General features: G+C 43.9%; 5 protein-coding genes across 5 annotated transcripts; all 5 read right to left on the bottom strand.

Moving 5' to 3' along the window:
- Positions 1-25,162: 25,162 nt before the first annotated feature.
- Positions 25,163-29,126, bottom strand: LOC115778914 (cell wall protein DAN4-like). Its single transcript, XM_030727291.1, has 3 exons — positions 28,313-29,126; positions 25,805-25,844; positions 25,163-25,475 (listed from the first exon to the last, which is right to left on the bottom strand). The coding sequence occupies exons 1-3, from the start codon at positions 28,866-28,868 to the stop codon at positions 25,163-25,165; spliced, it is 909 nt and encodes a 302-aa protein (XP_030583151.1). The 5' UTR covers positions 28,869-29,126.
- Positions 29,127-29,295: 169 nt separating this feature from the next.
- Positions 29,296-32,410, bottom strand: LOC115778913 (mucin-5AC-like; the record flags this gene model as incomplete). The annotated part of the gene is made up of 6 exons (XM_030727290.1): positions 29,296-29,413; positions 30,802-30,878; positions 30,939-31,277; positions 31,404-31,570; positions 31,864-31,927; positions 32,321-32,410. Coding segments are annotated over 6 exons (855 nt in total), but the record flags the coding sequence as incomplete, so codon positions are not given.
- A 1,126-nt stretch (positions 32,411-33,536) lies between these two features.
- On the bottom strand, positions 33,537-34,876 carry LOC115778912 (mucin-5AC-like). The gene is made up of 2 exons (XM_030727289.1): positions 34,100-34,876; positions 33,537-33,749 (listed from the first exon to the last, which is right to left on the bottom strand). The coding sequence occupies exons 1-2, from the start codon at positions 34,874-34,876 to the stop codon at positions 33,537-33,539; spliced, it is 990 nt and encodes a 329-aa protein (XP_030583149.1).
- A 178-nt stretch (positions 34,877-35,054) lies between these two features.
- On the bottom strand, positions 35,055-37,636 carry LOC115778911 (integumentary mucin C.1-like). Its single transcript, XM_030727288.1, has 2 exons — positions 36,998-37,636; positions 35,055-35,084 (listed from the first exon to the last, which is right to left on the bottom strand). The coding sequence occupies exons 1-2, from the start codon at positions 37,634-37,636 to the stop codon at positions 35,055-35,057; spliced, it is 669 nt and encodes a 222-aa protein (XP_030583148.1).
- Positions 37,637-40,613: 2,977 nt separating this feature from the next.
- On the bottom strand, positions 40,614-44,857 carry LOC115778910 (phospholipase A2 inhibitor and Ly6/PLAUR domain-containing protein-like). The gene is made up of 5 exons (XM_030727287.1): positions 44,781-44,857; positions 43,557-43,658; positions 43,287-43,454; positions 43,048-43,208; positions 40,614-40,766 (listed from the first exon to the last, which is right to left on the bottom strand). The coding sequence occupies exons 1-5, from the start codon at positions 44,827-44,829 to the stop codon at positions 40,614-40,616; spliced, it is 633 nt and encodes a 210-aa protein (XP_030583147.1). The 5' UTR covers positions 44,830-44,857.
- Positions 44,858-69,813: the final 24,956 nt, after the last annotated feature.

Here is a 69,813-nt window from a genome sequence, read left to right as displayed (position 1 = left end):
TTTTGTATTGTGGTTTCTCCTTTTCTACCTCAAAAAAGATTTATTTGCTAATGTTAAGTCAAACTTTGTTTTGTTACTGTTCCATTGTTTCTAAACAAAAATGTTGATTGTGATAATAAAGTATTTTTTTGTCAGGTACAATGTTTGGTGAAATCTATCCTAGATCTTTTGGGTCCTTTGCGTCTATGAAGCTTAAATAGTATCGGTATCGATATTGGCGATACTGGCCCTGTATTTACTTGGTATCGGATCGATACCAAAATTCCCAGTATCACCCACCTCTAATACATGTGCTCTAGCTGCTGCGTCTCTGTCAGCAAGCAAAGCTTCTCTTCACGTTGTTTCATTCAACAGACACTGTTACTTATGTTGCAGGTTGCATCACTTCCGTTGTAGTTTTCTATTTCCGTTGTTGCTTTTGTATTTATGTTGTGGCTTTTGTATTTGTGTTGTGGCTTTTGTATTTATGTTGTGGCTTTTGTATTTATGTTGTGGCTTTTGTATTTGTGTTATGGCTTTTGTATTTGTGTTGTGGGTTTTGTATTTGACCTGACACCTCTGGGCCACCGTACTTTGATATTCAAGTATGCAAGTTCGTACTTGCATACTTGAGGTTTGAGAAACGGAGCATTTGGCCCACATTAGCTGCATTACAGTTCTTCGTCGTCTTCTTCTTGTGGGTTTGCGGTTGACCAACCCAGCTTAAAGCTTTATTACCGCCACCTACTGGAATGGAGTGGGGATCAGGAATTGGAATAAACCCCCTTATGCTACTTTCCCACCACCGAGGTTCCGGAGCCGGAGCAAGTTCCCGTGCCGATCCCAAGGAACTGGCGAAATGATTAAGAATGGGCCCGCATTCCCACCACGTTTCTGTGAACTGCTCCTTTACGTATGAGCGTGGGCAGGTCCTCGTCTGGACACGGAAGCCGAAGCGCACAAACGTGGGAGAACACGGTCACCTTTTTTGTGCAAATACGTTTTACGGTCCAAACTACTGCAGCATCTGTGTGCAGCACAGAGGGAAACACAGACAGCGATTAGAGCAAGACGACAAGCAGCACTTTGTGTCCTTTTATCTGTGATATGAACTGATACAAAGCAGCAAGTTCAGCCTTAGAGCCCAACCTAATTCACAGCCGTGAAAATCGCTTCGCTTTTCTCATGTAATACACATGTAATATGGTAGAAAATGTGATGTTGAGACGGCAGAGTCACGCCCCTCTGTTGCTTTCGGCATGCGTTCCTGGTTCCAGACCAGCTAGTTTGCGGAGCCGGAATTGAACCCATTTTTCGGCCGAGCACCGAGTGCTTCGGTGGTGGAAAACCCGCCTAACGGTTCAAATTACGGCACAGGCTCCGGAACCCTGTTGGTGGGAAAGAGGCCTTAGATTCTAAGAAGCTCTCCGTCACTGCGACGGATTCCCTTTCACACTGGCTCTCACTGCGGTATTGTATCACTTCCTGTTCCTGTTTCGGAGCACAGTGTTTTGCTGTCTGTTAGCTGTTATATCTGTATAACTCGATTTATCTGGATAATAACATATTTTAGTGTAATCTTCACCTACTTTAAATAGCATACTCTTTGCTGAATCACCTGTATTCACATTACTCACTTTATTTGTTTTTAGAAATTCGCTAGCTTAGCTCAGCTAGTAGCTTAGCCCTTAGCCGACTCACTACCAGCATGGCTTCTTCTCCTGTCCCTCCTGCACTTTCCTGCTCTGGGTGTCACATGTTTAGTTACTCCTCGGCCTCCTTTAGCAGTAACGGTACTTGTAATAAATGTAGTCTGTTTGTAGCTCTGGAGGCCAGGCTTTCTGAACTGGAGACTCGGCTCCGCACCCTGGAAAATCCTACATCTAGCCAGGCCCCTGTAGCGGGTGCGGACCATGGTAGCTTAGCCGCCATTAGCTCCCCCCCAGCAGATCCCGAGCAGCAGGGAAAACAGGCCGGCTGGGTGACGGTGAGGAGGAAGCGTAGTCCTAAGCAGAAGCCCCGGGTACACCACCAACCTGTTCACTTCTCTATCCGTTTTTCTCCACTCGGCGACACACCCGCCGAGGAACAAACTCTGGTTATTTGTGACTCTGTTTTGAGAAACGTGAAGCTAGAGACACCGGCGACCATAGTCAAATGTCTTCCAGGGGCCAGAGCAGGCGACATTCATGGAAATTTGAAACTGCTGGCGAAGGCTAATCGTAGATTTGGTAAGATCGTTATTCACGTCGGCAGTAATGACACCCGGTTACGCCAATCGGAGGTCACTAAAATTAATATTGACTCGGTGTGTAACTTTGCAAAAACGCTGTCGGACTCTGTAGTTTTCTCTGGGCCCCTCCCCAATCAGACCAGGAGCGACATGTTTAGCCGCATGTTCTTGAATCGCTGGCTGTCTGAGTGGTGTCCAAAAAATGACGTGGGCTTCATAGATAATTGGCAAAGTTTCTGGGGAAAACCTGGTCTTGTTAGGAGAGACGGCATCCATCCCACTTTGGATGGAGCAGCTCTCATTTCTAGAAATCTGGCCAAATTTATTAACCCTCCTAAAAACTGACTACCCAGGGTTGAGACCAGGAAGCAGAGTTGCAGTCTTACACGCCTCTCTGCAGCTTCTCTCCTCCTGCCATCCCCCCAAACCCCCATCCCCATAGAGTCGGTGCCTGCTCCCAGACCACCAAAAAACAAAGCTAAAATCAGCAAAAAGCTATTTAAGCATAAAAATTCAAAAACAATAAATAATACAGCTTCATCAACTGCACCAAAAAATAAAACAATTAAATGTGGATTGTTAAACATTAGGTCTCTCTCTTCCAAGTCCCTATTAGTAAATGATTTAATAATTGATCAACGTATTGATTTATTCTGCCTTACAGAAACCTGGTTACAGCAGGATGAATATGTTAGTTTAAATGAATCAACACCCCCGAGTCACAGTAACTGTCAGAATGCTCGAAGCACAGGTCGAGGAGGAGGATTAGCTGCAATCTTCAATTCCAGCTTATTAATTAATCAAAGACCCAGACAAAGTTTTCATTCTTTTGAAAGCCTGACTCTTAGTCTTGTCCATCCTAATTGGGAAAATCAAAAACCTGTTTTATTTATTATTATCTATCGTCCACCTGGTCCCTACTCAGAGTTTCTGTCTGATTTCTCAGACTTTTTATCTGATTTAGTGCTCAGTTCAGATAAAATAATTATAGTGGGTGATTTTAACATCCATGTAGATGCTGAGAATGACAGCCTCAACACTGCATTTAATCTATTGTTAGATTCAATTGGCTTCTCTCAAAATGTAAAGGAGCCCACCCACCACTTTAATCATACTCTGGATCTTGTCCTAACATATGGCATAGAAACTGAAGACCTAACAGTATTCCCTGAAAGCCCCCTCCTGTCTGATCATTTCTTAGTAACATTTACATTTACTTTAATGGATTACACAACAGTGGGGAATAAGTTTTATTACAGTAGAAGTCTTTCTGAAAGTGCTGTAACTAAGTTTAAGGATCTAATTCCTTCATTGTTATGCTCTTCAGTGCCATGTGCCAACACAGTGCAGAGCAGCTACCTAAACTCTGCTCCCAGTGAGGTCGATTATCTCGTCAATAGTTTTACATCCTCACTGCGTATAACTTTGGATACTGTGGCTCCTCTGAAAAGGAAAGCTTCAAATCAGAAGTGCCTGACTCCGTGGTATAATTCACAAACGCACAGCTTAAAGCAGATAACCCGAAAGCTGGAGAGGGAATGGCGTCTCACTAAATTAGAAGATGCTCATTTAGCCTGGAAAAAGAGTTTGTTGCTCTATAAAAAAGCCCTCCGTAAAGCTAGGACATCTTACTATTCATCATTAATTGAAGAAAATAAGAACAACCCCAGGTTTCTTTTCAGCACTGTAGCCAGGCTGACAAAGAGTCAGAGCTCTGTAGAGCCGAGTATTCCTTTCACGTTAACTAGTAGTGACTTCATGGATTTCTTTACAAATAAAATTTTAGACATTCGAGAAAAAATTATTCATAACCATCTCAAAGATTATTCTTCATGTTCGGCTGCTTTCAGCACTGCTGGTATTTGTTTAGACTCTTTTGCTCCAGTTGATCTTTCAGAGTTAACTTCAATAGTTACTTCCTCCAAACCAGCAACATGTTTGTTAGATCCCATTCCTACTAGACTGTTCAAAGAAGTCTTTCCAATTATTGATGCTTCAATCTTAAAATGATCAATCAGTCTTTATTAGTTGGCTATGTACCACAGACCTTCAAGGTGGCTGTAATTAAACCTCTGCTTAAAAAGCCATCACTTGACCCAGCTGTCTTAGCTAATTATAGGCCAATCTCCAACCTTCCTTTTCTCTCAAAGATTCTTGAAAGAGTAGTTGTAAAACAGCTAACTGATCATCTGCAGAGGAACGGTTTATTTCAAGAGTTTCAGTCAGGTTTCAGAATTCATCACAGTACAGAAACAGCATTAGTGAAGGTTACAAATGATCTTCTTAGAGCCTCTGACAGTGGACTCATCTCTGTTCTTGTCCTGTTGGACCTCAGTGCAGCTTTTGATACTGTTGACCATAACATTTTATTACAGAGATTAGAGCTTGCTATAGGTATTAAAGGTACTGCACTGCAGTGGTTTGAATCATATTTATCTCATAGACTCCAATTTGTTCATGTAAATGGGGAGTCTTCTTCACACACTAAGGTTAATTATGGAGTTCCACAGGGTTCTGTGCTAGGACCAATTTTATTTACATTATACGTGCTTCCCTTAGGCAGTATTATTAGAAAGCACTGCATCAATTTTCATTGTTATGCAGATGATACTCAGCTTTACCTATCAATGAAGCCAGATGACAAACATCAACTAGTTAAACTGCAGGAATGTCTTAAAGATATTAAGGCCTGGATGACCTCTAATTTCCTGCTTCTAAATTCAGATAAAACTGAAATTCTTGTTCTCGGCCCCACAAATCTTAGAAACATGGTGTCTAACCAGATACTTACTCTGGATGGCATTACTTTAGCCTCCAGTAACACTGTGAGAAATCTTGGAGTCATTTTTGACCAGGATATGTCCTTCAATGCACATATTAAACAAATATGTAGGACCGCTTTTTTGCATTTGCGCAATATTTCTAAAATTAGAAACATCCTTTCTCAGAGTGATGCTGAAAAGCTCATTCATGCATTTATTACTTCTAGGCTGGATTATTGTAATTCATTATCATCAGGCTGTCCTAAAAGCTTCCTGAAAAGCCTTCAGCTGATCCAAAATGCTGCAGCTAGAGTACTGACAGGGACTAGAAAGAGAGAGCAGATTTCTCCCATATTAGCTTCTCTTCATTGGCTCCCTGTTAAATCTAGAATAGAATTTAAAATTCTTCTCCTCATCTACAAGGTCTTGAATAATCAGGCACCATCTTATCTCAAAGACCTCATAGTACCATATCAACCCAACAGAGCACTTCGCTCTCAGACTGCTGGCTTACTTGTGGTTCCTAGGATACTTAAGAGTAGAATGGGAGGCAGAGCCTTCAGCTTTCAGGAGCCTCTTCTGTGGAACCAGCTTCCAGCTTGGATTCGGGAGACAGACACCCTCTCTATTTTTAAGATTAGGCTTAAAACTTTCCTTTATGATAAAGCTTATAGTTAGGGCTGGATCAGGTGACCCTGAACCATCCCTTAGTTATGCTGCTATAGGCCTAGTCTGCTGGGGGGTTCACATAATGCACTGTTTCTCATTCACCTTATTTACTTTGTTTATACTCCACTCTGCATTTAATCATTAATTGATATTAATCTCTGGCTCTCTTCCACAGCATGTCTTTTCTCTCCCCTCAGCCCAACCGGTCGCGGCAGATGACTGCCCCTCCCTGAGCCTGGTTCTGCTGGAGGTTTCTTCCTGTTAAAAGGGAGTTTTTCCTGTCCACTGTCGCCAAGTGCTTGCTCATAGGGGGTCGTTTTGACTGTTGGGTTTTCTCTGTATTATTGTAGGGTCTTCACCCACAATACAAAGCGCCTTGAGGCGACAGTTTGTTGTGATTTGGCGCTATATAAATAAAATTGAATTGAATTGAATTGAATTAAATGGATCATTGCTGACATGTTTTTCCCACGTCTCCACCGCTCTCTGCGTTTTTGTGTGTTGTGCTCGCTGTGCTGAGAATTTCAGATGTTATTTTTTTCTCTACTTCTCGGACATATTGCTAGCAAGTGACGCTATTAGCACTACTGATCATCCAGCACGGCAAGGACCCCTTCTCCGTCAAAATATTTTTGATACTTTAATCCCTGATTAGTGACTAAATATAGACCTGCACTAGAAACATATTTAGGAGAGTGCTTGTGAATACAAAGTATTACAAGATTATGCTCATGCAGCCCCCAGTTTTTCAACATAAACACTGATAACACAACAGCAGCAGTCAGCTGTTTTACATGCAGTCTGTCTGCAAGAGTACAAAGAGGCGGAGCCCTTGAGCTCAGATGGAGCGGAAGGAAATATTTTTCTAGCATCCAAAACAATTTTCTCCCTGTACGCACATTAAGCCTTTACTGGGAAACAGCTGGAGGTTCTTCATCAACCCCCTGATCAGTAAGTGAAGAAAAGAGAACTTTGTAGCTGCTCCATCCACCCTGTTTGTTTCACACAGGGAAAAAACTGCAGTACGGAAGTTAAAATATGCCGAGGAACTGTTAATACGAAAAAAAAGTATTTCTTATCCAGTTACTTGTTTAATCAATGGACTAATTGATAGAATACTTGATTACTAAAATAAGCGATAGTTGCAGCCCTACTGAAATTTGCAACATACCATAAGCCAATGCATCATCTTCTCACATAGAAGCAACAGGATTTATGTGATAGAGTGATTGTTGTAAGTAAAGTTTATTTATATAGCGCTTTTCACAGACAAAAAGTCACAAAGCACTGTACAATAATTAAAACGCAATATCAAAAAACCCAGATAAAACACCATGTTAAAAACATATTAACATTACCATATTAAAAGAAAAAGAATAAAAATAAAGTCAACAGAAACCGGGGTTAAACAGAAAGGTTTTCAGCTGGTTTTTAAGATGTCACAGAGTCTGCTAAATGGAGCTGGAGTGGTAAACACTTCCAGAGCTTTGGCACCACTGCCTGAAAAGCTGGTCCTTAGTCTTGTACGTGGGACAACTAAAAGATTTTGATTTTGTTGCGTGAGAGTGTTGGCTTATGTAAAATGTATCCAGGCATTTAAAAACAATTAAAAAAAAAGATCAGATTTGTATCGGTATCAGCAGATATCCAAATGTAAAATGTCAGAATTAGTATCAGACATGAAAAAGTGGTATCGTGCCATCCCTAATTAAAGCCCTTTGTTTCCCACAAGTTCTTTATCGAAGGTGAGATGACAGCTCTCCCTTTTTCCCTCGGGCCTGGGCAGAGCCCATACTACTCTCAGACAGCACCAAATTTATTCAGAAAAAAACTCTGCGTACCTTAATTTTGGCTGCGATTTTGGTGCTCTCTGAAAAGCAGGCAGTGTCTCTCAGGTCTTTGGTACTGATCATCTTTTTACCTCAAATCTTGTTCTTCTGACACCAAAAATGTTGGCTGTAATTTTAGGGGTCCTCATGTTCCTTTTGGCTCATTTAGTTTCCAAAAAATCAGTATGATGAGCAGGTTCCGGTGCAGGTTGTTTATTAGACATATTGGTTTCACAAAACACAGACAAACACCAAAACACAGACCGTAACAGCATTAAGAGTAGGATACTGTTGGGATCTAAAACTTCCAATCCAGTGATCCCACCCAGCCACAAGTTACTAATATGGCAATGAATGTGGTGACCGATAGCGTTATAGACAATATAAAGCCTTTCCATTAACCAAAGATCCGAAACATAGTTGAGTGAAGCTGACACCCCACCCACGTGAAAAACTCCAGCAAATAGATTGAGCGGTTAGTGCTCCATTTGTGCTGGTTTGTGCCGTTAAAACTAGCGTTCGTGCTGCTTTCGTTTTTGAGTTATTAAAAATTACTTTTTAGGTCATCCAAAGGTCACCATCCCCCCATCATGCTCCAAAACAAACCAGAGTGGTCTACTTTTTTAGTGCTTTGTTTGTGCTGGTTTGTGCCGTTAAAACGAGCATTTATGCTGCTTTCTTCTTCCTTTTTTATTTAGTTTATTGATGGTGGGCAAGGAAATTGGTGCATTACCATCACCGAATGGTATGGAGTGTGGACCAAAATGTGCTCAAGGGTTATGTGTTAATTTTGGATAACAAAATACTGTCTGATAAATTTTCATCTTTGAGATTTTTCCAAATATATCAACTAAATCTAGTTTTACTTTAATTCTTTTGTGCTGCTTACCAATCAGTGTTATGTTTTACTGTCAGGCGATCACATGACATCACCTAATTAGAAGACAATGAATCACCTGCTGCAGGCTGCAATTATTTTTGGTTATCTGTAGGTTGTGTTCCAACACTTTCTTGTCACCAATTCAGTCACTGTGAACTTGTCGGATGTTGTCAACGCAGGAAAGGACATTCGGTAAGTGTTGTTTCTCTTTCAACTTATTCTTTTTTTTTTTTTTGTATTTTATTCACCCCCCCACCCCCCCACTTGCTTTTTTTTCTTTTTGGTTAAATTATCCAACACTCACCCTCTTGATATATAGATTTTTTCAGAGAAATGTTTCCTGTTGAATAATTTGTTTCTGGTGCTATGAGTAGCCTATACCTTTTCTATTCAATGGAGGTTGCCACATGCATGTAGAAAAGGGAGCATTCCACTACAGCAGGGCATGAAGTCAGTGCATGACCAATATATTCATAGTTGGGCAAGATTTCCCACCCCATGCAGGAAGCTAGTAAAGAACTGAAGAGGTCCTTCAGCCTAAGTGAAGCTTAACTTTAAGTGGAAAAATGAATGTTTTTGCAGATCCTTCCTTACAGTTTTTATCTGATCAAGTGTTTACATAAATGTTGTCACCTGGTATTCTGCACGTCTAATTTAATATATATAGCCTATAACTTTCTGATAACAGCACAGTATTGTATTTTTCCACTCCTTTACTGTAAATCCTATTCAGCCTTTTTGTAACTTTTTTTCTGTTTGTTTCTTATAGTTTTTAGTTTGGTATGTTTTCTACGCTTGTAGTGATATATGAACCTGTATACTTTCATTGCCTTATGGTTTGTTGCTGGCACACCCAATTTTCACTATTATGGAGCAATAAAGGTTTTCTATTCTAATTAATTGAGAAATAATGAACCATGACTTCTAAGCTCACGCATAACCAAGTCACTGTTTGAAAATGTAATATACATTAAACTTTCAAAGAAGAATAAACACTTCTGATTTGGAAAATTAACTTTATGTTAACAATTGAACATTCTGATATCAAAAAATGAAATGCTTTTTTCCCCACACTGCTATATGGTCACAACAACAGGGGGAAAAAAAGCATCTCAAACTAAAATGTTTCCATAAATCACCACAGGTAAAATACATCATACTTTGCCATCTAAGAACTTGTCACCAAAAACATTAAAACAGAACCTATTTCTGGTCAGGAATATTAAACCGTGGCAAAACCTGTTTGCCTTTGATCTGGGCTTTGTAAAACTTTCTCCCCAAAATGTGTTCATTCACAGCATTCAATCTGCTGTGTATAACGCTGCGTGTGGTTGTATTTTTTTTTTTTTCAGACACTGTCTTCACTACATTTGCCAGGTCATCATAAAGCTCCCACACACGGAGCTCTCCAGCAGTATGCCGTGTAATGTCCCAGACCATCTTTGGTCACGCTTCCCTTGAAAGCGATGACTCCTCTCAAAGTGAATGTCTTTCCCTGGAGAGCCAAAATTGATGGAAATTCACTCAAAGGAAATTGAGCTGTGTTTGCAAGGTCAGTGTCAATCCATGCTATTTGTCCAATGCTGTAGCTGTGTGTAACAGTTCCTGCACAGAGCATTTTTCCTGAGGTGCTGGCTCCTGTTTTGAATTCAACTCAACATTCTGATTCATTCTGTAGTGGGCGAAGGCAGGGAGACTCTGGAAGGAAGAGTCAATTTTCCACTGCAGTGTCAAGCTGAGCCATGCCAGAGTCCATCAGAACAGAAATATGAGGAGAAACAGATGGTACTTCCCTTGTTGTTCCTTGGTTTAGCTGACAGTACTGTGAAGAGCAGTGTTTTGAGAGGTAAATGCTTGACACATTTCTCATTGTTTTTCCAATGACCACGGAGATATTGCATTGGGCACCAGACCGCAACTGGATTTTTTCAAACATTGCACTAAGCAGCTCTGCCCTCTGTGAATATATCTTTGAGGTCACACCATCTGTAGCTATGGCTTTCACCAGCTGCAAGACGGGGTTGTCACTGTCATTCCTGACAACATTTTGAAATGCTGAGCTGTCACAGAAAGCACAGCATAAGCACTGAAAAAAAGCATCAAATGCACGTGTTCAGCACAGAGATTGTTGATTTCCCAACTCTAATAGGTTGATGCAGGTTTCCATTTTAAATAATCCCACTTTCACTCTTTTGCCCCAAATGATGGATCTGCATGGAGCCATTCAGTGCAGGAAGTGAGATAAGAAGTCCTCTTCCTTTTTTTGGGTGGAAGAATTTGTCACCTCTAGTTTTCAACCACATCTTTATCTGTTGGAGGAATGTTTGAGGTTTCATCGGATTCCACAGAATGGTGAGAATCCATTCTTTGTCATGATCCTGGGCCGGTGGCCCAGTGTTTTGGTTTCTAATTGTGAAGTTCTGTTCTATTTCTAGTTTTGGTTATAGTTTAGTATTTGAATCTTAGTTTCTTTGTTTTCTGTTTTGGTTTCTCATGTTCTGTTTTCCCTATACTCCCGTGTGTGTGTAAGTCATGACCCTCTTGTATTTAGGTTCCCTTTGGTTTAGTTCTGTGTTTCTTAGTGTCTCTCCTTTGTCCCAGGTCTGGTTTAGTTGGTCATGTTCTCACTCCTTTTGTCAGTCTGTTAAGTCTGCATTGGTGTCTTTGTTTACTTCCTGTTTTTAGTTTGATAGTTTAGTACTCCCTGTGTGTCCTGTCTAGTTTTGCTTCCCTTGTTTATTAGGTAGATTCTGTTCACCTGTGCCCTGTGTTCCCCAGCTGTTTCTTGTTACCCACCAGTACCTTCTGTATGTATTTAAGCCCCTGGGTTTGCTTTGTTCTTGGTCGTGTCCTTGTCGTCCGAGGGTTAGTGTTGTCTTCACTGCCCAGCTGCGTGCTTTATGTTTCATGCTATGTTCTTGTCTTATGTCCATAGTTATGCTTATTTTTATGTTCAAGTTTAGTTACATGTACTGCTGTGGCACCTGTCCAGACTTATTAATTAAAGTTCCAAGCTAAAATAAGCTTTGCCTCTGAGTCCTGCACTGGGGTCCTCCGCCTTGCCTGCACCAGCGAAACGTGACAGTAGGACACGACCCGAGATGGACCCCGCGGACTACGATCTTCAGGAGCGCAATACGGTGATAGAATATTACCACAATGAACAGATCAGGTGGAAGCCCTGGCTCACCCCGGAGCGCCGATCTGAGTTTACCGGCACTCGTCTGGCCCTGGGCGGGCCGGCCAGCTGGCAAAAGGCCCAGCAACGTCATGCTCCACCTCAGCATCGAGCCCAAGCCTCGCCACGGCAGCTGATCGCGCCGACAGCTGCAACCCCTCCACCCGTTCCGACGGCGATCACGTTGGGTGGCTATGTCTCTTCGCCGCCACCGCGGATTATGCCGTCTGTCACCTCGTCGCAGCCTCCGCCTGCTTCTTGGAGAAAGAAGCGCGGTGTTCGACGAGGGAAACGGCAGCCTTCGGCTGCCACACCGATAAGCACTGCACAGCAACAGCTCGGCGTCACTGCGCAGACTGTGCAGCATCAGGACAATTCTGCTCACTCACCCATGTGTGGCGGCACCGGGCAATTTGTGAGTAACTCCGCTGTTTTGCTTAATTCGAAGACTGAGTTTACTATAGCTATTCCCAATAATTTGACCACAGAGGGAAGTGAGTTTTCCAAGCTGGCTGGAGACTCAGGCCCCACGTTTTTTGTCTCTACGTCAGCCAAAGACAAAGACGTTTTGCATGCCCCTCCTAAAACTGACTCTAATGGAATTTTAAGGAAGGTGAAGGAAGTAGTTCCTAAGTTAATGGACTATGTTCTGCGGATTTTAAATGCCACGGACAAGTGTGAGAGACTTATGCAACTCAGCTTTTGCGGTGGATTCATTTCCTCCACGCCCTGGCTTCAGGAGTGCCCTACCACAGCTTCCCTGGCTCACTCAATCATTTCCCTCCGAGACCATCTGCAATACGAACTGTTTCGCGTTGGCCACCCTGTTAAAGAGGTGGATTTGTCCTCCCTGCTTCAAGCTGTTGCCGCATCACCTCTCTTTCTTCCGGATACCCATCACCTTACCTGCTCCACGCTTTCACCGCCACCGGAGCGGATCGAGCGGATCACGCCTTCACAGCCGCCAGCTGCAGTCCCTCGCCGTCTGCCTCCACAGCAGCCTGCAGCAGCCCCTCGCCGCCAGCCTCCACAGCAGCCCGTCTCAGAGCCTCCACGCCAACAGCCTGCAGCAGCCCCACGTCTGCGCCTAGAGCCATTAGCTTCAGCACCCACAGCTCCTGCTCCCTTTGCTTTAGCCTCAGTCCCTGTTCAGGTCCCTTTCACTCCCCTAGCTCCAGCTCCCTCTGCTCGCCCTGCTCCCCTAGCTCCAGCTCCCTCTGCTCGCCCTGCTCCCCTAGCTCCAGCTCCCTCTGCTCGCCCTGCTCCCCTAGCTCCAGCTCCCTCTGCTCGCCCTGCTCCCCTAGCTCCAGCTCCCTCTGCTCGCCCTGCTCCCTTAGCTCCAGCTCCCTCTGCTCGCCCTGCTCCCTCTGCTCGCCCTGCTCCCTTAGCTCCAGCTCCCTCTGCTCGCCCTGCTCCCTTAGCTCCAGCTCCCTCTGCTCGCCCTGCTCCCTTAGCTCCAGCTCCCTCTGCTCGCCCTGCTCCCTTAGCTCCAGCTCCCTCTGCTCGCCCTGCTCCCTTAGCTCCAGCTTCCCCTGCACCCGTACCTGTTCCGCGGGTGGGGGCAGCCACGGACGGGCTGACCTCTGCACCCGTTCCTGTTCCTCGGGTGTGGGCAGCTAGGTCCAAGCCTTTGTATCAGTTTTCAGCGTTAGCTGCAGCAGCAGGGACTCAGTCAGCCTCTGTGGCTCTCCCTCTATCCCAGTCAGCTGTAGCTCCAGCCTCCGCTCTATCCCAGTCAGCTGTAGCTCCAGCCTCCGCTCTATCCCAGTCAGCTGTAGCTCCAGCCTCCGCTCTCCCCCAGTCAGCTGTAGCTCCAGCCTCCGCTCTCCCCAGCTCTCAGTCAACCCCTGTAGCTCTGCCTCCCACTCAGTCAGCTCTTTTAGTTTTGATTACCCCTGCAGCCTCAGTCCCAGTCCCTTTGGTCCCAGCTCCCTCAGCATCAGCTTCAGTTCCTTTAGCGCCCTCAGCTCCACTTCCCTTAGCTTCGGTCCCTTCAGTTTTGGTTCCTTTAGTCCCCTCACTCCCTCCTATCACCTCAGCTCCTTCCCCTTCGGTCCCTTTGGTCACTCCCTTAGTTCCCTCCTCTGCTCCGCCTCAGCCTGCACCTGCACTTCATCTGTCTTCACCACCACCATCAGACTCACCCGATCCATCTGCAAAGCAGCCCCAGTCGTCGGAGGAGATGGCTGCGTGCCCTGCAATGCAGCCAGGGAGTCTCGCTCAGTCCGAGCATCCTGAGAGTCCTGAGGGTCCTGCGCCAGAGCCCGTGCGTCCCGCTCAGTCCGAGCGTCCTGAGAGTCCTGAGGGTCCTGCGCCAGAGCCCGTGCGTCCCGCTCAGTCCGAGCGTCCTGAGAGTCCTGAGGGCCCTGCGCCAGAGCCCGTGCGTCCCGCTCAGTCCGAGCGTCCTGAGAGTCCTGAGGGTCCTTCAATGAAGGAAAGATGATGAGAAATAAAGCGATCAACTCGAATGGGACAGTTCTCGTGTTTAAAAAGGCCATGTTTTACATTTTTGAATTCTGCTTCAACAGTGGCTGAGCTTGCTGTGAGGTTGGTGCTTTTCAAGAGGGGGGACCATTACTCCTGTCCAAAGTGGTAAGTAACTTGCAAGTCTTATTACATGTGGAACAATCTCAGGGAGAAAATGGATTTTATCCCTGTCCCCATTGGCTGCAGCAAGTGACCTGCTCTCCTTGCATATGTTTGCTACCCAGTCTCATAGGTCAGTCTGGATCTCATCAAAAGGATCCACTTGATGCACTTCCTTTGTGTCTTCAGCTGGAATGATGATGGAGTCTTCTGTGATCTGGGTTTTAAAAAAAAACAAAATTTCAAAACTACTTTTCAGATTCAAGTTTTTTTTTTTTTTTGCACTTTCAGATTTTTTTTTCGAGTTCAAACTTTTGGCCCTGTTTTGGCATGGGGGGGCGGAGCCTCAGATGACGGGGGTGAAAATATGACTGACAGCTCAGCACAGTGGCTGAACAACATAGTCCCGGCTGTTGCATTCAGGGACGGTGGGAACTGGAAATGTCTCTAACGCATCATCGATATTCTATATGTATGTGATTGGTTTTGAAAGATAACATGCTTCACCGATACATACATCCGAGGATGGTGAGCCGTGGCCGGGCAAAAAAATTCAGCATCCTGCCCTTGAGCCCCGAGCTCCCCTAGAGCCGGAATGAGAGCATTTTGAACGGGAAATGGGACCCGGGGAAGCGGCCCTCTCACTCGCACGGCCCCAGGGACCCTCCCTGAAGAATGATAAATATTTCAATGGGCATTGGACCATCCAAAATATGAAGTTTTTTTTTTTTTTCGAACAAACTTTATGGCCCCAATTTAGCTCCATATATCATCACCCTCTCCCTCACTGAGGGCCACAACAGTGATGGCATGTATTAGCTGTTCTGCAAGAAGCTTTGCCATTGCCCTGACAAAGACGTCTTTGACACGGTGTGGCTTATTTTTCAGGCAGTCCCACTGGCAGATCATCTTTATGCAGTGTGCCACATCAACCCTGATAAAACAAGGAGGAAGTTTTGCAGACTGGTTCCCATGTAGCACACAGAAGCATTCGTTAATGTATGTCTTTAGTTTAGGGTAAGGAGTGAAGGCCTTCACCAGAGCACTGAGAATAGCCAGGGAAAAGTCACTCACGGCTTCCTTTGGTACAGCAGCACCTGTACGAAGCCATTCTGTCAGCCATGTTGCAATTGCATTAATGTCGTGTCTCTCTGACAGCATTTGCACAACTGGGACTGAGCAGTTGTCCCCTGTCAGAATGCCTTGATATAAGATGTGGCCAGATGTACCATTTGGTCTCACCAGTCTTTTCACAACTGAGCCAGTTGCATCAAAGCAAACAACTGAGGGACATTTTTGGGATAATTCCTTATATACATGTAGCTGAGTTGGACTCCAATAGTGGCAGAAGAACTTGTCCAGACCAATGTCTCTTATACTACCACTGTGAGGTGTGCTATATTTTAATAACTGCAAAGACAAAATGGGATCTTTGTCACCTAATTCTAGATCTCTTCTCTCCTGCTTGGCTTTTCATAGGGTGGCCAAATTTGGAAGGTGACTTGGCTCAGAATCTCCAATATCCATCAAATCTGATGCCTTTGCTGACCTCCATACAGCCGGCTCCATCCTACCCACACACAGCTCTTTTGAAATCTGTGCACGAAGGTTTCCAGACATGAACCTCTTGGATTGCCCAGTGTGCAGGGAGATATCAGTGTCTTCAATGGAACACTGGAGCACCATTGGGCTGTTGACTGTTGGCTCTCTGTCACATGTCATTTTAACATGGCCTTGACACTCTTTACAGAAGCCTTTGATATCTATGTAGCTGCTAGTGACAGTTGGATAAACCTTTGCTCTCTGGAACAAAAATGTACATGTACTTTTGATCTTTTTCCATATCAGATCATTAATTACATGACTCCAAGTGCCAGGCTTCAAAATCATGTATTCCCTTTTGCCAGATGATAATAATTTGTCATTATTTTCCACTTTTTCAGGTACAAATTAATGTGTACAAATAAAAATGTGATAGTTTATGCTTACAACATGGTGGCTGATATTCAAATGTAGGAAATGCTTTTAGCAGCTGATTGTTAAAAAATCTGGAATATGTTTTTTATGTGATTTCTGCAAACACAGTGGAAGGTAACGGCACTCTGGGACACATTAAATGCTTGATATATAAATGTAACTTTTCTGGATTATATGCAAAAATTATCATTCTATCGGTCTAATAAGTCCTGATTTAGAGTTCTGCATTGGTCCTTTGTGCATAACTAAAAATCCTCTCTGAACCAAACCTGACATGCACCTCAAGAAATGTAACCAAAAAAACTGATTACTGCCTAGGCTTCAGAGGTGCTTTCCAGTTACATCTTAGGCCCCGTCACTCAATTAACAAGCGGGAGCGGCATTTAGCGGTTAGCATTAGCGTTAGCGCTGGGGTGAGAAATATTTCTTGCTAGAACCCTGAAGTTACCATGGCCACCACCAATGGTAACGGCAGAGAAGTAAGTAAGTTGTTTCTCCACCATTAGTACATTGAGCTAGTGGTGGGCAGATCGATCCTAATATCAATACCAACATTGGTATTGGTATTGATCAACATCCGTGTAATGAGATCGATACTTTGGCTTCAGTTTCTCTCCTGTATGCAGTGCTGCAGTTTCATCAAAAATGCAGGCTGACTGTCCAAGTGTCACACCTGTCACAGCACAGAGCAGGCACACTTTGCTTCTCCCCTTCCCACAGTGTTTTGTTATTCTATCATGTGACGATAACATATTTTATTTGGGGGAAAAAAAGGAATTTGGTATGAAACATTTAAAGCAATTTGAACAATTTGTTTATTTAAGAAAAAAATCTCGAAAATGAGTGAATGAAGGGACATTTTTTTATTAAATTTTTGTATTATACTTTCTGAACAATCTACCTGGAAAAAAGTTTGCATTTGTTCTTGAGTGCTGATTTTGAACACTTCATTTATGAAAAATAAAATCAATCAACATCAATGTGTGAGGAAAATTGTTTTGTTAATGTTCTATTGTTTCAGAACAGTTACTTTTATTTTGATAAAGTATTTTCTACTTACATATAAACTTTTTCCAATTCTGTCCTGGGTTTTAACTAATTAATGATCCAAAGGAAAAAATCTCAAACCAGTTAAACCTCATGAAAATTCTTCATAATTATTAAAAAGTATCAGTATCGGTGATAATGGCCCTGTGTTTACTTGGCATAGGATCAATACCAAATCTTGAAGTATCGCACACAACTACATTGAGCAGCACATAAACGAGGAGTGACTGACAGTGCTAAGACCCTCCTCCTGGGTCTGATTGATTGTTTTTGACTGGGAATGGTTTAGGGAGGAGGGGAAGGAGCTCGATTTTTTTTTTGCAGATTATCGGGCTCATACTGTCGTGACATGGTGACAGTTTTAACAAATATGTAAAAACCTGATTTTTTAAAATAAAAGTTACATACTGCAGCTTTAATATGTATAAGATTAAAGGCTTTAGGTCTTACTGTCAATGACTGTTTGCCATTTTTCAGTTTTACACATTTAGCTATGTGGTTTTGAAATAGCTCCCATTTTTACAAAGATTGTTGTTGGTTTAAAAACAACATAACTTTATGTATTGTTTAGGAAAGGCAGAGAAAACTTAAGACTATTGTGATGAACTATAAATTATTGTTTTACATTCTGTAATAAATGATGGAAGTCACCCAGGAGTATTAAATAAAGATGGTTATATTTGTTTGAGTTGTGAGTCTTTAACATCTAGGTGAGTTTATGGGAATGTGGATCTTTCAGATCAATTTGAGAAGTGATTTTGATCATGTTTCACATTTTATTGTGTCATGTAGCATGGGGCCCTGGTCCCACATCTGTTGGGCCCTGGGACCACAGAGTACTAGGCAACGTAGCCAGGACTTTCTCTGTGCATTCATGATCTGAAAGCTCACGACCATGGTCTCGTGAGAGCAACACATGTTCCAGCAAAAACAGTATTTTCGGCATGCACCTGTATGCAATATGTATCAAATTTGGAGGCGTAAATTACTCCTGGAATCTGAGTAGGTGTCCAATCAATAATTGACATAGAACATTTAATCATGGGGCCCAAGTCTTTAGCTTGGTGGCCCGGATGTAATGCCAAGGAAACATGTGGATGGGATTCTGTGAACATTTCATACCACTCCATACCATTTGTGTTTGCGTAAAGTTCGCTACAGCGGCAACACCCTCTGGTGCAACATAAAGATTTTGAGTAACTATCTGCCACATGTGGCCTTCCAATTCTATACCAAAAGTGTTCAGCATAACATTCATCCTCATTTCGATCATAATACAGAGTTACATGAGGGGGATCAGCGCGGGTGGTGTACAGACGCAACAGCGGGATCCATGGATTCCACTTTAGAGTTATCACTCCCAGTTTATCAGGTGTCTCTGGTTCTAGTCAACCCCAGTAGATGTCAACAAGTGAAGTAATGGTGGGCAGGGGTTGAACTAGCCACTGTCCTGAATTAATAGCTTCCGGGGAGCTGAATGTCAAAGTTTGTCCATTAGGGAAGGAGATTTTCAGTCCATGAGCACTGCACAAAATGGTCACTCCCAGCTTAATGAGCAAGTCACGGCCTAATACGCTGCTCAAAAAAATAAAGGGAACACTTAAACAACACAATATAACTCCAAGTAAATCAAACTTCTGTGAAAGCAGGTTCACACTGAGCACATGTGACAGACGTGACAGAGTCTAGAGACGCCGTGGAGAGCGATCTGCTGCATCCTTCAGCATGACCGCTTTGGCAGTGAGTCAGTAATGGCGTGGGGTGGCATTTCTTTGGAGGGCCACACAGCCCTCCATGTGCTCACCAGAGGTAGCATGACTGCCATTAGGTACTGAGATAAGATCCTCAGACCCCTTGTGAGACCATATGCTGGGGTGGTTGGCCCTGGGTTCCTCCTACTGCAGGACAGTGCTAGACCTCATGTGGCTGGAGTGTGTCAGCAGTTCCTACAAGATGAAGGCACTGAAGCGATGGACTGGCCCGCCAGTTCCCCAGACCAGAATCCGATTGAGCACATCTGGGACATGATGTCTCGCTCCATCCACCAAAGTCATGTTGCACCACAGACTGTCCAGGAGTTGGCGGATGGTTTGGTCCAGGTCTGGGAGGAGATCCCTCAGGAGACCATCCGCCACCTCATCAGGGGTGTGCCCAGGCGTTGTAGGGAGGTCATGCAGGCATGTGGAGGCCACACACAATACTAAGCCTCATTTTGACTTGTTTTAAGGACATTACATCAAAGTTGGATCAGCCTGCAGTGTGTTTTTCCACTTTAATTTTGTGCGTGACTCCAAATCCAGGCCTCCATTGTTTAATAAATTTGATTTCCATTGATGATTTTTATATGATTCTGTTGTCAGCACATTCAACTTTGTACAGAACAAAGTATTCAATGAGAATATTTCATTCATTCAGCTCTAGGATGTGTTATTTGAGTGTTCCCTTTACTTTTTTGAGCAGTGTAGATTTACCGGCACTTGTGGAGACAACAGGAACTCATGTTTCAGAGTTTGGTTAGCCAGCTGTACAGTCAATGGCTTAGTTAATGGCAGTTTTTGTGGTACCCCAGAGAACCCCAGCAATTCCACTGTGTTTTTGGAAATGTCTATTTGTTGTGGAGCTTCCTTGATGGTGGAATAGGTTGCTCCAGTATCAACCAAAAATGGCAGATGAGACTGTGTCAACATTACGTGCAACATAGGGTCCGCCTTTTCCCTATTACACGGGCTTCTCTGTGGGGTGTGTCATTGTTGCTGTTCCCAGGAGCCAGAATGCCAGTTTTCTGGGTCCACCAATGGTTATTGGCCTCCTGGTCCACTAGATGGGGCCATTCTTGCATTTGGGGCTTGATGCCAACCTCTTTGAGTGTGGTTGCAAAGCATTAGGGCATTCACTGGACCAGTGTCCTTGTTGACCATAAGTGTAACAGCCTCCCCAAGCTTGAAAGGCTCCATGCCCCCTGCTGCCACGTCCACCACCACCCATCATCCTCATCCTTCTGTAAACTCCTAGCTAATTTTGATTCCAAGCCCCTGGATGTGGGGGTCAGGGATCTATCCAAGGAGGGATAGGGTTTAAATCAGGTGTATCCTGCACCTGAGGGGCAGCCACCGGCTGAGCAACCATCTGTTTGGCTTATTTATTTTCCTTTTTAACATCATTAACTTTCTTCCTATCCTCACCTAGTTGCAGTTTAAGGAGTTGTGCTTTTAAATCCTTCAGCTCCTTTTCATCTTTTTCACCAGCTTCTTTTACCCTGTCAAGATGATGGCACAAATGACGCTCCCAAGTGACCTGATCCGTTAAGATTATTCATCGTAACAGTTTTAACGGTCTCTGGAATCCCCTCCAAAACAGCCTGCCTGAACCACTCCATTTGGGCTCCACCTTGACCTGGATGAGACCGTGTATCCTGGACCCATATGTCCTTTGCCTTTTTTTCTCTTAATGCCCTCCCAATTTCTGTGGCCAGTTCAATAAATGGGTATTCGTCGGGGGTCTCAAGTGTTCTTGCCTGATCTTCAATCTCTCTAGCATCATAGCGACTCATACACCTAGATGCTATATCTCTATAGTCCCCCAAAGCCAAAGTTTTCCCTGCAGTCAATTTATCTAATTTGTGCAGCCACAGGGAGCCCCCTTCAGTAATAGATGGTAATTGGTCAGTGAGAGTAGAGAGATCACCCAAAGTAAATGGTTTATATCTCTTACTACCTCTGTTTGTCTCAACTAGGGGACAATTCAAAACTGCTGTCCTCTGTCTACTCATCATTCCTGTACTCACAGTTGGGGCAGGTGTTAAGGTAGGAGGACTGACACATACACTCATTAACTCCCCATCTTCTGATCCATCTTCTGAGGGATCTTCCTGCTCCTCCTTTTGCTGAGCACCACATTCTGCAATACTATGGGTTTTGTGTGCCTTTCTGTTCCTCTCAGATTGATCCTCCCCATTTTCATCCTTCTAGGTACCCAGTAAGGTGCCTGAGACCTCAAACGTGGGTTCAGTTTTCATCTTAGGGACAGTTTTGGTATTCTTAAGCTGATATCTCCATTCTGGTCATCTTCTGTAGAACTCTTAGCCGTTCTCTGGAGCTTCTGAGGTCCATAATCATATCCATGGCTATAAGACCTTGAGATTCCCTCATCACGCCGTTCTCTACAGATTGGTGCAGTACTTTCCACCATAAACAGTCCTCCGGAGACCTCCAACATGGGGCACTGACTTACCAAGGTTGGAGGGGGATGCGCCGTTGGTCGTGGATTCTTCTCATAGGGAGGGGGTTCTATTCCTAACTTACCTGTTCCCTGTCCTCCCCTATTGCCTTTTTCAGTTTTCTCTGTTAACATCATCAGAACACTTACAACATGCCCAGGCATCAAACAGGATTGCCAATTGTTTCTCCAGGATTTGTCTTTGCTTCTTTGCCTTACTTCCGGCCACAAATCCACCTGGCCAAAAAAACGTTGCCACCTGGATTTAACTAAGCAAATAGGTACAAGCCTCCTATTGGATAATTACTGCATGGGCAATTATCTTTTAGCCGGCAACAAGTCATTTAACCCCAAATGGTGCAATGAGTTGCTTCTCATTTCTTAAACAACCATGTCGAAAGACACATCACGTGGTCGTGGAAAAGATGTCAGTCTATTTGAGAAGGGTCAAATCACTGGCATGCATCAAGCAGAGAAAACATCTAACATCGTGTAAACGATGTACGAGCTGACATTATTGAGTGTGCTAATGAGGAAAAAAAACAACAATCAAAACGCCTCGGGTTCACATTCCCACTACTTTGTGCTTTAGTATAGGCTGCTGCATGTGCACATTGAGAGTGCCCATACTGTGTGCTAGCATAGCTGCCTAAACAACACACCTAAAGCTGGAAATGAGTGAACACACTGCGCCAGGGGCAGAAATTCAGACATCGCCAGCCTTTTCCTTGGCGAGGAGGTGGTTTGCTGTTTGCAGACTTTGTAAGAAAGCAGATAGCTTGACAACGAACCTGTTCCATCATCGAGTATGAGGAATATGAAAAGTTTTGGGAACTGCTGTCCAAGATAAACCTAAATCAGGTAAGGTGTCTGGCAAAACACACACTCCGCAAACTTTAGTGCACCTGTTTGGAGCCTCAGATAATACGCTGAAACGGTCTACCAAAAAGCGGGTTTCTGATCAGATAAAGGTGTGTAGTTTCTGTGATTTATTTTGCTGTAATGTAGTGGGAACCCCCCTGGACAGCCTAATTCATATTTTACCAGCTTGCACTTCAAACACATTTTAAAATAATGCAAAATATCATTTATTATCGTTATCGAAAAAATTACAGAAAATATTGAGATATTTTTTGTCAATATTGCACACCCCTATGCCTAGTGCCTACTGTACAAGCCTGTGGGGGCAGTGTTATCATCTGGGGTTGCTGCAGTTGGTCAGGTCTAGGTTCAGCAACATTACATGCTCAACGAATGAGGTCAGCTGACTACCTGAATATATTGAATAACCAGGTTATTCCATCAATGGATTTTTTTCTTCCCTGATGGCACGGGCATATTCCAAGCCATACAATGCCAGGATTCATCGGGTTCAAATTGTGAAAGAGTGGTTCTGGGAGCATGAGACATCATTTTCACACATGGATTGGCCACCACAGAGTCCAGACCTCAACCCCATTGAGAATCTTTGGGATGTGTTGGAGAAGGTTTTGCGCAGTGGTCAGAATCTGCCATCATCACTGCAAGATCTTGGTGAAAAATTAATGCAACACTGGATGGAAATAAATCTTGTGACATTGTAGAAGCTTATCAAAACAATGCCACAGTGAATGCATGCTGTAATCAAAGCTAAAGGCGGTCCAATGAAATATTCTTGTGTGACCATTTTCTTTGGTTGCAACTTTTTTTTTGGCCAGGCAGTGTAAATATAGATGAGAGGGGTTATATTATGAGATAAAGTGAGGCCCTGAGCCTTCAAGGGGGTGAATACAACAGGTCTCAATTTTATCCTACTACCTAAAGTATACAGTGTTCATTAATCCAGTGTGAGACTAATACAATTGGTAATAAATTATATAAAAATAATAACAGTAAAATGTCAAAAGTGATAAAAATTTGCAAAATTTCCCATCTCGTTATTAGTTATGTTTACATTTTGATTTCCTAGTTCCCTTTGTTCCTGTCTCCCCTACGTCTGTATTCTCGTGTCTGTTTGGTCCTTTTGTCATGTCCCTGGCCTCCTGTGATTTGGTATCGAGTTTTATTCCCAGTGTTGTGACTAGTCTGCTTCTTTGTCCCGTGTCTATGTGTTTCCTGTTTTACTTTGATAGTCCCTTGTCCTTTGTGTTTAGTTTTGCTTCCTTTATGTCACTAGTTTCATTGGTTTCTCCTGTTGTTCCCACTTGCCCTGATTACATAGTGAGTGTATTTAAGCCTTTAGTTTTTCTCTGTTCTTTGTCACATTGTCATCTATGATCCCTCTGCTGTGTGTCACCCTGCTTGTTATTTTCCTTGTATTTATTTCTGGCACCCCTCCAGCCCACTTAGTGATGGCAAAACGAGGCTTTCTGAAGCTCTTTACCTTTTTGAACCATTGTGTCAAAAACTTGTTCTCTACTTGAAGCTTTTTTCAGTACTCTTGGGTGACATCTGCTGGCCATAATGGTTGTTTCACAGCCAAATGAAGCCCTGCATATGTGGCAGCTTTCATATGTATAATAACACTTCTTAACGTGTGTGGGACAATTCCTCAAGTGACCTGCAATCCAACTGTGTTTTATGTATTTGTTCTTTGTATCCGATATTTAAAAATTATCTGCCTGAGTAATTCCATCTATGAAAAGATTTTAAAAAAATACATACATTTGGAAAATGGTTTGATTTGTCATTGATTCTAACTTACATACAGGACAGGGAAGATGTTCAATAATAATGAGGCAGTAGGTGTGATTGATCTGTATTTTTCCCTCTTTTTTGTTATACAGTTATTTCCGTTGTTATTGTACTTGTGCACCTCAGGTTTTGTTTTTTTTTTTATTATTATTATTATTCAGGAATAATTTTTCCACAGTAGATGGGCTTAAACGGTTTCTCTTTTTAGGGACAACTTCCCCAACGTTTGAGAACATCCTTTTACATTTAACAGAAGAACCTGGTATGACCAGGAATAAAGGGAGAAAGCAAAGCACCTCTTGAATGATATGGCACGATGAGTATTATATTTGAATAAACAATGACCGCGTCTTCAGCCAGCGACGTTGTCCAAGCTATCCTGTTTGCTTTTAAACATGTTGAACATTGCTGGCTGCTAATCACACATTTGGTCATTTAAAGATTTAAAGGTAGATGCATGATTTTATGTTTCAAATTAAAACGTGAATGCTGTCAAAGCCGGATTCCTTTGCCTGGCGGCTGCAAGATCAAAGAGATTAATTGGCTTTATTTTGGGGGCTATTGATGTGGTTTAAGCATCAGCATTTTTCTTTTCCCATGCTCATCATATCTGCACATATTTTCCAAATTAGAAAGAAATGAATGGATGGACACCTACACTTATTTTACCTTATTTGGTGGCAATAAAGATCAAAATATTCCCACACTTAGGAAAAATTTGATAGTTCAATTATGGAAAGTCCAAAATTTACACAAACCAGATATTCTGATGCACAGTAGCTTTGGTACAAGACGTAAAATGGCGGTTCAGTTATCTTAAAGACTGAGTATCGCGCCAAAGTTTCAAAGCTCCACCTGTGACTGTGATTCAGTCTGAATGATGCACTAAAGTGGTTCAAATGTCATCAGTGACTTCAACTGAAGCAAGCTCCGGCCCACTGCTTCACAAGACTTGACCTATCGAGTTCGAAGCATGTTTCGAAGCCTGAGTGTCAGATGTAGCATCACTAAGCCCAGTATAGCTCTGTTCCTTGATTTCTCAATAAACAACCTTTCAGTCAAGTTTGCCTGTGAGTCCTGCATTTTGGGGTGTACCTGCTCCACACAGCACACCATGACAGAACAATGCAACCATTACTCAAACCGGTGTGGGTGGCAGGAAGTTGTACAAGCATACCTGCAGGAACTGGCGAGGTGGAAGCCGTGGTTTGCTCCTGAATGTGAACCACGGTCTTGCCCTGGGTCTTGCCCTGGGAGGTACTGGCTGGGGAAAGGGATGCTCACCACCACTGCAGCCTCAGCTTCACTAACAGGCCCCATCGCCATCCGAGCCTTTGGGGATAAGGCTGGGTGGTTTCTCTCTGATGCCTGACTCTTCACCTCCTGCCACGTCGCTTGCCAGCTCCGCTTCCCTTTCACAACCTGTAGTTGGGGCATGGAGGTGGAGCTCGTGGTGCAATGAAAAGAAAAGAACTAGGCAAGCTATACCGTGATGCTGGTGCCAGCCACAGAGACATTGTAAACTTCCTGCCACACCATATACCGGCTCGTCTGACACCTCTCACATTGTGAGTAGAACTGTTTTTCCTTCCGAGGAGTTTTAGCAGGACACCCACAAATACATTGTAGAACTATGTGAGCAATGGCTCAGTCAGGGGTTTCGGGGAAGCCATGGCACCCACTGTGCATAGACTGGTGTCTGATTACCCCTGAATTTTGGACTCTTGCCTGCTTTAAATACGGACTTGGCAATCAAAATAACTCATTCCATTGCACCTGTTTCCTGCTCTGAGCCATCCAATTCTGCTGCTATGTCAAATTGTCCACTGTGGGTTTTAAGACTGTGGACACTTTAACAACTGTGAGCTCTACCTCTGATCTCCCTGCACCTGCACCTGTTTCTGTTCCTTGGGTGGAAGCAGTCCCTAAACCACAGACATCTGTGTCAGCTGCAGCAGCTCCCCTTGAGCCTCAGGCTTAGTCGACTGCAGCAGCTCCCCTTCAGCCTCAGTCCCTGATGGCTGCAACAGCCCCCAAGCAGCCATACTCCCCGTCAGCTACAGCAGTCCACAAGCCCCTGCCACCATCGGCTGCAGCAGCTTTCAAGCCTCTTCCATCATCATCCTCACCAGCAGCAGCTTCCAAGCCTCTGCCACTGTCATCCTCACCACCACCAGACACACCCAAGCAATCCCCAGAGCGGCCCCAGCTGTCCAAGGAGACAGCTATGCGCCCTGCACTGCAGCCCCAGGCTGCACATCTGAGGCCTCGTCCAGAAGTTCCTGTTCAGCCCGAGGGTCCCAAGCCACATCTGGAGTCCGAGGGTCCAGCTCAGTCAGAGCTTCCTGTCTCACCTCTCTGCCGCCACTGGGATTGCATCCGGCCTCCTGTCTCGCCTCTCCGTTGGGATTGCAGCCAGCCTCATATCTCAACTTGCCTCGCCGCTGGGATTGCGGCTGACCTCCTGTCTTGACTTGCTACCACTGCTGAGATTGTGGTTGGCCTCCTGTCTCATCTTGCCGCCGCTGCTGGGATCGCGGCTGGCCTCCTGTCTCGTCTCTCCACTGGGACTGCGGTCACCCTCCTGTCTCATCTTGCCGCAGCCACTGGGTTTGCACTGTGCCTCAGCAGCAGTTTTTGTTGGACTGTTTTCCACAGAAATTTACTGCTGTTTATGTTTTGTTTCTGTTCTGGCCCCTTGGCTGGGAGGCCCCCTGAACTGTTTTGCTTCTGTTCTGCCTCTTTCTGATGCCCAGCTTTGGACTGTTTTCCGTCTCTGTGCCATCGCTTCTTGTTCTGGCCCTGTGTTTGTTTTGTTAGGGTGCTTTTGTTTTGTTCCTTGCCCTTGGCCCTTCTGTGCTGTTTTGGCCCATCTGCTTCTCGTGCCCAGTTTTCTTTTTTGGGTTTTGGACTGTTTTTCGGGTCTTGTGTCAGCGCTGTTTGTTTTTGCCCCTGTTTCTGTTCTGTTCCTGCACCTCCGAAACAAGGCACGGAGATCCGTGCCTTGTTTCCTTTTTTTTTTATATCTTCTCAAAAGAAATTGTCACATTTGTTATACTTTGGATTTTTTAGTGTGATTACTGTCACTTGTTTTACAAAGACTGTAATGGTATGGAAAATTTAATGTCAGCTGGGATAGGCTCCAACCCCTGGGCAACATCTTGAACAGGATAAGTGTAAGATGAGTGGATGGATGGGGAAAAAAGCCCACCACAATGTCTGCTGGAAACTTTATTACTGTCACATATGTTATGTTTGGGTGTCACTGGTTTAGGAAATGCTGTCACAGAATGTCAAATTAATTTGATCTTTGTAGTAATGTAAATCTGCCAAATATAAAAGAAATCCCCAGGTGAAAGGAGCTCCACTTGCAAAATTAAGGAAAAAAAACAAACATGTTTGTTATTAGAATATGGATGTTTATTTATAGTCATTTATTGGATACTATTACATTCTTTCAAAACATTTAAATAAAGAGTTTTATAAATAGATAATTATATGGATTGAAAACCTTAAATAATATGAGACATTATGAGCCACCTGGAAAGGGATAATGCTGTGTTAAATATTGTTCCCTCCTACGCTTTACGCAGACCTTGTCCTTATTTCTGTTTAAAGCATCAAAAGGTCCTTTCAAAGTTTTTTAGTGGTATTGCAACTTTTTGTCTGATTTCAACAGTTTCTAATACATCAAAAAAACAAGGATTCCCAGTAGAAAATGGATGACATTCATTCTAATGGAAGATGCATTACTTTTTGTCGTTGCAGTTGTCTGTGATTTAGTTGTTGATGTTGTGGTTTGTCTAGCTGTTGTTGTGGTTGGTGCTGCAGTTGTGGTGGTTTGACCAACTGTTTTTGTGGTTGGTGCTGCAGTTGTCGCTGTCGTGGTTGAGGCAACAGTGGACATGGCAACTGTCGCTGTGGTTTGTGCAGCTGTTGTTGTGGTTGGTACAGAAGTGGTTGTGGCTGCTGCTGTTGTGGTTATAGTTGATGTTGCAGTTGTGGTTGGTAACACAGATGGTGTAGTTGGTGCCGCAGTTGTAGTTGCAGGGGTGACTGTTGTCATGGTTGAGACAACAGTGGTTGTAGTGGGCACCACAGTTGTTGTGGTTCGTTCCATGGTTATGGATGGGGCAGCTGTTGTTGTTGTTGTGGCATCTGTTGTAGTGGTTAAGGCCTTTACTGTAGTGGTTAGGGCCTCAGGTGCTGTGGTTGGAACTGCTCTAGTTGTGGTTGGTTCGAAAGTTGTATTGGTTGATGCAGCTGTTATAGTGCTTGCGGCCTCTAATGTTGTTGTGGCTTCTGTTGTCATGGTTGCAGCTTCTGTTGTAGTGGTTGGAGACTCAGTTGTAGTTGTTGCTGCCTCTGTTAAAGTGGTCAAGGCCTCTGTTTTTGTGGTTGGGGACTCTGTGGTTGTGGTTTTGGTCTCAGTTGTTGTGGTTGGAGCCTCTGTTGTTGTGGTTGGGGCAGTTGTTTTAGTGGTTGGAGACACAGTTGAAGTTGTTGCTGTCTCTGTTGTAGTGGTTAAGGCCTCTGTTGTTGTGGTTGGTGACTCTGTGGCTGTGGTTTGGGTCTCAGTTATTGTGGTTGGGGACTCTGTGGCTGTGGTTTGGGTCTCTGTTGTTGTGGTTGGGGCTTCTGTTGTGGTTGTGACTGTTGCTGCTGTTTGTTCGATAGTTGTAGTAGTTAGGGCTGCAGCTGTTGTGGTTAGGGCTTCAGTTGTTGTGGTTAAGGCCTCAGTTGTTGTGGTTGGGGCAGCTGTTGTAGTGGTTGGAGACTCTGTTGTCGTGGTTTGGGGTGCAGTTATTGTGGTTGGGGCTTCTGTTGTGGTTGTGACCATTGTTGCTGTTTGTTCGACAGTTTTTGTGGTTGGGACCGCAGTTGTTGTAGTTGGGGCTTCAGTTGTTGTGGTTAGGGCCTCAGTTGTTGTTGTTGGGGCAGCTGTTGTTGCGGTTGGGGAATCAGTTGTTGTGGTCAGGGCCTCTGCTGTAGTGGTTAAGGCCTCTGTTGTTGTGGTTGGGCCCCCTGTTGTAGTGGTTGGGACCTCTGTTGTCGTGCTTGAGACCTCTGTGGTTGTGGTTGGGGCAGCTGTTGCAGTGGTTGGAGACTCAGTTGCAGTTGTTGCTTCCTCTGCTAAAGTGGTTAAGGCCTCTGTTTTTGTGGTTGGGGACTGTGTGGTTGTGGTTTTGGTGTCAGTTGTTGTGGTTGGGTCTTCTGTTGTGGTTGTGACCGTTGTTGTTGTTTGTTCGACAGTTGTTGTTAGTACCTCAGTTGTTGTGGTTGGGGCCTCTGTTGTAGTGGTTAAGGCCTCTGATGTTGTGGTTGGGACCTCTGTTGTTGTGGTTGCGGCATCGGTTGTCGTTGTTGGGACCCCTGTTGTCGTGGCTGGAGCCTCATTTGTTGTCATTGGGGCCTCTGTTGTCGTTGTTGGGACCCCTGTTGTTGTGGTTGGAACCTCTGTTGTCATTGTTGGGACCACTGTTTTCGTGCCTGGAGCCTCAATTGTTGTTGTTGGGACCTTTGTTGTTGTGGTTGGGACCCCTGTTTTCGTTGTTGGGACCTCTGTTGTCGTGGCTGGAGCCTCAATTGTTGTCGTTGGGGTCTCTGTGGTTGTTGTTGCCACCTCAGCTGTTGTGGTTTGTGCCTCTGTTGTTGTGTTTGCGGTGACTGTTGTCATGGTTGGGGCTTCTGTAGTTGTGGTTGGGACCTCTGTTGTGGTTGGGACTTCTGTTGTCGTGGTTGGGGCCTCACTCGTTGTCGTTGCAGACACTGTGGTTGCTGTTGGAGCCTCAGTTGTTGTGGGTTGGGCCTCTGTTGATGTGGTTGGGGCAGCTGTTGTAGTACTTGAAGCCTCTGTTGTTGTGGTTGAGGCCTCTGTTGTTGTCCTTGGGACCTCTGTTGTCGTTGTTGGGACCTCTGTCGTTGTGGTGTGCACCTCTGTTGTCGTGCTTGGGGCATCACTTGTTATGGTTGAGGCTTCTGTGGACATGGTTGGGGCCTCTGTTGTCGTTGTTGGGACTTCAGTTGTCGTGGTTGGAGTCTCACTTGTTGTCGCTGGAGGCTTTGTTGTTGTTGTTGGAGCCTCTGTTGTTGTGGTTGGGGCAGCTGTTGTCATTGTTGGGACAGCTGTTGTCGTTGTTGGGACCGCTGTTGTTGTGGCTGGAGCCTCAATTGTTGTCGTTGGGGCCTCTGTTGTCGTTGTTGGGACCTCTGTTGTTGTGGTTGGGGTAGCTGTTGTCGTGGTTGGGGCCTCACTTGTTGTCGTTGGAGGCTCTGTGGTTGTTGTTGGGACCTCAGGTGTTGTGGTTTGGGCCTCTGTTGTTGTGGTTGGGGCAGCTGTTGTAGTACTTGAAGCCTCTGTTGTTGTGGTTGAGGCCTCTGTTGTTGTGCTTGGGACCTCTGTTGTAGTTGTTGGGACCTCTGTTGTTGTGGTTGGCGCCTCTGTTGTTGTTGTTGGCACCTCTGTTGTCATGCTTGGGGCATCACTTGTTGTAGTTGAGGCTTCTGTGGGCATGGTTGGGGCCTCTGTTGTCGTTGTTGGGACCTCTGTTGTCGTGGTTGGAGTCTCACTTGTTGTCGCTGGGGGCTCTGTGGTTGTTGTTGGGGCCTCTGTTGTTGTAGTTGAGGCAGCTGTTGTAGGGCTTAAAGCCCCTGTTGTTGTGGTCGCGGTGACTGTTGTCATGGTTGGGGCTTCTGTTGTCGATGTTGGGACCTCTGTTGTGGTTGGGACTTCTGTTGTCGTGGTTGAGGCCACACTCATTGTCGTTGCAGACTCTGTGGTTGCTGTTGGAACCTCAGTTGTTGTGGTTTGGGCAGCTGTTGTAGTACTTGAAGCCTCTGTTGTTGTGGTTGACGCCTCTGTTGTTGTGGTTGGGGCCTCTGTTGTAGTGGTTGGGACCTCTGTTGTGGTTGGGGCCTCTGTTGTCATGGTTGGGGCCTCAGTCGTTGTCGTTACAGACTCTGTGGTTCCTGTTGGAGCCTCAGTTGTTGTGGTTGGGGCAGCTGTTGTAGCACTTGAAGCTTCTGTTATTGTGCTTGGGGCCTCTGTTGTCGTGGTTGGGTCCTCTGTCGTTGTGGTTGGCACCTCTGTTGTTGTTGTTGGCACCTCTGTTGTCGTGATTGGGGCATGACTTGTTGTAGTTGAGGCTTCTGTGGATGTGGTTGGGACCCCTGTTGTCGTTGTTGGGACTTCTGTTGTCATGGTTGGAGTCTCACTTGTCGCTGGGGGCTCTGTGGTTGTTGTTGGGACCTCTGTTGTTGTGGTTGGGGCCTCTGTTGTTGCTGTTGCGGCAGCTATTGTCGTTGCTGGTACCTCTGTTGTTGTGGCTGGGGCCTCACTTGTTGTCGTTGGGGCCTCTGTGGTTGTTGTTGGCACCTCAGGTGTTGTGGTTTGTGCCTCTGTTGTTGTGGTTGCGGTGACTGTTGTCATGGTTGGGGCTTCTGTTGTTCTGTTTGGGACTTCTGTTGTGGTTTGGACTTCTGTTGTCGTGGTTGGGGCCTCACTCATTGTCGTTGCAGACTCTGTGGTGTTGTCGTTGGGGCCTCTGTGGTTGTTGTTGGCACCTCAGCTGTTGTGGTTTGTGCCTCTGTTGTTGTGGTTGCGGTGACTGTTGTCATGGTTGGGGCTTCTGTTGTTCTGTTTGGGACTTCTGTTGTGGTTTGGACTTCTGTTGTCGTGGTTGGGGCCACACTCATTGTCGTTGCAGACTCTGTGGTTGCTGTTGGAGCCTCAGTTGTTGTGGTTTGGGCCTCTGTTGTTGTAGTTGGGGCCTCTGTTGTCATGGTTGGGACCTCTGTTGTGGTTGAGACTTCTGTTGTCGTGGTTGGGGCCTCACTCGTTGTCGTTGCAGACACTGTGGTTGTTGTTGGAGCCTCAGTTGTTGTGGTTTGGGCCTCTGTTGTTGTGGTTGGGGCAGCTGTTGTTGTTGTTGAAGCCTCTGTTGTTGTGGTTGAGGCCTCTGTGGTCGTGCTTTGGACCTCTGTTGTCATTGTTGGGACCTCTGTCGTTGTGGTGTGCACCTCTGTTGTTGTTGTTGGCACCTCTGTTGTCATGCTTGGGGCATCACTTGTTGTGGTTGAGGCTTCTGTGGACATGGTTGGGGCCTCTGTTGTCGTTGTTGGGACTTCTGTTGTCGTGGTTGGAGTCTCACTTGTTGTCGCTGGGGGCTCTGTGGTTGTTGTTGGGGCCTCTGTTGTTGTAGTTGGGGCAGCTGTTGTAGTGCTTAAAGCCCCTGTTGTTGTGGTCGCGGTGACTGTTGTCATGCTTGGGGCTTCTGTTGTCGATGTTGGGACCTCTGTTGTGGTTGGGACTTCTGTTGTCGTGGTTGTGGCCACACTTATTGTCGTTGCAGACTCTGTGGTTGCTGTTGGAACCTCTGTTGTTGTGGTTGGGGCAGCTGTTGTCATTGTTGGGACCTCTGTTGTTGTGGTTGGGACCTCTGTTGTCGTTGTTGGGACCTCTGTTGTCATGGCTGGAGCCTCAATTGTTGTTGTTGGGGCCTCTGTTGTCGTTGTTGGTACTTCTGTTGTTGTGGTTGGGGCCTCACTTGTTGTCGTAGGGGTCTCTGTGGTTGCTGTTGGAGCCTCAATTGTTGTGGTTTGGGCAGCTGTTGTACTACTTGAAACCTCTGTTGTCATGGTTGGGGCTTCTGTTGTCGTTGTTGGGACCTCTGTTGTGGTTGGGACTTCTGTTGTTGTTGTTGGGGCAGCTGTTGTAGCACTTGAAGCCTCTGTTGTTGTGGTTGAGGCCTCTGTTGTTGTGGTTGGGGCCTCTGTTGTCGTGGTTGGGACCTCTGTTGTGGTTGGGCCTTCTGTTGTCGTGGTTGGGGCCTCAGTCGTTGTCATTACAGACTCTGTGGTTGCTGTTGGAGCCTCAGTTGTTGTGGTTGGGGCAGCTGTTGTAGCACTTGAAGCCTCTGTTGTTGTGGTTGAGGCCTCTGTTGTTGTGGTTGGGGCCTCTGTTGTCGTGGTTGGGGCCTCTGTTGTGGTTGGGACTTCTGTTGTCGTGGTTGGGGCCTCTGTCGTTGTCATTACAGACTCTGTGGTTGCTGTTGGAGCCTCAGTTGTTGTGGTTGGGGCAGCTGTTGTAGTACTTGAAGCCTCTGTTGTTGTGGTTGAGGCCTCTGTTGTTGTGGTTGGGGCCTCTGTTGTGGTGGTTGGGACCTCTGTCGTTGTGGTTGGCACCTCTGTTGTTGTTGTTGGCACCTCTGTTGTCGTGATTGGAGCATCACTTGCTTTAGTTGAGGCTTCTGTGGACGTGGTTGGGACCGCTGTTGTCATTGTTGGGGCCTCAGTTGTTGTGGTTGGGGCAGCTGTTGTCATTGTTGGGACCTCTGTTGTTGTGGTTGGGTCCTCTGTTGTCGTGGTTGGGGCCTCAGTCGTTGTCGTTACAGACTCTGTGGTTGCTGTTGGAGCCTCAGTTGTTGTCGTTGGGGCAGCTGTTGTAGTACTTGAAGCCTCTGTTGTTGTGGTTGGCACCTCTGTTGTTGTTGTTGGAGCATCACTTGTTTTAGTTGAGGCTTCTGTGGACGTGGTTGGGACCGCTGTTGTCGTTGTTGGGGCCTCTGTTGTTGTGGATTGAGCAGCTGTTGTAGTACTTGAAGCCTCTGTTGTTCTGGTTGAGGCCTCTGTTGTTGTGGTTGGTGCCTCTGTTGTCATGGTTGTGACCTCTGTAGTTGTGGTTGGCACCTCTGTTGTTGTGGGTGGAACCACTGTTGTTGTGCTTGGGACATCACTTGTTCTGGTTAAGGCTTCTGTGTACGTAGTTGAGACCTCAGTTGTCATTGTTGGGACTTCTGTTGTCATGGTTGGGGTCTCACTTGTTGTCACTGGGGTCTCTGTGGTTGTGGTTTGGGCCTCTGTTGTTGTCGTTGGGGCAGCTGTTGTCATTGTTGGGACCTCTGTTGTTGTTGTTGGGACCGCTGTTGTTGTTGTTGGGACTGCTGTTGTCGTTGTTGCGACCTCTGTTGTCGTGGCTGGAGCCTCAATTGTTGTCGTTGGGGTCTCTGTGGTTGCTGTTGGAGCCTCAGTTGTTGTGGTTTGGGCTTCTGTTGTTGTGGTTGGGGCAGCTGTTGTAGTTCTTGGGACCTCTGTTGTTGTGGTTGGGACCTCTGTTGTCGTGGTTGGGGCCTCAGTCGTTGTCGTTACAGACTCTGTGGTTGCTGTTGGAGCCTCAGTTGTTGTGGTTGGGGCTTCTGTTGTTGTGGTTCGGGCAGCTGTTGTAGCACTTGAAGCCTCTGTTGTTGTGGTTGGGGCCTCTGTTGTTGTGGTTGGGGCCTCTGTTGTCGTGGTTGGGACCTCTGTTGTCGTGGTTGGGACCTCTGTTGTGGTTGGGACTTCTGTTGTCGTTGTTGGGGCCTCAGTCGTTGTCATTACAGACTCTGTGGTTGCTGTTGGAGCCTCAGTTGTTGTGGTTGGGGCAGCTGTTGTAGCACTTGAAGCCTCTGTTGTTGTGGTTGAGGCCTCTGTTGTTGTGGTTGGGGCCTCTGTTGTCGTGGTTGGGACCTCTGTTGTGGTTGGGACTTCTGTTGTCGTGGTTGGGGCCTCAGTCGTAGTGGTTGCAGACTCTGTGGTTGCTGTTGGAGCCTCAGTTGTTGTGGTTGGGGCAGCTGTTGTAGTACTTGAAGCCTCTGTTGTTGTGGTTGACGCCTCTGTTGTTGTGGTTGGGGCCTCTGTTGTCGTGGTTGGGACCTCTGTCGTTGTGGTTGGCACCTCTGTTGTTGTTGTTGGCACCTCTGTTGTCGTGATTGGAGCATCACTTGCTTTAGTTGAGGCTTCTGTGGACGTGGTTGGGACCCCTGTTGTCGTTGTTGGGGCCTCAGTTGTATTGGTTGGGGCAGCTGTTGTCATTGTTGGGACCTCTGTTGTTGTGGTTGGGACCTCTGTTGTCGTGGTTGGGGCCTCAGTCGTTGTCGTTACAGACTCTGTGGTTGCTGTTGGAGCCTCAGTTGTTGTGGTTGGGGCAGCTGTTGTAGTACTTGAAGCCTCTGTTGTTGTGGTTGGCACCTCTGTTGTTGTTGTTGGAGCATCACTTGTTGTAGTTGAGGCTTCTGTGGACCTGGTTGGGACCCCTGTTGTCGTTGTTGGGGCCTCTGTTGTTGTGGTTGGGGCAGCTGTTGTAGTACTTGAAGCCTCTGTTGTTGTGGTTGAGGCCTCTGTTGTTGTGGTTGGGGCCTCTGTTGTCATGGTTGTGACCTCTGTCGTTGTGGTTGGCACCTCTGTTGTTGTGGGTGGAACCTCTGTTGTCGTGCTTGGGACATCACTTGTTCTGGTTAAGGCTTCTGTGTACGTAGTTGAGACCTCAGTTGTCATTGTTGGGACTTCTGTTGTCATGGTTGGGGTCTCACTTGTTGTCACTGGGGTCTCTGTGTTTGTGGTTTGGGCCTCTGTTATTGTCGTTGGGGCAGCTGTTGTCATTGTTGGGACCTCTGTTGTTGTTGTTGGGACCGCTGTTGTCGTTGTTGCGACCTCTGTTGTCGTGGCTGGAGCCTCAATTGTTGTCGTTGGGGTCTCTGTGGTTGCTGTTGGAGCCTCAGTTGTTGTGGTTTGGGCTTCTGTTGTTGTGGTTGGGGCAGCTGTTGTAGCACTTGAAGCCACTGTTGTTGTGGTTGAGGCCTCTGTTGTTGTGGTTGGGGCTTCTGTTGTCATGGTTGGGACCTCTGTTGTGGTTGGAACTTCTGTTGTCGTGGTTGGGGCCTCAGTCGTTGTCGTTACAGACTCTGTGGTTGCTGTTGGAGCCTCAGTTGTTGTGGTTGGGGCAGCTGTTGTAGTACTTGAAGCCTCTGTTGTTGTGGTTGAGGCCTCTGTTGTTGTTGTTGGGGCCTCTGTTGTTGTTGTTGGCACCTCTGTTGTCGTGATTGGAGCATCACTTGTTGTAGTTGAGGCTTCTGTGGACGTGGTTGGGACCTCTGTTGTCGTTGTTGGGGCCTCTGTTGTTGTGGTTGGGGCAGCTGTTGTCATTGTTGGGACCTCTGTTGTTGTGGTTGGGGCCTCTGTTGTCGTGGTTGGGGCCTCAGTCGTTGTCGTTACAGACTCTGTGGTTGCTGTTGGAGCCTCAGTTGTTGTGGTTGGGGCAGCTGTTGTAGTATTTGAAGCCTCTGTTGTTGTGGTTGAGCCCTCTGTTGTTCTGCTTGGGGTCTCTGTTGTTGTGGTTGGGACCTCTGTTGTCGTTGTTGGCACCTCTGTTGTCGTGATTGGAGCATCACTTGTTGTAGTTAAGGCTTCTGTGGACGTGGTTGGGACCCCTGTTGTCGTTGTTGGGGCCTCTGTTGTGGTTGGGGCAGCTGTTGTCATTGTTGGGACCTCTGTTGTTGTGGTTGGGACCTCTGCTGTCGTTGTTGGGAACTCTGTTGTTGTGGTTGGGGCCTCACTTGTTGTCGTTGGGGCCTCTGTGGTTGTTGTTGGCACCTCAGCTGTTGTGGTTTGTGCCTCTGTTGTTGTGGTTGCCGTGACTGTTGTCATGGTTGGGGCTTCTGTTGTCGTTGTTGGGACCTCTGTTGTGGTTGGGACTTCTGTTGTCGTGGTTGGGGCCTCACTCATTGTCATTGCAGACTCTGTGGTTGCTGTTGGAGCCTCAGTTGTTGTGGGTTGGGCCTCTGTTGTTGTGGATGGGGCAGCTGTTGTAGTACTTGAAGCCTCTGTTGTTGTGGTTGAGGCCTCTGTTGTTGTGGTTGGGGCCTCTGTGGTTGTCATGGTTGGGACCTCTGTCGTTGTGGTTGGCACCTCTGTTGTTGTGGTTCGAACCTCTGTTGTCGTGCTTGGGACATCACTTGTTCTGGTTAAGGCTTCTGTGGACGTGGTTGGGACCTCTGTTGTCGTTGTTGGGACTTCTGTTGTCATGGTTGGGGTCTCACTTGTTGTCACTGGTGTCTCTGTGGTTGTGGTTTGGGCCTCTGTTGTTGTCGTTGGGGCAGCTGTTGTCATTGTTGGGACCTCTGTTGTTGTTGTTGGGACCTCTGTTGTTGTTGCGACCTCTGTTGTCGTGGCTGGAGCCTCAATTGTTGTCGTTGGGGTCTCTGTGGTTGCTGTTGGAGCCTCAGTTGTTGTGGTTGGGGCAGCTGTTGTAGCACTTGAAGCCTCTGTTGTTGTGGTTGAGGCCTCTGTTGTTGTGGTTGGGGCCTCTGTTGTCGTGGTTGGGACCTCTGTTGTGGTTGGAACTTCTGTTGTCGTGGTTGGGGCCTCAGTCGTTGTCGTTACAGACTCTGTGGTTGCTGTTGGAGCCTCAGTTGTTGTGGTTGGGGCAGCTGTTGTAGTACTTGAAGCCTCTGTTGTTGTGGTTGGCACCTCTGTTGTTGTTGTTGGAGCATCACTTGTTGTAGTTGAGGCTTCTGTGGACCTGGTTGGGACCCCTGTTGTCGTTGTTGGGACCTCTGTTGTTGTGGTTGGGGCAGCTGTTGTAGTACTTGAAGCCTCTGTTGTTGTGGTTGAGGCCTCTGTTGTTGTGGTTGGGGCCTCTGTTGTCGTGGTTGGGACCTCTGTCGTTGTGGTTGGCACCTCTGTTGTTGTGGTTGGAACCTCTGTTGTCGTGCTTGGGACATCACTTGTTCTGGTTAAGGCTTCTGTGGACGTGGTTGGGACCTCTGTTGTCGTTGTTGGGACTTCTGTTGTCATGGTTGGGGTCTCACTTGTTGTCACTGGTGTCTCTGTGGTTGTGGTTTGGGCCTCTGTTGTTGTCGTTGGGGCAGCTGTTGTCATTGTTGGGACCTCTGTTGTTGTTGTTGGGACCTCTGTTGTCGTTGTTGCGACCTCTGTTGTCGTGGCTGGAGCCTCAATTGTTGTCGTTGGGGTCTCTGTGGTTGCTGTTGGAGCCTCAGTTGTTGTGGTTGGGGCAGCTGTTGTAGCACTTGAAGCCTCTGTTGTTGTGGTTGAGGCCTCTGTTGTTGTGGTTGGGGCCTCTGTCTTCGTGGTTGGGACCTCTGTTGTGGTTGGAACTTCTGTTGTCGTGGTTGGGGCCTCAGTCGTTGTCGTTACCGACTCTGTGGTTGCTGTTGGAGCCTCAGTTGTTGTGGTTGGGGCAGCTGTTGTAGTACTTGAAGCCTCTGTTGTTGTGCTTGAGGCCTCTGTTGTTGTGCTTGGGGCCTCTGTTGTCGTGGTTGGGACCGCTGTCGTTGTGGTTGGCACCTCTGTTGTTGTTGTTGGCACCTCTGTTGTCGTGATTGGAACATCACTTGTTGTAGTTGAGGCTTCTCTGGACGTGGTTGGGACCCCTGTTGTCGTTGTTGGGACCTCTGTTGTTGTGGTTGGGGAAGCTGTTGTCATTGTTGGGACCTCTGTTGTTGTGGTTGGGGCCTCAGTCGTTGTTGTTACAGACTCTGTCGTTGCTGTTGGAGCCTCAGTTGTTGTGGTTGGGGGAGCTGTTGTAGTACTTGAAGCCTCTGTTGTTGTGGTTGAGCCCTCTGTTGTTCTGCTTGGGGTCTCTGTTGTCGTGGTTGGGACCTCTGTTGTTATTGTTGGGACCTCTGTTGTCGTGATTGGAGCATCACTTGTTGTAGTTGAGGCTTCTGTGGACGTGGTTGGGATCTCTGTTGTCGTTGTTGGGGCCTCTGTTGTTGTGGTTGGGGCAGCTGTTGTCATTGTTGGGACCTCTCTTGTTGTGGTTGGGACCTCTGCTGTCGTTGTTGGGAACTCTGTTGTCGTGGCTGGAGCCTCAATTGTTGTTGTTGGGACCTCTGTTGTCGTTGTTGGTACCTCTGTTGTTGTGGTTGGGACCTCTGTTGTCGTTGTTGGGAACTCTGTTGTTGTGGTTGGGGCCTCACCTGTTGTCGTTGGGGCCTCTGTGGTTGTTGTTGGCACCTCAGCTGTTGTGGTTTGTGCCTCTGTTGTTGTGGTTGCCGTGACTGTTGTCATGGTTGGGGCTTCTGTTGTCGTTGTTGGGACCTCTGTTGTGGTTGGGACTTCTGTTGTCGTGGTTGGGGCCTCACTCATTGTCACTGCAGACTCTGTGGTTGCTGTTGGAGCCTCAGTTGTCATTGTTGGGACCTCTGTTGTTGTGGTTGGAACCTCTGTTGTCGTTGTTGGGAACTCTGTTGTCGTGGCTTGAGCCTCAATTATTGTCGTTGGGGCCTCTGTGGTTGTTGTTTGCACCTCAGCTGTTGTGGTTGGGACCTCTGTTGTTGTGCTTTGGGCATCACTTGTTGTGGTTGAGGCTTCTGTTGTCGTTGGGGCCTCTGTTGTCGTTGTTGGGACCTCTGTTGTTGTGGTTGGGACCTCTGTTGTCGTTGTTGGGACCTCTGTTGTTGTGGCTGGAGCCTCAATTATTGTTGTTGGGGCCTCTGTGGTTGTTGTTTGCACCTCAGCTGTTGTAGTTTTTACCTCTGTTGTGGTTGGGGCAGCTGTTGTCATTGTTGGGACCTCTGTTGTTGTGGTTGGGACCTCTGTTGTAGTGCTTAAAGCCTCTGTTGTTGTGGTTGTGGCAACTGTTGTCATTGTTGTGGCCTCAGTGTTCATGGTTGGGGCCTCTGTTGTCGTTGTTGGGACTTTTGTTGTCGTGGTTGGGGCCTCACTCTTTGTCGTTGCGGACTCTGTGGTTGTTGTTGGAGCCTCAGTTGTTGTGGCTTGGACGTCTGTTGTTGTGGTTGGGGCAGCTGTTGTTGTACTTGAAGCCTCTGTTGTTGTGCTGTGGGCCTCTGTTGTTGTGGTATGGACCTCTGTCGTTGTGGTTGGCACCTCTGTTGTTGTTGTTCGCACCTCTGTTGTCGTGCTTTGGGCATCACTTGTTGTGATTGACGCTTCTGTGGACGTGGTTGGGGCCTCTGTTGTCATTGTTGGGAATTCTGTTGTCGTGGTTGGAGTCTCACTTGTTGTCACTGGGGGCTCTGTGGTTGTTGTTGGGGCCTCTGTTGTCGTGGTTGGTGCAGCTGTTGTCACTGTTGGGGCCTCTGTTATTGTGGTTGAGACCTCTGTTGTCGTGGTTGGGGCCTCACTGGTTGTCGTTGGGGGCTCTGTGGTTGTTGTTGGGACCTCAGGTGTTGTGGTTTGGGTCTCTGTTGTTGTGGTTTGGGCAGCTGTTGTAGTGCTTAAAGCCTCTGTTGTTGTGGTTGTGGTGACTGTTGTCATGGTTGGGGCTTCTGTTGTCGTTGTTGGGACCTCTGTTGTGGTTGGGACTTTTGTTGTCATGGTAGGCGCCTCACTCTTTGTCGTTGCAGACTCTGTGGTTGTTGTTGGAGCCTCAGTTGTTGTGGTTTGGGCCTCTGTTGTTGTGGTTGGGGTAACTGTTGTAGTACTTGAAGCCTCTGTTGTTGCGGTTGGCACCTCTGTTGTTGTTGTTGCCACCTCTGTTGTCGTGCTTAGGGCATCACTTGTTGCTGTTGGTGCTTCTGTGGACGTGGTTGGGACTTCTGTTGTCATGGTAGGCACCTCACTCTTTGTCGTTGCAGACTCTGTGGTTGTTGTTGGAGCCTCAGTTGTTGTGGTTTGGGCCTCTGTTGTTGTGGTCGGGGTAGCTGTTGTAGTACTTGAAGCCTCTGTTGTTGCGGTTGGCACCTCTGTTGTTGTTGTTGCCACCTCTGTTGTCGTGCTTAGGGCATCACTTGTTGTGGTTGATGCTTCTGTGGACGTGGTTGGGACTTCTGTTGCCGTGGTTGGAGTCTCACTTGTCGCTGGGGGTTCTGTGGTTGTTGTTGGAGTCTCTGTTGTTGTGGTTGGGGTAGCTGTTGTAGTTGTTGTAGGTAGAACACAGTTTGGTCCACTCGTTACGGTACCAACATTTCGCAGAAAAGGTAAAGAAGTCACAGCCGAAGCACTTGCACACAGATTTTCAGATGCACAGCCGAAAGCTGGGATACTTTGGGTACCATCGTTTACTGCAAATGAAAAAGCAAATATTAATCATTGTTTTATATGTGTATTTTATTTCCTTTCTGTCTTCATCACATTTTAAATGGTAGAGCAACTGATACAGCTATTATACTTTTTTCTCATGCACAGCCCTCCACATGTTTTTTTCTTTTTAGCTCATTCAACAGTTCGTACACCCATATTCATATAGCACTTTTATTACAACAATTTTCAAAAATAATCAGTTGTTTCCTCAGGCAAGTATTTCTTTGCAAGCCTGCAACCTGCATACAATTTTGTGTATACAGTAAGTCGTATTGAAATGAACCTTGTGATTTTATCCAACTTGTAAATAATCTTTATGGGTCCTGACTGTTGTTTTCGCTTATGCGCCGAATGACAGTTCAGAGTACCCACCCTTTTTGGAGTCACTGGGAGACTCGGTGACGCTATGGAAAAAGACTTTCGGATGGCATCGAAGCGATTCTGGCAAACCGTCAGGCAACTCAGGAGGGGAAAGCAGTGCTCCACTCACACGGTTTATAGTGTGGGTGGGGTGCTGCTGACTTCAACTGAGGCTATAGTCGGACGGTGGAAGGAATACTTCGAGGACCTCCTGAATCCCACTGACACGCCTTCTGTAGTGGAAGCAGAGTCTGGGGATGAGGGAGATGATTTGACCATCACTGGGGGTGAGGTCACTGAGGTAGTTAAACAACTCCTTGGTGGCAGGGCCCCTGGGGTGGACGAGATTCGCCCTGAGTTCCTGAAGGCTCTGGATGTTGTAGGGCTGTCTTGGTTGACACGCCTCTGCAACATCGTGTGGAGATCTGGGGCAGTGCCAATGGATTGGCAGACCGGGGTGGTGGTCCCCATCTTTAAGAAGGGAGACCGGAGGGTGTGCTCTAACTTTCGGGGGATCACACTCCTCAGCCTCCCCGGTAAGGTCTATGCCAGGGTGCTGGAAAGGAGGGTGCGTCCGTTAGTCGAACCTCGGATCCAGGATGAACAATGCGGTTTTCGACCTGGTCGCGGAACGCTGGAATAGCTCTTTATCCTCTCAAGGATATTCGAGTGTGCGTGGGAGTTTGCCCAAGCAGTCTACATGTGCTTTGTGGACTTGGAGAAGGCATTCGAGCGCGTCCCTCGGGGTGTCCTTTGGGAGGTCCTGCGGGAGTATGGGGTGTCTGGCCCATTGTTGCGGCCCATTCAGTCTTTGTACAACTGCAGTGAGAGCTTGGTCCGTATAGCCGGTAATAAGTCGGATTCGTTTCCTGTGGGTGTTGGACTCCGTCAGGGCTGCCCTTTGTCACCGATTCTGTTCATAATTTTTATGGACAGAATTTCTAGGCATAGCCAGGTGGCGGAAGGCTTCTTCCTCGGTGGCCTCAGAGTCTCATCTCTGTTTTTTGTGGATGATGCGGTTCTGTTGGCTTCATCAGGGGGTGGCCTCCAGCTCGCAGTGTGAAGCGGCCGGTATGAGAATCAGCACCTCTAAGTCTGAGGCCATGGTCCTCAGCCGGAAAAAGGTGGAGTGCCCTCTCAGGCTCAGGAACGAGTTCTTACCCCATGTGGAGGAGTTCAAGTATCTCGGGGTCTTGTTCACGAGTGATGGGAGAAGGGAGCGGGAGATCGACAGGTGGATCGGGGCTGCCTCTGCAGTGATGCGGACGCTGCACCGGTTTGTCGTGGTGAAGAAAGAGCTTAGTGTAAAAGCGAAGCTCTCGATTTACTGGTCGATCTACGTTCCTACCCTCACCTATGGCCACGAGCTTTGGGTAGTGACCAAAAGAATAAGATCGCGAATACAAGCGGCAGAAATGAGTTTCCGTCGAAGGGTGGCTGGCCTCTCCCTTAGAGATAAGGTGAGGAGTGCAGCCATCCAGGAGGGGCTCAGAGTAGAGCCGCTGCTCCTCCACATCGAAAGGAGCCAGTTGAGGTGGCTCGGGCATCTGATTAGGATGCCTCCTGGCCGCCTCTTAGGTGAGGTTTTCTGGGCATGTCCCACCGGGAAGAGGCCCCGTGGTAGACCCAGGACACGCTGGAGGGATTATATCTCTCGGCTGGCCTGGGAACGCCTTGGGGTCCCTCCGGATGAGCTGGAGGAGGTGGCTGGGGAGAGGGAAGCCTGGGCTTCTTTGCTTAGGCTCCTGCCCCTGCGACCCGGCCCCGGATAACCGGAAGAGAATGGATGGATGGATGGATGGATGGATGGATGGATAGTTTTAGGTAGAAAAAAAAAACACGATTAAAGATGAGCTTTGATAAAGTATACAACATAAAGACTCACTAGTTGATTGAAAGCAGCGGTTCTCCACTCCTTCACATTGTAATGTAGAGGTGCACTGTGAGGTCGAGGGGTCACAAACGTTACACAGTAGACCGTTACCTGACTGAGGAGCAGGGTCTAAAACAGAAAGGAGCATTATTTCATTTTCATTCTGTTATCCTGTCTCCAGTAAGCAACTTATTGATTTGTACTTACCAGGCAGAGTTTCTGAGTTACAGTTATCTGTGTTGCAGCACATGGCAGATGCAAGAGCACTTTGAAAGCCTAGGTCAACTGAAAATGTCTGAGTCCCCATACGTGGACACAAGGAAGAAGATGCACATGCCTTGTAGATTTGCCTTGCCTGAACTCCAGATGAATAAGCTGCAAATTCAAAGTGCAGTTTATTGTTGATGGAAAACACACCTAACTTCACAGTATTTGTAATTTAGTGAAAATTATCAGAAGATATGAAGAAAAGACTACCTAGAATGGTGGTTGTAACACACATCGTCTCTGAAGAACAGTTATTTGGTGCTGTGCTTGAACACATTTGATCTGTGCAGATTTGACACTGAAGAGCTCCAGCTGTACTCAGGAGAAAAACAGAGAAGTGATGATCATATAATTGACACTTAATTAAGCCTTAACAGATTTCACATGTTGAGCAAAACAGAATTTTAAGTAATTTATAAAAACATATGTTTTAACAACTTCTCCTATTATTATTATTATTATTATCTCCTCCCTTTTGTTTGAGAGATTATCTATGGCTCAATAATATAACATATTTTTGAGGGATCTCTGCATTTTTGATTTATTTTCATGAATGTTGTCTCATGAGTGACTGGATCCTTTTTGTTCCATAACTCTTTCTCTTGTCAGGAGTGCTACTGACTGCCTCTGTCTCAAGAGTGTAACATCTATACAGTTGGTTTCATTTCCTGTTGCTACTATCTTGGCTCTAGGGAGAATATAGGAAGTGACAAGGATCATTAGTAAATATATTAAAGATCATCCGTGTAAAATACCTCACTTTGACATGATTAAGACACAAATCTGTTGTACAGGCTTCATTTTTAAGAAAATTAGTTAAATGAATTTTCTTGACATCAACTATTACTATTATAATTATTAATCACAAATTGTCTAAAGGGTAACAGAGTTGAAACCAAATGAGGATACTGAGACTACAACCTACAACATTTTTTCAGCACAGTAACAACTTTACACTCTTGTCTTCTTGTTGGGTTTAAACTATGTTTTCCTAGATCTTTAGATAGATGATAATATATATATATATATATATATACTCCTTATATATACTCCTGAGTATATATAATATGCTCCAGGTCCAAAGGATTTTGATCTAAATATCAACTTTCCCTCATTACTGTTACAAGATTTTTGCATTTCTTTACATCTTTGCATCACTGGTTATTTTGTGGCCAGTTTCAGCTTTTCAGCTCAGAAAAGGTTTTCTTCATCCACTGGCCCTTCCCCTCCCAATTCTCCCAACCATCCCTCTAACCATCTCAGGCAAAAAACCTTTTCCTGCATGTACATGTCGTTTCAGCAACTTCTCTCAAAGGACATTTGGCAGTTTTTGAACATTTAACAGATGTGAAATGCAGTAGATTTAATACAACTATACTCATTTGAATAAAAAAAAAACCCCCTTCAGTATATTATAAGAATTAGTGGAGTTACCTGTGCTGGACACTGCCCAGAGGAGAATCAGAAGCATGATGGGCTTCATTGTGATGAACAGGTCAGTACTGCAGACTAGTTTCCTTGGATTGTGATACTAATCATCAGGAGCGTGAAACACTTTATATACTGAACAGGTGACCTCAAGAATGGGTGTGTTTGCATTTTAACAGTATGACCATTCAAACAGTCAGCTCTTCTTTTGTCAAATCATTGTCAGTGCACATTACCACACCCTTTTTTCAATTTCGCACTGAAATAAAAATATACACAATAGCCTTCTAATTTCTAAATATAAATGAATGAGAATGATCTCCTTCTATGTGTCACGTCATGTTATGAGTCCATGAATGCTTGCCTCCATCTTGGTAAAAGCTGCTAGAATATGGAATGAATGATCATCATCTGATCTTACACTACATGAAGGATTGTGTACGGTATTTTTGAATTCCCTCAAAACCCTCTGAACCTTTTATATGCAGTCTAATACACCATCAGTTTAGGGAATTATTGCTGAATTAATCTTTCACATTATGCTTTTAATCCTCATTACTTTTTCTAAAGGCTTAGCACAATAAACAAACAATTTTTGACCATAAGAAACACTAACCGTGGAAGCTTATCTGTCTGGCTGAGGTTTCTATAAAGATTCTGAAAATAAAAATCTGTCACAGCCATAATCAATGCAACTCTGTGACTGATCCTTGCTATTTCTTTAGTTTATAGAGACAGGTTGGGCTCGTGTTTTCAGCATACTGTTACACTGGCATGATGCAGTTCAGGTAAATAAGAATGAATTCAAAGTTTTAAAAAAGCTGTAAAAATAATCAGTGCATCTCACATGACTGTTCAAACAACCAAATTAATCAGAGAGATGTTTAAAACTGTTGCAAGCGTGGCAGCAGTCATGATTGTCATGTTAATATTTGTACAGTAATGTAACTGTACTTTTACTCAACTGCTGTAGTTAAGAGTATATTTCAGCTCACATTTATGTTTTTTTTCATAAATGTACATGTTGCACTTTTTTCATTTTGCTCTAATGTTTATTTAACAGTTCAAATGGATCATAAAGTACAGACGAAGCTGGAACTCTAATATGTTTAAAGCTTAACGTGTTTAAAATAGTTGAAAATTAAACAGGAGTATGGCTCAAACAGGGACATGTTGTTTTCTGATAACTTTGCCACACCCTCTCTTATTGACGCTAGTGGCAATCTCTATTTATGTCTTAATAATAGGAGGTTGTAAATCAAACACAGGGTATTCTCTGTATCGGGTATGCGTGTGTCACTTGCACACACACCCTTTTCTGACATAAGTCATGTTCATGGCTTCTGTTTTGTGTGTGTGTGTGTGTGTGTGTGTGTGTGTGTGTGTGTGTGTGTGTGTGTGTGTGTGTGTGTGTGTGTGTGTGTGTGTGTGTGTGTGTGTGTGTGTTTGTATATCATTAAAGAGACAACAAAGGAGAATCATTTTCATCCAGTCTGTATTTATTTTTGATTTTGGTTATTGTTGTTATTCATTAGCTGTTTTCGTCAGACGTTCTCTGAACTCTCTGAAATGATTCCTCTTTGTTGTATCCACATTCTAAGTTGAAGAGTTGCAGTCCTACAAATGCATTTGTCTTTGGCTTAGAGAAATTGTTACACAGTTATCAGAACCACAGCAAATATATAAATTATTATTCAAGAACTTTTTCAAGAAGCTTAACAGCATGTACTGATTTTCATCCAAAATTTAGTGAAAAAGTTTCATTTTAAAAAATGTCCAAGGACCAGTGATGTATTACTGTCAAGTGTGCATAATGAATGTAGTTACAAAACATCTGAATTCAGTGTGATACTAATTTTTATTTATTTATTTTTTTTATTAGGAATAGATTTTTCTCCAAGGAGAAATTGGTGTTGGCTTAAGGAGAGACATTGCATAGTTAGAATTCCTTCTCTTTTTACAAGCTGCCAAATGCGTAATGTGTTATACGCAGAGAGTGACGTTTGGAGAGGATTGTGTAATACCCAACTGTCTTGTTTGGTAACCTTTACAGTCCTTTAATGACTTTAAAATCATTAATGGCTGTAAAGTATTTAACCAGTTAATATATGGTAAGTTATGGTATAATATTGTTTTATTATTACTGGTAATAAGTGGGTAAATACAGCGAAACTATGGCTAAAATACCAAGACAGTGTGTCACATTTTTCTTATCAAGCAAATATGATAAATGCATTTTAATTGTATTGCATTGCAGTTTTTACATGCACATTTAGAAGGACAGAGTAACACTGTGGTAAAATCAGCAGGGGTTAGAATGTGGGACTGCACTTGTAGTTTACCTCTTAAAGTGCCCATGTGGACTATGTCAGAGCCTGTCTTCCCTCAAAAAACGACCTCATAGGTCGTTTGGTTTTATGACCAATACTTAGGTTTTAAAATTAAGCGACCTCTAGCGGTTTTACCTGAAAGAGGCTGTGAATGACGTGTTCGGTTTTCTCCGGGAAATCACGAACAAATACGTAAAAAACAGTAAGAAAGTAATATTTTATCTTTGCGTTGCAGTGGATCATTTTGATACTGCACAAATCATAAAAACCTCTGTCTGTGTATGGAGGTGTTGGGTTTGCTGCATCTTCTTCCATGTTGGAAATGATCACACGTTTTAGTCTCTTGACTCCTTTAGTCTTAACTTCATCACAGCTCTGGAAATGTGCTCAGTAGCCATGGTTGTAAACGTTTTTACTGCGTACACTTTTCATCACTGCCGTAAAAAATGGATCACAACAAGGTCGTAAAACAAAGTAAAAAAAAAAAAAAAAAAAAGTGCTCACCAAAATAAAACCTTAGTGTCTAATGGGAGAATTGAGAACAGAACTTAACACCCCACCCTTGTTCTCATCATTGTAACCCAGATACTTAATTTCCAAAGAACCACATTTTGAATTTAACAAGTTTTGCTTTGGTTGCAGGTTTTGTCACTATGTCAGCAGCCATGTTTTCTGTTGGGCAATAGACGCGATCTATTTTACCCTGGCTTAATGCTTCACAGATGAAATGGTACTTTACATCAATGTGTTTAGATCTTTGTCTGTTCACTGGGTTCTTACTCAGTGCAATGGCTCCCTGATTGTCTCCGTGAATCAATGTGCATGTGTACACTCTTTTATCCATACCATTTAACAGCTGAGTTAGATACATGCTTTCTTGAGTAGTGCTTGCTAACCCTTTCTTCATCTATTGGAGCATGTAGATATGCTGTCATGTTTGTACGCATAACACTCTGATCCAAACACCCACATTTTTGAGAGATCTGGCTTTCTTCCTATTAGCATGAAGTATGGTGTGTTATTAGTTCTGTCGCTGTAACATCTGTTACGAATGTGAGCAGCATTTTGAACAGCATAAGGCCATAAAACTTTTGGTAACCTCTTTTCTAGTAAGAAAAATGTGACACCTCTTTTCTAGTAATAGACACCTTCCCATTTCAAAAAGGGTTCTCCACAAGCATTCCACAAGCTAAAGATCTCTGCACAAACCTGCATAAAGAAGAAAATGTATAATATTCACATGTTCTGTGAGTGTGGAAAAGTCCTTCAGTCAGAGCTGTGACTGATCACACACAGACACACCAGTGAGTTCATGACAGAGTGGATGCTGATTTTGTGTCCATAAAGTTTGTGTTTAATGTGCTTATCTGACACATTATTAACAGTATATATATATATATATATATATATATATATATATATATATATATATATATATATATATATATATATATATATATCAGAGTAGACCAGCAAACAGCAGTCTTCTCTGCTATGTGAACTGCTGCCACGGTAGAAGCAGCAGCAGAGTGGACATCTTCACTGAGAGCTGTACTCTCCTGTGGCAGCTACCCTTCAATGCTACGATTGACTTTGGTTTTAGTTAGGTTTTCTATCAGGGAAGATAATTTGAGAGCAAAAGTGTCCTGTGTTCTTTTAATTTAAGGATTGGTTGAATTCTCTCCATAATGAAGGTCTTTGATGAGCTGAGGGCTGTGAGAAGGACTGAGGAAGAGGACGCGATCCTCCTGAAAGAAATTAGGCCACACTGGACGTCTGTCAGGCAGAGGGAGCTGAGTCTGCAGGATGCTGCTGTGGAGGAAGGTAGGAACAGAGACAGGATGGTTCAACTTGTTCTAGTATAATTCCTTAAGTATCTGTTCTAAGAGCTTTTTAAACAGCCAAAATATCCTTCTGGCTCACTGAACTTTGAAAAAGTTGGAGCCATTTATGGTCTTTTTTGATTGGCTGTTAGGAGGCTATTGTGGTTTACGTAGCCTGCTTAAAATGAAAAAGGTTTGGCTTTTCTACAGGTGCCAAAATCCTGACTTTCTCCAGCTTCATTTATGTAACAGTTTTATCATAAGAAAAGTAATTAAAGATTCCCGACTGACCTGCTGTGCTGTGTGATTCAGGTCTGTGGACACACTGAGCTCAAAGCTAAACTGCAGATGCAGCTGAAGGTGTCGGAGAGGAATACCTCAGGATCTTCCAGACTCCTGGGACTCTTGCAGAACCACTGAAGGGGCTTCACAATGAAGATGGCAGAGGGAAGAGAGCACTTCAGAAAGCAGTTCTGATGATGAGGATGTGCAAATGTGTGACACCAGCAGAGGTGTAGATCGGATTCTCTGATCATTCTCTAAACTTTTCCCATATTTAATAGTAACTTTGATCTGCATTCTCTGTTAGGCGCCTCAGGGATGATGTCCATCAGCATGACTGCTTTCTGATGGCAAGACTTCTGCTGCAAATACACACTTTATGTACTTTGAATTCAGGGATTGGCTGCAGACACAGTTACTGATTTTCAGTTTTAATGTTAATGCTACCTGTAGGATGGAGGAGATTAATAAAATTAATGATGTGTAATATTAATCCTGTCAGTGTTGCTAATTCAGTCTCTCCATAATCCCAGCAGCCAATCTCCTGCTAACCCCATACCTACCTTTCCTTCAGCAGCTTCATGCTGCAGGGGTGCTTCTCGTTCTGTCTTCATCCGTACCTGCTCGGGGATCTTTGTCTTTACCCGTTTTTGCTCGGAGCTTTCCTCTCAACACACTGTATTCATAAAAAGTTGGTCGTACAATAACACGCTATCGCTTCACATAGAAAAGTCTGTAGGGACTAAATGACGGTAGCTGCCACAGAAAAAGCTTAAACATGACACGCTAAATATTATTTTAAAAAGTGTTCTGCGGCTTATACACACATCACAGCAGATAGCGTTGTTTCCTGCCACCTGTAGGGGCACTCGTTTTGGAAACGCTCGTATAGGTTGTATTTCAGGGTCTGCAGAAACCACTGATACTGTCATTTGAATTGAAGGACTTGGTCACAACAGTGTATCCAGGAGGAACAAATAGAATAGTTGTCTGAATGGATTTATTTTATTCACAAAAATACATGACATATTACACATTTTCATTATTTATTTAACAACAATGATGCCAAAATTAAGACGCAATATGTGGAACACTAAGGATACGCCACAATTCAGCAGCTTATAGAAGTAACTTTTTCTGTATGACTTTATCAGTCTCTCACATTGTTATGGAAGAATTTTGGCCCACTCTTCTTTGGTGTTGCTTTAGTTCATTGAGGTTCATGGGTTTGGATTTATTCACAGCTCTCTTAAGGTCCCACCACATCATATCTATTGGGTTGAGGTGTAGACAATGACTAGGTTATTACAACATGTTGACTTTTTTCCTCTAGATTTGCTTGTGTTTGGGTTCAGGGTCCTGTTCCATGACTCCTGGCTTTAGCTGGCCTCGCTGCCCAGGTCCTGTGGCTGCAAAACAAACTCAAGTCATCACCACCATCCTTGACAGTTGGCTTTTGCCAAATTGGTACTTTGCATTATGGATAAACATTTCCACTTTGGTCTTGTCGTTCCAGAAATCTTTTGATTGTTCAGATGCAACTTTGCAAACCTCTCTTTTTAGAGAGAAAAGGTTTTCTTTTAGCAATCCTTCCTAAGAAACAATACATGTTCAATCTTTTTCCAATTGGACTGTCATGAACTTTTAATATTTAATTTGCTGAGTCTGAGATGTAGCTCTTGAGTATTTTGCAGTTTCTCTGAGTATTGCATTGGTCTGATACTGGGGTAAATTTGCTGAGACGTCCCCTGCTGAGATGACTGGCAACCATTTTGAATGTTTTCCACTTGTGAAGAATCTTTGTCACTGTAGAATGATGGATTTAAAATTGTTGGGAAATGCTTTATAACCCTACCGAGATTAATGGGAAGCAACAGTTGTTTGAAAACATCGCCGATGTCTTTCTTCCTTGGCATTGTTAACACAACCAAATTTGCCACAACTGTAAACTGCCAAATCTCTGGTTTTAGAGAGCTGGTCACAGTTGCTGATGACCAGGTCAGAGAGTAAACAGCAAAGTAAACAGCAAATTACAAAAGGGGTGGTTCAACATAAAACGGTTCAGTAACAGTAAGTAAGTAAGTTGTACTACTTTTTGGAGTTTACTCAAAAAACATAGAACTTTACGTTGCCATTTAGTTGACAGAACATATACACAGTTCAAAATATTAAGTTGACAGAACTTAATCATTCAGACTTTTGAGTTGGCTCAACTTATTTATTTCTCTCTGGTCAAAGTTGGTCCAAATTTTCTCCAAGGTGAAAACTGAGTAAGTGCAGCTTATAATAGTTGTTGGGTCAACTTAATGTTTCTCATTGGGGTCCAGTTGGCCCAGCTGTTATACTATTTAAAATATGAATTTAGTTCAGTTTGTTGCAGTTATTGATGTCACTCGTTCTCTCACAGCAAGTTGGCTTAACATAATATTACAGTGTGGTTACACCAAAAGTTAAGTGCACAAATATTTCATTTATAAAACCTTTATCCATCCATCCATTCACTTCCGCTTATCCTGTTTAGGGTCGCGGGAGGGCTGGAGCCTATCCCAGCTGACAGAGAGGCAGGGTACACCCCGTGCAGGTCGCCAGCCTGTCGCAGGGCCAACACAGAGAGACACACAACATCCACACTCACATTCACACCTATGGGCAGTTTAGACTGGCCAATTAACCTAACCCCAGTAAGTGCATGTCTTTGGACTGTGGGATGAAACCGGAGTACCCAGAGAAAACCCACACATGGGGAGAACATGCAAACTCCACACAGAGAGAGAGAGGCCCAGGCCAAAGTGGAATCAAACCCAGGCCTCCCAGATGGTATTCTAACTGTGAGGCAGCAGTGCTAGCCACCGTGCCACCGTGCTGCCCAACAAACCAAAAAACAGACAGGATTTCATAAACTGATATCAGTGAACATCTCTGAATACCAACCTTAGACAGCAGTGCAAACTATGAAGTACAATCAGCACCAAACATGCAGAATGATGGTGGCAGCTATAGCCAAAGGTCCACAAAGACTGGAGTGTCTCTCCTTCCTTACAGATTCCATATTTATACCAATCCCTAATCTTACTAACTAATGTTCTTCCAGGAGCCTAATTGAAACTGACCAATCACATTTTACTGACATGCGAGGGTCTGCGACACTGAGGGAAACTGACTGGAGAAATGCTAATTGCTGAAACTAAAACTGACCTGAAACCAGTAAAACTGGTGATGAGTCACAGAATGGGTGAGTTTAGTATTAATGAGTCAGGGAGTACTGATGGTTCACAGAGAGGCGGTCCCTTGACTAGATTTGATATGAAAGAAAGTATGTGCTTAAAAACTGCACAAACACAAACATTTTCATCTGTGAAAGAAACAATTTTAACCCCAAACTTTATTAAACAAGAATAAATCTAACTGAGTAATTCTGTTGCTTAAACCTGCCCAAACTGTAACTGAAAAATATTAAAACAAGAGCCTTCAGGGCTCAACTGTTAAAAGTTTTACATGTACAATGTGAAATTTTTTAAAAATAAATTTAAAAAAAGTCAGAAATCGAAAATCAGTCTCCCCTAATTTGTAAAGCCGTACCCAAAGAGTATTTGTGCCAAGTTTCAGAGGATTTCAAATATAGATAGATAGATAGATATTTTATTGATCCCACAAGGAAAATTATTGTGTTGCAGGAGCAAGAATAAAAAATGGCCCGCGAGCCACACCCAGCCCGTTGGTCTTTTTAATCTGGCCTGCTGAAATCATATCATAAATTTGACTGATGTCGAGGATTCTGAGATTTGCTACAACAAAACTTATACTTTGATGCACTGGCTAAAACAACAGTGTTCCCACTAAAATGCCAGAAATGCATTTTAAGTAAATGAAATACCTTTTTTATATACAGTAATCCCTCGCTACTTCACGGTTCGCTTTTCACGGACTTGCTGTTTCGCGGGTTTTCAATCAATATTAGTGTAAAATATTTATTGCGGTATTTACGCTGTTTCACGGGTTTTTGCGGTACTCGTGTTGTACAGTAATGTATATTTTTGGTGTATAAGTGTGTGGGGAGGGTTTATAAAAACTTAAAATAGTGTATAACTACTAAAATAATATATAAGTATTAAAATAAATATAGCGTCCCTACTTCGCGGATTTTCACTTATCGTGGGTGGTCCTGCAATGTAACACCCGCGATAAGTGAGGGCATGCATCAGGTGCTGGCCTGGCCCGTCTCAAATTTTATGTATATATATATATATATATATATATATATATATATATATATATATATATATATATATATATATATATATATATTCAGCACAGATGTTCCTGTATACTATGCCAGCCTCTTGGTTATGGCTTTCCATGTATGCCCTGCCTGCTAGCATCTTGCACCCTGCTGTTATGTGCTGGATTGTCTCAGGGGCATCTCTGCACAGCCTGCACCTGGAGTCTTGGCTGTTGTGGTAGACATGATCCTTTGTGACCATCTTCCTGATGTATTCATGGATCTTCGTTGTTTCATCTAGGACAGTGGTTCTGACACTCACTAGTCCTCGGTCACCTTCCTTCCGCTTAGTGTATTGTCTCAGGGTGCTGGATTTGAGGTGAAACCCTCCATGCATGGTGAGGAGCTTTCTTGTTTTAACATTAGTGGCTTCTATTTCCTCCTTTGGCCAGCTTATTATCCCAGCACGGTATCCGACAGCTGGCAGGGCATAGGTGTTGATAGCAAGGATCTAGAAAAATATCTATGGGGTGGCGAGATCGGGGCAGGAATTTTTGAGGGGTGGCAACATATGGCAGATGTATATATTCTAAATTAATCAGTTATCGCAGTTTGATGAGAAATAGTATGTACACACTAAAAAAGGGCACGGGTTCCCATTTCCAAACTCATACAGACAAACTTAATCTCGTGCAATCAATGTCTTGCGTTTGTTGTTTCATGTGAAACAGTTCATATTCTGAATACGTGACCATTCAATGTGATCTCACTTAATAGGAGATAGAAGAATGGTAACACTACTGTAGGTGGGGCATTATCAAAGGAAAGGCATTACGGTAAGACACAGGTGATGACTGGCAGATGTGTGAGAGGGAAAGCCAACAGTTTTCGATTCTCAGAGTGGCAACGTTGCAGGCAGCATTTGTACAAGAATCTAGCCAAAGAAAAACTGACCCATGAAGATCTATGAACTGAGCTGTACTAAGTTGAGCATAAATACACTGTGGAAATAAATGGGTCATGGCACTCAAACAAGGTATTAGACATTGCTTTTATTGTTTACTCAGAACACACATTCTCCCCATTTGTCCCTCAGTGGCTTGAACAGATTTATACTATATATACAAAAGAAGAGACACTGAAAAACAACAACACTATAACAGCTGTATGTGGCAATTTCCATGTTGCTCAGCAAAGTGTTTCACGAATGTATCTAAGTCCAATGCTTTTGTGCGTTTTGATTCAGTACTGAGTACAGCCAAACTCGATAGTCTCTTTCCTGTCATAGTAGACTGCATATAAGTCTTTATGAGCCTGAGAGATAAAAAACTTCATTCACAGGATGCACTGCTCACAGGTAAAAGAACTGATATTTTATACAACCTGAACAACTCATAAAAAATATCCTGGTATGGGTCTAAAAACCGAGTGAACCAGTGTCTCTTTAAGTGCTTCAATAAGTTCAACAGCCTTAGCATAGTCCACTGTTTTAGACTGGACCATGTCTGATTAAAAATTTGGAGTCACTCAGAACCTTTCTAAACAGAACAAGAGATCCGGCAAAATTCAGATCAGTTTCAGCCAATATCCATCTTGCTTCAACAGCTGTTTGTGGATGGTTCTCAGATGCGATCTCTTTAAGCACCTGTACTATTGCAGGCAGCATGTCCATAATATTGTGTCATGCTATGTGCCTACAGGCCCAATGTGTATCACTTAGCTCTTGGAGTTCCCTTGGTACACCATCAAACAGCTCCCAGTGCACTTCCAGCCATTTGTTATGTATATAAGACCCAGATTCTATCCAGGCATGAGATTTGTACCAGTCACTGTGGAAGCTTCCCCTGGCTCCTCCCTGGGGGGTCTTAGGGAAACTCTCTGGCATTGGTTGCACTGGCAACATACACCTGGGCTTGGATATGTCTAGAAGAATGAGAGGAGGAAAGATTCAAACTGCATTACATCTAAAATTATACCAAATAACTAGTAAAAACATAATCAATTTGGAAGTGTCATTGATTAGTTCTAACCATCAGACTGTGTTAACACACTAACATTTGAGCCTGGGAGAGTATTAATTCTGGAACTTAACCTGAGTAATAAATGTAAAATACATCTCATCACACTTAAATGTTTCCCCAATTATTCATATTTAAGCAAACATGAAAATTTATTTGAAGAAGTCTAATCAATATCTCTTAAATACACCTTGTAGCAAAATACAAGTTTTTGTTATTTGTTGTTCTTATTCACGTGTAACTTAGGCCTCTTTCCCACCAACAGTGTTCGGGAGCCCGTGCCGTAATTTGAACCATTAGGCGGGTTTTCCACCGCCGAACCACTCGGTGCTCGGCCGAAAAACGGGTTCAATTCTGGCCCCGCAAACTAGCTGGTCTCGAAGCACGAACGCGTGACGAAAGCGGCAGAAGGGCGTGACTCTGCCGTCTCAACATCACGTTTTCTACCATATTACATGTGTATTACATGAGAAAAGCGAAGCGATTTTCACGGCTGTGAATTAGGTTGGCTTCTAAGGCTGAACTTGCTGCTTTGTATCAGTTCATATCACAGATAAAAGGACACAAAGTGCGTACTTGTCGTCTTGCTCTAATCGCTGTCTGTGTTTACCTCTGTACTGCACACAGATGCTGCAGTAGTTTAGTTTGGACCATAAAACTATTTGCAGCACAAGAAAGGGGAGCGTGTTCTCCCACATTTGTGCGCTTCGGCTTCCGTGTCCAGACGAGGACCTGCCCACACTCATACGTAAAGGAGCAGTTCACAGAAACGCGGGCCCAGCTGGATTTACTAAAGTGTCAGTGTCAGTTTTGTGAGTGAAAGTTGTGTACGGAAAGCGGTTGTGATTTTTGTGATTTACAAAGTTTGCAGTCTGCAATTTACTGCAAATTCTCTAAATTTAACACTCTAAAACATATGTGTCAGACTGGAGGCCCAGCCCACAATATAATTTTATATGCCCCGCAAGATGATTTCATGTAGCTATTATTAATTGCCTGTCGGTAAATAGCGCTCCCACCACATTATACTACAAATCCCACAATGCACTGCAACAGGTGCTGCACAGGCCTAGACCTGTGTGTTTTCTGTGTTGCCAGTGACACATTGATCAGTGATCAGTGGATAAAAACATTGGTCAGCACTATTTACAGTGACATCTAAGCTAACCTGACCCCCAAAAATGAATGAAGAGTGAAAAACAGAAAACGGGAATTTTCCAAATAGGTGGGAGGCAGAGGACCTGATACCTGACATCAGAGGTAGAAGAAGACAAACTTTGTTGGGGGAGTCTAACACAGAATGGTCACTGGAGTCCTCCACTGCTGAGAGTACCTGTGACCTTTCCTCTGAAAGTGAAGAGGGCACAGAGGATCCTGCCATCCTAAATGTGAGTGGACAGTGAAAAAGTTTGGTCTCCATCTCATTCTTCAGATGAGCCCTGCAGCTCAGAGGTAAAGAAAGGTTGCATGACCATTCCTAATGCTTCCTCTGTACTAAAATGTCTTTCTCCTTCTCTGCTCACTAATGAAATGACTTCTCAGCCAAGCTGCATGTTTATCTTCGGCTGTAAATGCAGCCAGGTGCATAAACATGCTAACATTTTTTTTGTTGTTATAAAAAACTTCTCAAAGACACATGAAACACATCTTTAAAGGGGACCCTTTTCACCCCTAAAATATCAGTGTGTGCTTACAGATTCACACACATTCATTTTCTCTCTCTCTCTCTCTCTCTCTCTCTCTCTCTCTCTCACACACACACACACACACACACACACACACACACAAATACAAGAATTTCATTCATCAGCCTAAAATGGGAAAATGACTGAATCTCATGGAATACAGTCAAAATGTCAAATATCACTACTTCTCTTCAAAATGAAATGCTAACATTACAGAATGCATGGTTTTATACAGCAACTGCAGTGAGATCAAAAACTGTGATTTCACTGGAAGTCAATGAGGCATTTTTGGCCACGCAGGTGGCTCTAATCACCCCCCATGCCCACCCCCCTACCATTTATTATATTGAAAATAATTCAGTTTTGTGGTGTTTTTTTTAAATGAATAATTAATTATTCATGTGATTAAACTGGCATTTAAGGGGTTAAAATGCTGAAAATTATTTAATGTTTGGTATTTTTGAATAGGTCTGAAACTGATTAAGTGATTTATGAAAAAAAAGTTTAAAAAAAAATTAACCTATGAGGATTTTATGGCTGTTTTTGTGTGTATAGGGAATTTCTGGCACTACATAAAAAATAGTCGATTAAGTAGTTGATTAAGTGATTCATGAAAAAAAAAGCAAAAAAATATTGACCTATCATGATTTTATAGCAGTATTTAGGTGTGTGTACATTTTTGCCACAAAGGTGTCTAGAGGGTGCAAAATGCACTGCGAGAGTATGAATGACATGTAAGCGTAAAAGACATTAGATTTAAAAAATTAAATAAAAAGATTTCATGCAAAAAAATCATGCCACTAGCTGCAACACAGCCAAAATGATCAACAAATGAAAAAAAAAAAAGCTGAAAAAAATGTACTAAAATGCCTGAGGAGGGCATAAGGGTTAAAATCCTGTTCTGCCGGCAACTCAGACCGTGTCTTCAATTTTGGCCCATCCTGTGATTTCGTTTGATACCCCTGCCCTGAAAGCACATTATATCTTATGCCTGATGTGGTTGGAAAAGTTGCTTCTAAGAAAAAAAGTGGTGTGCGCATACACAATAAGAGTATTTTCATAAACACATAGAGGGCTCGGGATCCAATGATACATGTTTTCTGTTCTAATAGGCATCGTGCAGGTCAGCTGCAGATTTCAAGTTAATGTGGTTGAACAATTTGTAATAATGCAATAATTAATAATATTAACAGATATATTCCTGGCTCACTATTAATCACAGACACTGTGATTGAGCCAGGGCCTCACCTGAGTCACGGTCCTCAGGATTTCACACACAGTGACCAGCAATTTCTTTCATGTTGATGTGAATTGTATCACTGTTTTCAAAGAGAAACACATAAAACCTGAGCTTACATGCTATTTTTTTTGGTTAGTAGGACTACATAACACCCCACCCCACAGCCACCTCATCTGGTTTCCTCATTTTTGTCTGCTCTTGGCAGAATGGTGGTTAGTGAAGTGAACTGGTTGAGTCTTTGTATTATAGTGCACTGTTAGGAGGCCACCCTGTTGCTGCTGCATCATCATCATCTAGCCCATTTAGTATAACTGCTCCATGGCTTATAAAATAAAATAGATCTTATTTTCTTATATTTACCTGTTGGATGATGGTCATGTGCAACTTATTTCCTCCTCCTTGTTTAGGATTTCTGTCAACCAATTTGGATGTTATAAATGTGTTAAATCGGCTTACTAGCAGTTATCACTCTCATATGGTTCAGACTGGCCCTCCTGCACCTACAGAATCCAGATCCACACTGTAAATCATTCACCACCCATTTCTTTAACTCAGCTTGTTAAAGTAAGTACTACTCCATTACCAATTTAACTAAATTAATAATAATAATAATAATGCCTTAGTCTTATATAGCGCTTTCCAAGATACCCAGATGCTTTACAGTTTCAAGCACCAACACCTCAATCATACTGTAATTCTTAAACTTGACCAAACTTAATTATTAGTTTAATTATAGTTCTTAAAAATCAAAATATGTCTTTTAATCACTGTCTTCAGATTGTGGGAGGAAGCCCACGCAGACACGGGGAGAACATGCAAATTCCACACAGCAAGAGACCCAGGCCAAGATGGAATCGAACCCAGACCTTCCAGAAGTTATTCTAGCTGTGAGACAGCCACCATGCCACCATGCTGCACTGTAACAAAGATATTTTTTACAACGTTGAACTGTGTCTGTTTAAATTTTGGTAAATAAGCAAACATGATAAAACTGCTGAACACTGATACATTAACATTTACAAATAACATTTGTCCATGGAACAATAAAAACTGTACAAGTAGAGAACCAGCGTGTAAGAAAAAAAAATACAAAAAACCCAAATATCTACTCTTTCAAACTCCACACAGTGAAAGGCCTGGGCCAAGGTGGAATCAAACCTAGAAAAATTATCACTCTACAATGTTATAAAACATTTAAAGCAATTTCCTTTTTTCCCAAGTAAATTATTTTACATGTTGGTATAACATCAAAACACTGCGGGGAGGGGAGGAGCAAAGTGTGCCTGCTCTGTGCTGTGATAGGAGTGGCACTGAAACAGTCAGCTCGAATCTTTGATGAAACTGCAGCACTGCATACAGGAGAGAAACTGAAGCTAAAGTATCGATCTCATTACACTGGTATTGATCAATATCAATATTAACGTTGTTATGATATTATTGATATTTGGATCAATCTGCCCACCACTACCAAATAGATGTCTTTGTCTCTTGTACTGGTCTGAAGGGCACAATTACACTTAACAGGTCTTCACAGAATGCTTTCCATTCTGTGCTGAAGAACCTGACATGCACTAACAGCCAAGCACTGTCACATCAGTGGACTCATCCACAAACAAGCCAACACTAAGCCGGTGCATTATGCATGGCTTCACCGAGCTGGTTTTGCACGTCCTGAGTCAACATTTCACCTTTGTTTGTGGCAGATGAAGCTGACATGGGTATTTGCTTTATCACAATGCTCTATAAGATATATATATATATATATATATATATATATATATATATATATATATATATATATATATATATATATATATATATATATATATATATATATATATATATATATATATATATATATATATATATATATATATATATAATCTTCAAGACCTCCAGTTAGGTCCATAACTATTTTGACAATGAAATAATTATTTTATTGTAGTGGGTTTTAGATCAAAAAATCAAAATGTGCTTGACTCTCGGCTTCAGGGTGTTTGACTAAACCATTGTATTAACTGTTAGCAGACATATTTATGCATACATTTTATTCAGCCTAGAAGTAATAAATGCATGAATTAGCTTTCAGCATCAGTCTGATGGAAGCTGCAGAGGAACGGCCCAGAAAAAGAAAGAACTTCACTGACTGCAAGTGAGTCAGAGCAACTGGTCTCAGAAAATGAAGAAAAAGCCTGATCACCTTTTCTCCAAAACCCAGGTGAGTTTAGTGTTATGACTGATTTTGTTTTTAAGGTATATATTTTAGTTTAGAGGACAGCACAGATCTGCAGTAGTTAGCACTCTTGCTTTACAGCAAAAACGTCCTTGGGTTCAAATCCAGTATCTGGTTGGGGCCTTTCTGTGTGTAGCTTGCATGTTCTCCCTCTGTCTGCAATGGGTTCTCTCCAGTAGAAACAGTGCTTGTTAAATATCTTGGTTTATAGATAGTGGTCATTTAGGCACATACATTATGTTATAGGAAAATTATTAATGATAATCCTCAGCAGGTGTGATTAAAACCTAACTGTTCTTTCTTGCTGATTTTCCGTGCTAGAATACAAATCCATTAAAGTCAATTTATTTTCAGTTCATCTTGCACTTTAATTTGCTCAGTGTTAAACTTTGGAGTTTTATTCATTTTATTTCATTTTTAGCATAAACGAAAACAACCAAAAAAAAAACCCTTAATGTTCTTTTCTTTGTTCTTCCTTTTTTTCTTGAAAGAAATCCTGACCATATGTAGAGGCTGAGATGGAGGCTCAAACAGCAACACATTTACTCAGATTGCTTAAGTTTGCTGTATGAAGTGAACAACTCTGAAAATCCCAGAAAAAGTTGTGTTTATTTTCTCCGAGGCTGAACATCCCGACTGAACGCTGCTTTCAGGACTTTGTCACACTAGAAGATGGAAAGAGGCACCAAGAATACCTGTGCACATCTTGAGCACAGCAGAGAAGAGGGATTGAGAGGGATCTTTGATCCAAGGACTTTAAGGGCTGTCATTACTGAGGATTTTTATAGAAAATGGACACAAAAACCCCAAGCTTAGACACAGATTTAAGATAGTTAAGATACTGTTTATTTAAGATAGTGTTTATTTGTCACATGCACAGTTATACACAGTACAATGCACAGTGAAATGTATTTTGTACCTGCAACCATATATACACACACATATAAATAAGAACAATAAAACTAAAAATAAGTAATTCACACTATACACTACACTCTATATACTATACACTATACACACTTTTATAAATTATAATATTTACATTGTGCAATAATGGTCCAGTTAGGGCTCAGAGTTGAGACAGATGGCTTGTGGGTAAAATCTCTTCTTCAACCTTTCAGTCTTAGTCCTCAGGCAGCAGTAACGCCGGCCTGATGGGAGCAGGGAGAAGAGAGAGTGTCCGGGGTGGCTGGGCTGTTTTAGGATCTTCATGGCCCTCAGCCTGCACTGCTTGGTGTAAATGTCCTGCAGGTTGGGGAGGGTGGTTCTGATGGTCCGTTCAGCTGAACGAACCACCCTTTTTAGGGCCATGAAGTCCTGCTTGGTGCAGTTTCCCATCCAGGTGGTGATGCTCCCACGCATGATGCTCTCGATGGTGCAGGTGTAAAAGTTCCTGAGCACCATGAGTGGGAGCTTGAAGTCTCTCAGCCGCCTGAGGAGGTAGAGACGCTGTCTGGCCTTCTTCACAGTGATGTTTATGTGATGAGTCCAGGACAGGTCCTGTGAGATGGTCACTCCCAGGTATTTGAAGGTGTCCACTCTTTCCACCTCAGCACCACTGATGACAAGTGGATGGTAGTCCCTCTGCTGCTTCCTGCTGAAGTCCACGATCAGTTCCTTCGTTTTGCTGACGTTGAGCAGGAGGTGTGTGTGTGGTGCTTTGTAGTCCGTGATGGTGCGTAGTCCCTGCCACAGTCCCCTGGGGTCAGACTGTTGTAGTTGCTGTTCCAGTCTGCGGCCGTAGCGATGTTTAGCCTCTTTCACCGCTCTGCGGACGTTGTATGATGCAACCTTGTAGTCCTCCATGTTCCCAGAGGCGAGGCCGGAGTTGTAGGCAACGGTGCGGGACCTCAGGGCGTCGCGGACAGATTTATCCACCCACGGCTTCTGGTTGGGAAAAGTCCTGATGGTCCTCCTAAGTGAAGTGTCATCAACAACTTTCCCAATAAATCCCACAACAGTTTCCATAAACTCCTCGATGTCTCCGCCCGCGCTGCTGCGAAACATGTCCCAGTCGGTTGAATCCAACGCACCCTGCAGAGCGGCCTCTGTTTGATCAGACCACCGTGTCACTTCTCTCACAGCAGGGGGTTCCTGCCTGAGCCGTTGTTTGTATTTCGGCATGAGAAGGACAGAGGTGTGGTCAGACTTCCCAAAAGGCGGAAGAGGCTTTGCTTTGTAGCCATCTTTGAATGGAGAATAGCAGTGGTCTAGGGTCCTCTCTCCTCTGGTGGGGCAGTCGATGTGTTGAATCAACTCCGGTATCAGCTTTTTCAAGTTTGCACTGTTAAAGTCCCCGGCTACGATGAGAGCCGCATCACGCTGGTTAGCCTGATAGGTGGAAATCGCCTCATGTAGCTCGGATAGTGCAGTGTTTGTGTCCGCCTGAGGTGGAATATAGACGGCGCTGAAGATGACCGAAGTGAACTCGCGGGGCAGGTAGTGGGGTTAGGAGCTCCAGGTTAGGTGAACATGATTGTTTCAGAAGGACAACATTCCTACTGTCACACCAGTTGTTATTAATCATTACGCACACACCTCCTCCTCTTGATTTTCCAGACTCACTCGTTCTGTCCGTGCGATGAACACTGAAGAACTCCGACGGCTGTACGGCGTGGTCCGGTATGAGGGGGGTCAGCCATGTCTCCGTGAGACAGATGATGTTGCAGTCCCTTATGTCCCTCTGAAACTGTATCCTGGCCCTGAGTTCGTCCAGCTTGTTATCTGTTAACAAATAAGAGATGATCTTACTGGCGTATTTATCATCAGTGGGTACAACACACCACTGACATGGTGATAAACGAGGCAATAAATAAATAAATATTGATGCAGTATTTATAGCGCGATACTCATTTCCCTGCCTGTGTCCATACCTTCAGCCAGCTCCCTCGAATGTATGTGTGTTAAAAACAAACCATTGGTCAGGATAACAATGGAAATAGGTTCTGTTCCCTTCGCCCATCCTGCCCCCTGGTTTATCGCTGAACGGTGCATAGAAGCCAAAGCGTGATAATTGGAACGTCTCTAAAAAAGGTCTCACTATTCACTATACTTGTAAAAATCTCATACATTATAAGAAGTCAGTCACGCAAACCAAATCTGTCTACTGTTCCTCCTCCAATGAAGGCAACACTAAGACCCTGTTTTGACTGCTAAACAAAATTCTCCAACCCTCTGACTCGCTTTCTTCTCACTTGTACTCAAACAAAACCTGTAACTCTCGTATGCTGTTTTTCAACAACAAAACAAACAAATTTAAATTGAATAAATTTTCCAGCTTTCAACTTCCTACTGCCTATGAAATCACTGATCTCCTCCAGAAATTCAAGACCTCCACGTGTCTATACTTGATCCTTTCCCCACAGCTCAGGTTAAATCCCACCTCTCCTCCTCTGCTGATCTTCATTTCTGTCATCATTAACTCCTTTCTTACCTCTGTAATTATTCCCACTCTCTTCAAAACCGCAGCTGTCACCCCAATTCTGAAAAAAACCTGATTATGATCCAAACAGTTGCAACAATCTTCGCTCTATCTCTATTCTACCTCTTATCTCCAAAATACTTGATAAAACTGTTTTGCTATTCAACTCCGCTGCTATTTAACTCAAAACAGTCGGTATGAACAATCCCAGTTTCCACTCCTGTCATAACGCAGAACCTGCTCTTTTCAAAAATCACAAACGATTTTTGAAAAGAGCAGTTGATTCTGGTCCACTTTTCCTCTTCATCCTCCTTAAACGGAGTGCACTTTTTGATACTATCTCCCACAATATCATCCTCGACTTTCTCCTATTGGCATCAGCCATAAAACCTCTTGAGTGGTTTTGCGCGTATCTCCCGGCCGCACTCAGTTCAGTTCAGGAACATCAAGGACATTAACTGGTCTTGTTACCCCCATATTGATTATTCTAATTCTCTCCTATCTGGCATCCTTCACAAATTACATCACCCCCTCCTCCTCTTGCTCCTACCGTTCTTCTTCTTCCATCTACCTCACTGTGCCCTCCGCCCGCCCTCAGTACCACGGGGAACAGAGCTTTCTCCCTCTCTTCCACCCACATCCACAATACTGACTTTCTTCCTGCCTTCAAATCACGACTCCAAACTCACCTGTTCAGGAGAGCGTTCTCACTTTACTTGCTGTGCCCATTTAAATTTTCTTCTGTGCTTTAATGCTTTCTGTGATTTGTTTTGTTCTTGCCTCTATAAAGTGTCCTTGGGTATCGTAAAAAATGCTTACAAACAAATTTATTATTATTATTAATAATATGTTGTGTTAAATCTGTGAACGAGAGAATGATTTAAAGAAGTTTAAATAAGGATATATACCTCTCCATCAATATTATTTTATTGTTACTACCAAGCAAATGTTAACTGCAGAGAACATACAGACATATACAGGGGTTGGACAATGAAACTGAAACACCTGTCATTTTAGTGTGGGAGGTTTCATGGCTAAATTGGACCAGCCTGGTGGCCAATCTTCATTAATTGCACATTGCACCAGTAAGAGCAGAGTGTAAGGTCCAATTAGCAGGGTAAGAGCACAGTTTTGCTCAAAATATTGCAATGCACACAACATTATGGGTGACATACCAGAGTTCAAAAGAGGACAAATTGTTGGTGCACATCTTGCTGGTGCATCTGTGACCAAGACAGCAAGTCTTTGTGATGTATCAAGAGCCACGGTATCCAGGGTAATGTCAGCATACCACCAAGAAGGATGAACCACATCCAACAGGATTAACTGTGGATGCAAGAGAAAGCTGTCTGAAAGGGATGTTCGGGTGCTAACCCGGATTGTATCCAAAAAACTTAAAACCACGGCTGCCCAAATCACGGCAGAATTAAATGTGCACCTCAACTCTCCTGTTTCCACCAAAACTGTCCGTCAGGAGCTCCACAGGGTCAATATACACGGCTGGGCTGCTATAGCCAAACCTTTGGTCACTCGTGCCAATGCCAAACGTCGGTTTCAATGGTGCAAGGCGCGCAAATCTTGGGCTGTGGACAATGTGAAACATGTATTGTTCTCTGATGAGTCCACCTTTACTGTTTTCCCCACATCCGGGAGAGTTACGGTGTGGAGAAGCCCCAAAGAAGCGTACCACCCAGACTGTTGCATGCCCAGAGTGAAGCATGGGGGTGGATCAGTGATGGTTTGGGCTGCCATATCATGGCATTCCCTCGGCCCGATACTTGTGCTAGATGGGCGCGTCACTGCCAAGGACTACCGAACCATTCTGGAGGACCATGTGCATCCAATGGTTCAAACATTGTATCCTGAAGGCAGTGCTGTGTATCAGGATGACAATGCACCAATACACACAGCAAGACTGGTGAAAGATTGGTTTGATGAACATGAAAGTGAAGTTGAACATCTCCCATGGCCTGCACAGTCACCAGATCTAAATATTATTGAGCCACTTTGGGGTGTTTTGGAGGAGCGAGTCAGGAAACGTTTTCCTCCACCAGCATCACGTCGTGACCTGGCCACTATCCTGCAAGAAGAATGGCTTAAAATCCCTCTGACCACTGTGCAGGACTTGTATATGTCATTCCCAAGATGAATTTACACTGTATTGGCCGCAAAAGGAGGCCCTACACCGTACTAATAAATTATTGTGGTCTAAAACCAGGTGTTTCAGTTTCATTGTCCAACCCCTGTAGTTCTTCAGGTATACTAGAGTGGAATGTGTGTACTTTCCCCACCTGGAATGAGAGGAATATACAGAAACATAAATCCCCAGTTTACATATTGACACCTTCTGGCAAATCATGTCTTAGCATATTTAATATTCGAGCAGTGCATGCCGCAACTCTAATGGTAAACTACTAACGTCACATAATAGTGTGTGGGAAGATTATAAACGGCAATAGGAACATTTATGAACAGCTCATATTTGGCGAGCTCACGTCAGCGCGGCCACCTGCATCGTTCTTTAGCGTTGTGGCGTCCCAATATAAACTTGCATTCTCTTATATTGTCAGAAACAGTAAGTCAGCAGACTGTTGTGTCATGTTAAAAAAAAAAACAACAACAAGCAAAGAAATGTATTTTTACCGATCTAATATTCATGAGTTTATTTCCTGGTTTGTCGGTAGCAAACTGTGACTCCGAAACTGCGGACCGCGCCTCGCTCAAACGAAGGTGAAAGAACAACTGGAAATGATCTGGAAAAGGTTCATGACGTAGAAAAATCGAAAAAAATGTAGCAAAAATACTAGTTCATGCGCAGCCAAACACAAGCGACAGCGTTAACCACAGGATCACTGTGCCTCCAAGCAGGCACAAATAGTTAAATACAAAGCGCAATGTAATGATAGTAGACCCCTCAGAAATACTTTTACAGTTTATTTTTTGGAGAAAAAGTGAGAGTGAGAGCGAGTCAGACGGTTGTAGTATATTGTTTAGGAGTGAAAAAGGTTCTTGTGTTATCGTCATTGAAGAAGGTCAGGCTGGAATAGTAGGCTGCATGGTTTGAGTAACTGAGTTCTTATGATGTAGAAAATTAAATCTGTACATGTCTTTAATGATAGCAAGACTTCCTAATATTATTTATAATTATTTTTTAATAGAGATGCAGTCTAATTGTTCATCTTTTGGCTTTCATGGACCGTAATTCAGAGGTAAACCAGGGGGCAGGATGGGTGAAGGAAACAGACGTGTTTTTACAGGGGCAAGAGATTTAATGATGTAAATTAAACCACTGTGAGCAGTCGGTACAGCTGGAATGGAAAAATGTCCAAGAATCAGAGTACTGACAATGCGAGAGGATATCCAAGTTAATGTCCTTGATATTCCTGAATGAGATGAGCTGTGGTGTTTTAGTCGGGGACGGACAGAGTGAAACACTGAATGAGGGAAAGAAATGGTTGGTAAAGCGAAGTTCATCCGCTGAGCAGCTGGAAAACAAACAAACAAAACTATCGTGCTATAAATACTGCATTTCTCATTATTTAAATTTATTTACTGATTTATTTATTGCCTCGTTTATCTCCATGTCAGTGGTGTTTCGTATCCACTGATGATAAATACGCCAGTAAACACATCCCCTCAGATGTGTTCAACCTAAATTAATGAGTCTGATTTGAAAATGTCAGGAGCAGAAAGTCGAGATGTTTGTGCTTCTTGGTAAAATGACAAAGCTGTCAGAAAAATGCTCAATAACACAAACCTGAAAACGAATAAATGCATTTCATAACAAAATTATACTTTTTTCCATAAGAAACAGCACATTTTATTATTATACTACTGTTAACAATATCAGGTTATGTGTCATTGGTTTTATGAATAAACTGATGAAATCATCCAAAATATAATAAAATGGAAATAACCTCATGGTGACATTTTGTTTATGTCATAGCTGATTTGTAGGAAACAGAAAACAGTGACAGCTGCAGACTTCATGTCTGATGGAGTGAACATGAGAGCGGAGCTGTTGAGCTGAAGTCTGGTCAGGATGAAGGCAGGTGGTGCGTCACAGGGTCATCTGGTTGGACTGTCACACTGATAGCGCGAGAGGACTAACATCCACTCTGAATGTAGATCATATAAAGTGTATGCTGTGGCTGTAGGGATGACTATGCGAAAATCACATAAAAGCGTGTGGGAAGAGTATTACGGCAAAAAGAACATTTATGAACAGTTTAAATTTGGCGAACACGTGCGAGTTTACCTGAAGAAGTAGTCTCCACCGCCTCACCTCTCTCTCTTTGTCAATAACAAAAACCCATTTTGTTGCCTCTGGAAATGACAGATTTGTTCGCCGGTAGCGAATGAAGATCAAATGTCTATAAGAAAAAAAAAAAAGTGTACGAACAGAGGCGCAGCCAAACACAGGCACCACCCTGACAGCAATAACCGCTGCACCACTGTGCCTCCAGGCGGGCACAAATAGGTAAACAATTTTAGAAAGCCTATTGATAATAGTAAAGCCTTCAGAAATTGTTTTATTCTTTATTTTGAAGAAATACAAATGATTAGCAGATCCACGGATTATATCGATGAAAGAATTTGTAAGAACTAATGAAACACACTGGGCAACAAAACTTTCACTTACAATAATCAAACATATTTACTTCCTGCTCAAAGCCAAAATACTCGTTTCTTCCAAATAAATTAACACAGAATTCCACTTTATGCTGAGTTGTACGTGTCTAAAATTACAATGGATAGAAGTTAAGCTATATGTGCAAATAAAATAAAAACAACAACAACAACAACAAATAAATAAAGACTTAAAACTTCTCACAGTAATTCAAAGGTGCCTTAGAGTGAACTGAAAAATATCTGAGGTGGGATTAAAAAGTCAGCTCAGCCAGGGATGGGGATGGATGGGATTCGCAGAGTTTGTCAGCTGTTGGGAGGAGTTTATATATACTTCCATACTTTCCTCTTAATGTTGTATATAGTTTCAACAGTTGTTTGATATTCTGCTATTGATATCTGTCATTTCTATATTGTCTATTTCTATATTGTTTTTAATTTCTATATTTTTGTTCTATATTTTATACTTATTGCTCTATTTTTTTAATACTTGGTGGACTACAAGAGAGCCCTGCGCAAAAAATTCCAGTGTGTCTAGACCTTGGTTTGTGCACAAATGGCAAATAAAAACCTTGAATTGAATCCTTGAAATTATTTATACAGTCATTTCAAGGTGCTTGATATTGTAATGTAAAGACACTTCATTATTATAGGAAGAACCCCAACAATCCTTCAGTACACTGGGGAGAAATTCAGCATTTTTGACAAGAAGAGACCGCCAACAGATTCAGGTGGTAGGTCACCTACAGGGATGTATGAGACAAAGCTCTGTTAAAAACTGAAATCAAACTAATTTTATGTCAACTGCAAGCATAACAATCTAAAGCCAAAATTTTCTAATTTTTTTCCAGAACAAATTTTTTTCTATGACCAAATTTAAGCATGAATATTGTGGAATATGGCATAAGGTAACAAGCATTTGTACCTTGAATGTTTTTTCTTTTTTTCTGATTCACTGGAGTAGTGGTGTGTCGTTCTGTGCCGAGGCTTCGAAGCGTGTATCGAGTAATTGAGGGAGACTTTTGTGAAACGCGTATCGAGGCTTGTGTCGTGAAGTGCGAAGCCTCGCAAGCCGGCCGTACCACGTGAGTGATTCAGGAAACGATTCATGGATTTGGTGTGCGATTTGAAATATAACGGGCAGCGAAACACAGTGGAT

Source organism: Archocentrus centrarchus, chromosome 4, assembly GCF_007364275.1.
Source record: "Archocentrus centrarchus isolate MPI-CPG fArcCen1 chromosome 4, fArcCen1, whole genome shotgun sequence".
Classification (NCBI taxonomy): domain Eukaryota; kingdom Metazoa; phylum Chordata; class Actinopteri; order Cichliformes; family Cichlidae; genus Archocentrus; species Archocentrus centrarchus.
The sequence above is the reverse complement of the archived record's forward strand: the minus strand, read 5'-3'. Positions and strand labels throughout refer to the sequence as shown.

What these genes read in the sequence shown, in the direction of transcription:
- LOC115778914 (XM_030727291.1), bottom strand. Translation starts at nt 28,868, where the DNA reads ATGGTCACAACCACAACAGAAGCCCCAACCACAATAACTGCACCCCAA. An exon ending in AGAAGCCACAACAACATTAG is followed by an intron (nt 25,845 to 28,312) that starts AGGCCGCAAGCA and finishes AGTGGACAATTT; the next exon opens with GACATAGCAGCAGAATTGGA. An exon ending in TGGCTCAGAGCAGGAAACAG is followed by an intron (nt 25,476 to 25,804) that starts GTGCAATGGAAT and finishes TTGCACCACGAG; the next exon opens with CTCCACCTCCATGCCCCAAC.
- LOC115778912 (XM_030727289.1), bottom strand. Translation starts at nt 34,876, where the DNA reads ATGACAACAGCTGCCCCAACCAATACAACTGAGGCCCCAACAACGACA. An exon ending in CAGAGGTCCCAAGAACTACA is followed by an intron (nt 33,750 to 34,099) that starts ACAGCTGCCCCA and finishes TGATGTCCCAAG; the next exon opens with CACAACAACAGTGGTTCCAC.
- LOC115778911 (XM_030727288.1), bottom strand. Translation starts at nt 37,636, where the DNA reads ATGACAACAGAAGTCCCAACAACGACAACAGAGGTCCCAACCACGTCC. An exon ending in CTCCAGCCACGACAACAGAG is followed by an intron (nt 35,085 to 36,997) that starts GTCGCAACAACA and finishes GGTCCCAACCAG; the next exon opens with GTCCACAGAAGCCTCAACTA.
- LOC115778910 (XM_030727287.1), bottom strand. Translation starts at nt 44,829, where the DNA reads ATGAAGCCCATCATGCTTCTGATTCTCCTCTGGGCAGTGTCCAGCACA. An exon ending in TGTTACAACCACCATTCTAG is followed by an intron (nt 43,455 to 43,556) that starts GTAGTCTTTTCT and finishes TTGAATTTGCAG; the next exon opens with CTTATTCATCTGGAGTTCAG. An exon ending in TAACTCAGAAACTCTGCCTG is followed by an intron (nt 43,209 to 43,286) that starts GTAAGTACAAAT and finishes TTTCTGTTTTAG; the next exon opens with ACCCTGCTCCTCAGTCAGGT.